The following is a 70,980-nucleotide window of genomic DNA, read 5'->3' as shown; positions in this document are numbered from 1 at the left end:
CTGGCCCAGTCGGACTTGCTTCTTCCAAACAGGCGGCTCAGACCGATGGCAAAGAGCACTCTGCCTAGGTCTTCTGCTACAAGGTTCACGGTTTCAAGTCTGCCATTCAAGGCTTTGATCCATTTCAGGTGGTGTGTGTGCCAGGTGTAACATCATGGTGTACTCTCGTTGTGTTCCATGTGGCTGTGCAGGCTTCCCAGCACCGTTTATGGTAGAGACTCTCCTTTCTCCGCTGTCTCCTCTTGGCTGCCTGGTCGAAAATGGGCTGTCCATGTACGTTTGAGTTGGGCTCTGGGTTCTCGATTCTGTTGCATGGGTCTGTGTGCCTGTTTTGGGGCCCAGACTGTGCCGTCTCGGTACCTAGTGCTTCGTCCTATATGTTGAAATCGGAAAGTGTGCCACGTCCTGCTTTTTTCGTTTTCCTGAGGATTCCTTTGCCTAGTCAGGGTCTCTTGTTGCTGGCTAGAAGCTTTAGGATTCCCTCTTCTGTCTCTGTGGGAAACATTGCTGCAACTTTGACTGGGATTGCATGGAATCCAGAGATTCCTTGCTCCGGTAGGGACGTCTCCAGTGTGTTGATGCTTCCACTCCTAGATCCTGGAATCTCCTTCTTTCTCCTTGTGTCTTCTTGAACTTCTGTCCCCCAACGTTTGTTAGTTTTCCATTGCCATGGCTTTCACCTGTTTTGCTAAGTTTCTTCATAGAGATCTCATCCTTCTCACTGGCATGCAGTTTTTCACTTTTTCTTTTCAGCTTCAGTTTCTCTATGCTTTGCAACTTTGAATCGGTTTTGCTCTGGCAGAAGTGCATCGCTGAGCTCACATCTGCTGGCAATGCTCCTGTATTTGCTGTGGAAGTCTGGCCCTGTCTAACGTCCCTTGCCATCTGCCTCTACACTACCTCAGACGCCTGCCCCAGAATGCCTGAAGCAGTGGTGAGCAGGCTCACCCGAGGGTCCACCCGGGCCACCGACCCAGAAGGTGCGGACCTCACCGCTGCACCACCGGCCGGCCCCTTTCATGTTCCGTTGGCAACCTGCAGTTGAGGGCAATGGGACTTGAATATGCTACTTGAGCCCAACTCTGGCACTGTGTAGATGAGGCCAGGTTGTTTTTCGGGTCCACTGCGATGTCAGAGGATTGGTCATAATCGTGTCTCTGCTGTCCCGGCAAGCTCCACGGACACACGGTTTCCTGGCCCGCTTGGAGCAGTCTCATAACTCACCCTTCCCACTTAGCCCAGCCTTGACCTTCGCTGCCGTCTTTTGGCTTGTGGATTTCTCTGCCTTTCAAACGTTCCAGCAGAGTCTGTCTAAAGACGGACATCATCTTTCATTGTGGATTATCCAGGGGTGATTTCTGTTCGCCTTCCATTTTCTGGGACCTTTGTCTCTTTTCCATAGGAGAATCGTCATGGTATTTCTCAGCTCTCCCCCTTAGACATGCTTATCAGTCCGTTCCCCTTCATTCCAAGTGATTCATTTGGCATTTCTGGAATCACCGTATGTTCTCTAGGCCGAGGTGTGAGTGCTTTCGTGACTCTTGGTTGTTGTCTTTGAATTTGCACCGGTCACTTGAAGGAGTCTTTGCTGTCCTAGCCTGGGTCAAACTAAGCACTGGGAGCACGTGGTCATCTGGGTTGGTTTGACATCCTGAGGTCAGAAACTCCAAACTCGAGGTGGTCCTGGCATCCCCCTTCACGGACACAATGTTTCCAAGACAAATTAGACGAATCTGATGAATCCCTCTCTCCAGGAAAGATATTTTTCTGTCTCCTTTCCGGATTTGGGAAGTGTCGAACTTCACCCCTGATCCTGGAACGTTCCCCCAGGTGCCGTCTAGATACGGGCTTACTTTATTTCTCTGGGCTGTGCCATTTGTTTGCCTTACATCCTCAGCCCTGGCCTGTTTCTTTTTCTTGAAACAGAATTGTAATGTTCTCATTTTCAGCCCACTTCCTTACATGTGGTGTCAAAACACATAATCAATAATCCTTCTACGGCAAGAGGTAGGGGGAGAGAATTTCGATGGAGGCAAACTGAGCACACTAGCCTGGGAGGGCAGCCTTCACGAAGGAATGAAGCCCTGTGGAAAAGGGTGCTTTTCAGCACCCTTGTAGAGCACTTCCAAACAAAGAGACGTAGCCCAAGCGTGACGGGGCTCCATTCCTTCAAGGCTTCCAAGACATCTCTTGGGACACATTAGCATGTACCCGGTGGGCCCCCGTGACGCCAGAGCTTTGGAAAGTGAGACTGATCTGCAAAGAATGCCAGGGGCCTAGGAAAGGAGGCATCGAGTCTTCTCTTCAACGTCCTCAAGACCTCATTCTTGACTTTGGCTTATGCTTAAGGCAGAAGGACCACGTAGGTCTGATAAGGCCCAAGTCCGGCCTCTTGCTTCCAATCAAGTTGCAAGCTTGAATCAGCATGGCCTCCCCATAGACTTGAATAGATGACAACGTTCTCCTCTCGGGGCTTGTCCCTCTATTCTCGCTTCTTGCCAAGGATTCCTTTCTTACCCCTCGAATCAGCGTCTGTTTTATGTCTTCCAGTTTCTGTGTCCGCTTTCTGTTTCTCAAAGCTGTTTCTGGGTATCCCTCCCTGTAATAGCCTAGCCTAGGCCAATCCTCAGTCTGTAACCGTGCGGCCATCTTGGCGGACATGATCCTCGTGATGTCATAAACAACCTCAAAATTCGAAGTTGTCCTGACAACCTGCGTGCACACAGAGTTTCAGAGCCATCTCAGGCCAGTCCGACTCCTCACCCTTTCCTGGTAGGATAGTTTTCCTTTTTCTCGATTTCTTGTCGGTTTCTGTCTTGCTCCTCGAACTTTGGAAGGCCTGCTACATTCTCTCTAGACACTGGTTTCTGTCCTGTAAGATTATCCTGGGTTTTACCTCTTACATTTCAAGTAGATGGCCAAGTGGGTGGACGTTCCCCAGAGAAAGTCCTGGACTCCCTCCCAAGTTGAAGTTGCCCGGGCAGTCCTCTGATGCGCAGTGATCGTGCCATCTCCTAGCACTCTGCCGATTCCACCTTGGCAGGTCCCATGTGTTCCTTCCTTCTTCCTCTGGGGAAGTGTACCAGATGCGTTCATGGATTGTAAAAGCCTCACGGTTCTTTTTCTGGTGCGTATTGATAACGTGACCTCACCATTGCTACTTAGTTTATGATCCCTGTCCGCACCGTACCATGAAATCTGTATGTCCTAACACTGCTAATGTGATCTGCACCCGTGAGGTGAAACAGTGAGGCCTGGGCCGGCCAAGCGGAACGTGGGCACTTACCCGCTCCGCCACAGGGCCGGCCCTGAAGTGGACTTTTGGACCAACCTTTTGCCTGAGCTTGGGAACACGTGGGCCTGTTTGGATTATTCGTGAAGGTGATTAGTAGTAACATCCTGGACGGTAACCTTTTCCGTGGGTGCATGGGTTTAGCAGGCAGCATGTTCTGTGGGTAGTATTCCTCTTCATCTATTTGGAAGGGTCTACCTTTCTGTAGCATCAGTACGCATTTTGAGGTGATTTTCCAGCCTTGGAAGTTCACCTTCTCTAATCTCTTTCAGCCCCAAAGCTTTATGCCGTCATTCTGGACCCCATTTTGGATTTTTTTTTGCTTTTAGGTGAATTTCTTGCCGCAACCCTGCATTAGAACATCCTATATCTTTCCGATTTGCATCCTCATCGATGTAGACTTCCGTGTAGCTTACATCATCTTCCCCTGCGTAAGCCTAATAGCAGGCCCTCACCACACACTTGTGCCTCATCATCTGTTTCACCCTCTCACACCTCCCCGCTTTGTCTCTGGGAACCCCCAATCAAATGTCCCGTGCCACCTGTTCCTGACCGCTTGTTTTTTCTTCTCCTCTTAAGTGAGGTCCTACGGTACTTGCCTTGCTCCCTGGGGCTTGTTTCACTTCCCTAAAACCCTCACAGCCATTCTGGTGGTCACAAATGGCTGGATTGCATCCTTGGTTCCGGCTGACTGGTATGCCATTGCGTGGCTATAGCCCATCTTCCTTCTGCACTCGTCCCTTGCTGGGCTCCAGGGAGGCTTCCAAGTCTTGGGTAGTGGGAGCGACGCTGTGGTGAACTCAGCGGTGCACATGTCTTTAGGCAGGAGTGTTTCCGAGTTCTTTGGATCAACACGCCGCAGAGGAATAGCTGGATCATATGGGACATGGATTCTTAAAGTTCTGAGGCAGTTCCACACCGCTTGGCGTAGTGGCTGCACCGGTCTGCACTCCCACCAACGGTGCAGGAGGCTTCCCTTCTCTCCACCTCCTCTCTGACACTTGTGGCTTCCTGTCTGCTTCCTTATAGCCATTCTGACCACAGTGAGCTGCTGTGCCCTTGCAGTTTGCATTTGCATTGGCCTGAGACTTAATGACGGTGAACAAGTGTTCATGCACCCGTTGGCCCTCTTTCGATCTTCTTGGCAGAAATCTCTGTTTCCATCTTCTGCCCAGGTTTTCATTGGCTTGTTGTTGTTTTTTTTTCTTGTGGGGACGTGCGAGTTGATTGCATCTTTGGGCCTTTCACCCCTTGTCCGATGTGTGGTTTGCAAACATCCTCCCCCAGTCGTTGTGCTATCTTTGCATTCAGTCGATGGTTTCCTTCACTGGGCAGAAGCGTCCGCATTTGACGTGGTCCCGTTGGTTTCTTGTTGACTTGGTTGCCCTGGCCCAGTCGGACTTGCTTCTTCCAAACAGGCGGCTCAGACCGATGGCAAAGAGCACTCTGCCTAGGTCTTCTGCTACAAGGTTCACGGTTTCAAGTCTGCCATTCAAGGCTTTGATCCATTTCAGGTGGTGTGTGTGCCAGGTGTAACATCATGGTGTACTCTCGTTGTGTTCCATGTGGCTGTGCAGGCTTCCCAGCACCGTTTATGGTAGAGACTCTCCTTTCTCCGCTGTCTCCTCTTGGCTGCCTGGTCGAAAATGGGCTGTCCATGTACGTTTGAGTTGGGCTCTGGGTTCTCGATTCTGTTGCATGGGTCTGTGTGCCTGTTTTGGGGCCCAGACTGTGCCGTCTCGGTACCTAGTGCTTCGTCCTATATGTTGAAATCGGAAAGTGTGCCACGTCCTGCTTTTTTCGTTTTCCTGAGGATTCCTTTGCCTAGTCAGGGTCTCTTGTTGCTGGCTAGAAGCTTTAGGATTCCCTCTTCTGTCTCTGTGGGAAACATTGCTGCAACTTTGACTGGGATTGCATGGAATCCAGAGATTCCTTGCTCCGGTAGGGACGTCTCCAGTGTGTTGATGCTTCCACTCCTAGATCCTGGAATCTCCTTCTTTCTCCTTGTGTCTTCTTGAACTTCTGTCCCCCAACGTTTGTTAGTTTTCCATTGCCATGGCTTTCACCTGTTTTGCTAAGTTTCTTCATAGAGATCTCATCCTTCTCACTGGCATGCAGTTGTTCACTTTTTCTTTTCAGCTTCAGTTTCTCTATGCTTTGCAACTTTGAATCGGTTTTGCTCTGGCAGAAGTGCATCGCTGAGCTCACATCTGCTGGCAATGCTCCTGTATTTGCTGTGGAAGTCTGGCCCTGTCTAACGTCCCTTCCCATCTGCCTCTACACTACCTCGGACGCCTGCCCCAGAATGCCTGAAGCAGTGGTGAGCAGGCTCACCCGAGGGTCCACCCGGCCCACCCCGGGCCACCGACCCAGAAGGTGCGGACCTCACCGCTGCACCACCGGCCGGCCCCTTTCATGTTCCGTTGGCAACCTGCAGTTGAGGGCAATGGGACTTGAATATGCTACTTGAGCCCAACTCTGGCACTGTGTAGATGAGGCCAGGTTGTTTTTCGGGTCCACTGCGATGTCAGAGGATTGGTCATAATCGTGTCTCTGCTGTCCCGGCAAGCTCCACGGACACACGGTTTCCTGGCCCGCTTGGAGCAGTCTCATAACTCACCCTTCCCACTTAGCCCAGCCTTGACCTTCGCTGCCGTCTTTTGGCTTGTGGATTTCTCTGCCTTTCAAACGTTCCAGCAGAGTCTGTCTAAAGACGGACATCATCTTTCATTGTGGATTATCCAGGGGTGATTTCTGTTCGCCTTCCATTTTCTGGGACCTTTGTCTCTTTTCCATAGGAGAATCGTCATGGTATTTCTCAGCTCTCCCCCTTAGACATGCTTATCAGTCCGTTCCCCTTCATTCCAAGTGATTCATTTGGCATTTCTGGAATCACCGTATGTTCTCTAGGCCGAGGTGTGAGTGCTTTCGTGACTCTTGGTTGTTGTCTTTGAATTTGCACCGGTCACTTGAAGGAGTCTTTGCTGTCCTAGCCTGGGTCAAACTAAGCACTGGGAGCACGTGGTCATCTGGGTTGGTTTGACATCCTGAGGTCAGAAACTCCAAACTCGAGGTGGTCCTGGCATCCCCCTTCACGGACACAATGTTTCCAAGACAAATTAGACGAATCTGATGAATCCCTCTCTCCAGGAAAGATATTTTTCTGTCTCCTTTCCGGATTTGGGAAGTGTCGAACTTCACCCCTGATCCTGGAACGTTCCCCCAGGTGCCGTCTAGATACGGGCTTACTTTATTTCTCTGGGCTGTGCCATTTGTTTGCCTTACATCCTCAGCCCTGGCCTGTTTCTTTTTCTTGAAACAGAATTGTAATGTTCTCATTTTCAGCCCACTTCCTTACATGTGGTGTCAAAACACATAATCAATAATCCTTCTACGGCAAGAGGTAGGGGGAGAGAATTTCGATGGAGGCAAACTGAGCACACTAGCCTGGGAGGGCAGCCTTCACGAAGGAACGAAGCCCTGTGGAAAAGGGTGCTTTTCAGCACCCTTGTAGAGCACTTCCAAACAAAGAGACGTAGCCCAAGCGTGACGGGGCTCCATTCCTTCAAGGCTTCCAAGACATCTCTTGGGACACATTAGCATGTACCCGGTGGGCCCCCGTGACGCCAGAGCTTTGGAAAGTGAGACTGATCTGCAAAGAATGCCAGGGGCCTAGGAAAGGAGGCATCGAGTCTTCTCTTCAACGTCCTCAAGACCTCATTCTTGACTTTGGCTTATGCTTAAGGCAGAAGGACCACGTAGGTCTGATAAGGCCCAAGTCCGGCCTCTTGCTTCCAATCAAGTTGCAAGCTTGAATCAGCATGGCCTCCCCATAGACTTGAATAGATGACAACGTTCTCCTCTCGGGGCTTGTCCCTCTATTCTCGCTTCTTGCCAAGGATTCCTTTCTTACCCCTCGAATCAGCGTCTGTTTTATGTCTTCCAGTTTCTGTGTCCGCTTTCTGTTTCTCAAAGCTGTTTCTGGGTATCCCTCCCTGTAATAGCCTAGCCTAGGCCAATCCTCAGTCTGTAACCGTGCGGCCATCTTGGCGGACATGATCCTCGTGATGTCATAAACAACCTCAAAATTCGAAGTTGTCCTGACAACCTGCGTGCACACAGAGTTTCAGAGCCATCTCAGGCCAGTCCGACTCCTCACCCTTTCCTGGTAGGATAGTTTTCCTTTTTCTCGATTTCTTGTCGGTTTCTGTCTTGCTCCTCGAACTTTGGAAGGCCTGCTACATTCTCTCTAGACACTGGTTTCTGTCCTGTAAGATTATCCTGGGTTTTACCTCTTACATTTCAAGTAGATGGCCAAGTGGGTGGACGTTCCCCAGAGAAAGTCCTGGACTCCCTCCCAAGTTGAAGTTGCCCGGGCAGTCCTCTGATGCGCAGTGATCGTGCCATCTCCTAGCACTCTGCCGATTCCACCTTGGCAGGTCCCATGTGTTCCTTCCTTCTTCCTCTGGGGAAGTGTACCAGATGCGTTCATGGATTGTAAAAGCCTCACGGTTCTTTTTCTGGTGCGTATTGATAACGTGACCTCACCATTGCTACTTAGTTTATGATCCCTGTCCGCACCGTACCATGAAATCTGTATGTCCTAACACTGCTAATGTGATCTGCACCCGTGAGGTGAAACAGTGAGGCCTGGGCCGGCCAAGCGGAACGTGGGCACTTACCCGCTCCGCCACAGGGCCGGCCCTGAAGTGGACTTTTGGACCAACCTTTTGCCTGAGCTTGGGAACACGTGGGCCTGTTTGGATTATTCGTGAAGGTGATTAGTAGTAACATCCTGGACGGTAACCTTTTCCGTGGGTGCATGGGTTTAGCAGGCAGCATGTTCTGTGGGTAGTATTCCTCTTCATCTATTTGGAAGGGTCTACCTTTCTGTAGCATCAGTACGCATTTTGAGGTGATTTTCCAGCCTTGGAAGTTCACCTTCTCTAATCTCTTTCAGCCCCAAAGCTTTATGCCGTCATTCTGGACCCCATTTTGGATTTTTTTTTGCTTTTAGGTGAATTTATTGCCGCAACCCTGCATTAGAACATCCTATATCTTTCCGATTTGCATCCTCATCGATGTAGACTTCCGTGTAGCTTACATCATCTTCCCCTGCGTAAGCCTAATAGCAGGCCCTCACCACACACTTGTGCCTCATCATCTGTTTCACCCTCTCACACCTCCCCGCTTTGTCTCTGGGAACCCCCAATCAAATGTCCCGTGCCACCTGTTCCTGACCGCTTGTTTTTTCTTCTCCTCTTAAGTGAGGTCCTACGGTACTTGCCTTGCTCCCTGGGGCTTGTTTCACTTCCCTAAAACCCTCACAGCCATTCTGGTGGTCACAAATGGCTGGATTGCATCCTTGGTTCCGGCTGACTGGTATGCCATTGCGTGGCTATAGCCCATCTTCCTTCTGCACTCGTCCCTTGCTGGGCTCCAGGGAGGCTTCCAAGTCTTGGGTAGTGGGAGCGACGCTGTGGTGAACTCAGCGGTGCACATGTCTTTAGGCAGGAGTGTTTCCGAGTTCTTTGGATCAACACGCCGCAGAGGAATAGCTGGATCATATGGGACATGGATTCTTAAAGTTCTGAGGCAGTTCCACACCGCTTGGCGTAGTGGCTGCACCGGTCTGCACTCCCACCAACGGTGCAGGAGGCTTCCCTTCTCTCCACCTCCTCTCTGACACTTGTGGCTTCCTGTCTGCTTCCTTATAGCCATTCTGACCACAGTGAGCTGCTGTGCCCTTGCAGTTTGCATTTGCATTGGCCTGAGACTTAATGACGGTGAACAAGTGTTCATGCACCCGTTGGCCCTCTTTCGATCTTCTTGGCAGAAATCTCTGTTTCCATCTTCTGCCCAGGTTTTCATTGGCTTGTTGTTGTTTTTTTTTCTTGTGGGGACGTGCGAGTTGATTGCATCTTTGGGCCTTTCACCCCTTGTCCGATGTGTGGTTTGCAAACATCCTCCCCCAGTCGTTGTGCTATCTTTGCATTCAGTCGATGGTTTCCTTCACTGGGCAGAAGCGTCCGCATTTGACGTGGTCCCGTTGGTTTCTTGTTGACTTGGTTGCCCTGGCCCAGTCGGACTTGCTTCTTCCAAACAGGCGGCTCAGACCGATGGCAAAGAGCACTCTGCCTAGGTCTTCTGCTACAAGGTTCACGGTTTCAAGTCTGCCATTCAAGGCTTTGATCCATTTCAGGTGGTGTGTGTGCCAGGTGTAACATCATGGTGTACTCTCGTTGTGTTCCATGTGGCTGTGCAGGCTTCCCAGCACCGTTTATGGTAGAGACTCTCCTTTCTCCGCTGTCTCCTCTTGGCTGCCTGGTCGAAAATGGGCTGTCCATGTACGTTTGAGTTGGGCTCTGGGTTCTCGATTCTGTTGCATGGGTCTGTGTGCCTGTTTTGGGGCCCAGACTGTGCCGTCTCGGTACCTAGTGCTTCGTCCTATATGTTGAAATCGGAAAGTGTGCCACGTCCTGCTTTTTTCGTTTTCCTGAGGATTCCTTTGCCTAGTCAGGGTCTCTTGTTGCTGGCTAGAAGCTTTAGGATTCCCTCTTCTGTCTCTGTGGGAAACATTGCTGCAACTTTGACTGGGATTGCATGGAATCCAGAGATTCCTTGCTCCGGTAGGGACGTCTCCAGTGTGTTGATGCTTCCACTCCTAGATCCTGGAATCTCCTTCTTTCTCCTTGTGTCTTCTTGAACTTCTGTCCCCCAACGTTTGTTAGTTTTCCATTGCCATGGCTTTCACCTGTTTTGCTAAGTTTCTTCATAGAGATCTCATCCTTCTCACTGGCATGCAGTTGTTCACTTTTTCTTTTCAGCTTCAGTTTCTCTATGCTTTGCAACTTTGAATCGGTTTTGCTCTGGCAGAAGTGCATCGCTGAGCTCACATCTGCTGGCAATGCTCCTGTATTTGCTGTGGAAGTCTGGCCCTGTCTAACGTCCCTTCCCATCTGCCTCTACACTACCTCGGACGCCTGCCCCAGAATGCCTGAAGCAGTGGTGAGCAGGCTCACCCGAGGGTCCACCCGGCCCACCCCGGGCCACCGACCCAGAAGGTGCGGACCTCACCGCTGCACCACCGGCCGGCCCCTTTCATGTTCCGTTGGCAACCTGCAGTTGAGGGCAATGGGACTTGAATATGCTACTTGAGCCCAACTCTGGCACTGTGTAGATGAGGCCAGGTTGTTTTTCGGGTCCACTGCGATGTCAGAGGATTGGTCATAATCGTGTCTCTGCTGTCCCGGCAAGCTCCACGGACACACGGTTTCCTGGCCCGCTTGGAGCAGTCTCATAACTCACCCTTCCCACTTAGCCCAGCCTTGACCTTCGCTGCCGTCTTTTGGCTTGTGAATTTCTCTGCCTTTCAAACGGTCCAGCAGAGTCTGTCTAAAGACGGACATCATCTTTCATTGTGGATTATCCAGGGGTGATTTCTGTTCGCCTTCCATTTTCTGGGACCTTTGTCTCTTTTCCATAGGAGAATCGTCATGGTATTTCTCAGCTCTCCCCCTTAGACATGCTTATCAGTCCGTTCCCCTTCATTCCAAGTGATTCATTTGGCATTTCTGGAATCACCGTATGTTCTCTAGGCCGAGGTGTGAGTGCTTTCGTGACTCTTGGTTGTTGTCTTTGAATTTGCACCGGTCACTTGAAGGAGTCTTTGCTGTCCTAGCCTGGGTCAAACTAAGCACTGGGAGCACGTGGTCATCTGGGTTGGTTTGACATCCTGAGGTCAGAAACTCCAAACTCGAGGTGGTCCTGGCATCCCCCTTCACGGACACAATGTTTCCAAGACAAATTAGACGAATCTGATGAATCCCTCTCTCCAGGAAAGATATTTTTCTGTCTCCTTTCCGGATTTGGGAAGTGTCGAACTTCACCCCTGATCCTGGAACGTTCCCCCAGGTGCCGTCTAGATACGGGCTTACTTTATTTCTCTGGGCTGTGCCATTTGTTTGCCTTACATCCTCAGCCCTGGCCTGTTTCTTTTTCTTGAAACAGAATTGTAATGTTCTCATTTTCAGCCCACTTCCTTACATGTGGTGTCAAAACACATAATCAATAATCCTTCTACGGCAAGAGGTAGGGGGAGAGAATTTCGATGGAGGCAAACTGAGCACACTAGCCTGGGAGGGCAGCCTTCACGAAGGAATGAAGCCCTGTGGAAAAGGGTGCTTTTCAGCACCCTTGTAGAGCACTTCCAAACAAAGAGACGTAGCCCAAGCGTGACGGGGCTCCATTCCTTCAAGGCTTCCAAGACATCTCTTGGGACACATTAGCATGTACCCGGTGGGCCCCCGTGACGCCAGAGCTTTGGAAAGTGAGACTGATCTGCAAAGAATGCCAGGGGCCTAGGAAAGGAGGCATCGAGTCTTCTCTTCAACGTCCTCAAGACCTCATTCTTGACTTTGGCTTATGCTTAAGGCAGAAGGACCACGTAGGTCTGATAAGGCCCAAGTCCGGCCTCTTGCTTCCAATCAAGTTGCAAGCTTGAATCAGCATGGCCTCCCCATAGACTTGAATAGATGACAACGTTCTCCTCTCGGGGCTTGTCCCTCTATTCTCGCTTCTTGCCAAGGATTCCTTTCTTACCCCTCGAATCAGCGTCTGTTTTATGTCTTCCAGTTTCTGTGTCCGCTTTCTGTTTCTCAAAGCTGTTTCTGGGTATCCCTCCCTGTAATAGCCTAGCCTAGGCCAATCCTCAGTCTGTAACCGTGCGGCCATCTTGGCGGACATGATCCTCGTGATGTCATAAACAACCTCAAAATTCGAAGTTGTCCTGACAACCTGCGTGCACACAGAGTTTCAGAGCCATCTCAGGCCAGTCCGACTCCTCACCCTTTCCTGGTAGGATAGTTTTCCTTTTTCTCGATTTCTTGTCGGTTTCTGTCTTGCTCCTCGAACTTTGGAAGGCCTGCTACATTCTCTCTAGACACTGGTTTCTGTCCTGTAAGATTATCCTGGGTTTTACCTCTTACATTTCAAGTAGATGGCCAAGTGGGTGGACGTTCCCCAGAGAAAGTCCTGGACTCCCTCCCAAGTTGAAGTTGCCCGGGCAGTCCTCTGATGCGCAGTGATCGTGCCATCTCCTAGCACTCTGCCGATTCCACCTTGGCAGGTCCCATGTGTTCCTTCCTTCTTCCTCTGGGGAAGTGTACCAGATGCGTTCATGGATTGTAAAAGCCTCACGGTTCTTTTTCTGGTGCGTATTGATAACGTGACCTCACCATTGCTACTTAGTTTATGATCCCTGTCCGCACCGTACCATGAAATCTGTATGTCCTAACACTGCTAATGTGATCTGCACCCGTGAGGTGAAACAGTGAGGCCTGGGCCGGCCAAGTGGAACGTGGGCACTTACCCGCTCCGCCACAGGGCCGGCCCTGAAGTGGACTTTTGGACCAACCTTTTGCCTGAGCTTGGGAACACGTGGGCCTGTTTGGATTATTCGTGAAGGTGATTAGTAGTAACATCCTGGACGGTAACCTTTTCCGTGGGTGCATGGGTTTAGCAGGCAGCATGTTCTGTGGGTAGTATTCCTCTTCATCTATTTGGAAGGGTCTACCTTTCTGTAGCATCAGTACGCATTTTGAGGTGATTTTCCAGCCTTGGAAGTTCACCTTCTCTAATCTCTTTCAGCCCCAAAGCTTTATGCCGTCATTCTGGACCCCATTTTGGATTTTTTTTTGCTTTTAGGTGAATTTATTGCCGCAACCCTGCATTAGAACATCCTATATCTTTCCGATTTGCATCCTCATCGATGTAGACTTCCGTGTAGCTTACATCATCTTCCCCTGCGTAAGCCTAATAGCAGGCCCTCACCACACACTTGTGCCTCATCATCTGTTTCACCCTCTCACACCTCCCCGCTTTGTCTCTGGGAACCCCCAATCAAATGTCCCGTGCCACCTGTTCCTGACCGCTTGTTTTTTCTTCTCCTCTTAAGTGAGGTCCTACGGTACTTGCCTTGCTCCCTGGGGCTTGTTTCACTTCCCTAAAACCCTCACAGCCATTCTGGTGGTCACAAATGGCTGGATTGCATCCTTGGTTCCGGCTGACTGGTATGCCATTGCGTGGCTATAGCCCATCTTCCTTCTGCACTCGTCCCTTGCTGGGCTCCAGGGAGGCTTCCAAGTCTTGGGTAGTGGGAGCGACGCTGTGGTGAACTCAGCGGTGCACATGTCTTTAGGCAGGAGTGTTTCCGAGTTCTTTGGATCAACACGCCGCAGAGGAATAGCTGGATCATATGGGACATGGATTCTTAAAGTTCTGAGGCAGTTCCACACCGCTTGGCGTAGTGGCTGCACCGGTCTGCACTCCCACCAACGGTGCAGGAGGCTTCCCTTCTCTCCACCTCCTCTCTGACACTTGTGGCTTCCTGTCTGCTTCCTTATAGCCATTCTGACCACAGTGAGCTGCTGTGCCCTTGCAGTTTGCATTTGCATTGGCCTGAGACTTAATGACGGTGAACAAGTGTTCATGCACCCGTTGGCCCTCTTTCGATCTTCTTGGCAGAAATCTCTGTTTCCATCTTCTGCCCAGGTTTTCATTGGCTTGTTGTTGTTTTTTTTTCTTGTGGGGACGTGCGAGTTGATTGCATCTTTGGGCCTTTCACCCCTTGTCCGATGTGTGGTTTGCAAACATCCTCCCCCAGTCGTTGTGCTATCTTTGCATTCAGTCGATGGTTTCCTTCACTGGGCAGAAGCGTCCGCATTTGACGTGGTCCCGTTGGTTTCTTGTTGACTTGGTTGCCCTGGCCCAGTCGGACTTGCTTCTTCCAAACAGGCGGCTCAGACCGATGGCAAAGAGCACTCTGCCTAGGTCTTCTGCTACAAGGTTCACGGTTTCAAGTCTGCCATTCAAGGCTTTGATCCATTTCAGGTGGTGTGTGTGCCAGGTGTAACATCATGGTGTACTCTCGTTGTGTTCCATGTGGCTGTGCAGGCTTCCCAGCACCGTTTATGGTAGAGACTCTCCTTTCTCCGCTGTCTCCTCTTGGCTGCCTGGTCGAAAATGGGCTGTCCATGTACGTTTGAGTTGGGCTCTGGGTTCTCGATTCTGTTGCATGGGTCTGTGTGCCTGTTTTGGGGCCCAGACTGTGCCGTCTCGGTACCTAGTGCTTCGTCCTATATGTTGAAATCGGAAAGTGTGCCACGTCCTGCTTTTTTCGTTTTCCTGAGGATTCCTTTGCCTAGTCAGGGTCTCTTGTTGCTGGCTAGAAGCTTTAGGATTCCCTCTTCTGTCTCTGTGGGAAACATTGCTGCAACTTTGACTGGGATTGCATGGAATCCAGAGATTCCTTGCTCCGGTAGGGACGTCTCCAGTGTGTTGATGCTTCCACTCCTAGATCCTGGAATCTCCTTCTTTCTCCTTGTGTCTTCTTGAACTTCTGTCCCCCAACGTTTGTTAGTTTTCCATTGCCATGGCTTTCACCTGTTTTGCTAAGTTTCTTCATAGAGATCTCATCCTTCTCACTGGCATGCAGTTGTTCACTTTTTCTTTTCAGCTTCAGTTTCTCTATGCTTTGCAACTTTGAATCGGTTTTGCTCTGGCAGAAGTGCATCGCTGAGCTCACATCTGCTGGCAATGCTCCTGTATTTGCTGTGGAAGTCTGGCCCTGTCTAACGTCCCTTCCCATCTGCCTCTACACTACCTCGGACGCCTGCCCCAGAATGCCTGAAGCAGTGGTGAGCAGGCTCACCCGAGGGTCCACCCGGCCCACCCCGGGCCACCGACCCAGAAGGTGCGGACCTCACCGCTGCACCACCGGCCGGCCCCTTTCATGTTCCGTTGGCAACCTGCAGTTGAGGGCAATGGGACTTGAATATGCTACTTGAGCCCAACTCTGGCACTGTGTAGATGAGGCCAGGTTGTTTTTCGGGTCCACTGCGATGTCAGAGGATTGGTCATAATCGTGTCTCTGCTGTCCCGGCAAGCTCCACGGACACACGGTTTCCTGGCCCGCTTGGAGCAGTCTCATAACTCACCCTTCCCACTTAGCCCAGCCTTGACCTTCGCTGCCGTCTTTTGGCTTGTGGATTTCTCTGCCTTTCAAACGTTCCAGCAGAGTCTGTCTAAAGACGGACATCATCTTTCATTGTGGATTATCCAGGGGTGATTTCTGTTCGCCTTCCATTTTCTGGGACCTTTGTCTCTTTTCCATAGGAGAATCGTCATGGTATTTCTCAGCTCTCCCCCTTAGACATGCTTATCAGTCCGTTCCCCTTCATTCCAAGTGATTCATTTGGCATTTCTGGAATCACCGTATGTTCTCTAGGCCGAGGTGTGAGTGCTTTCGTGACTCTTGGTTGTTGTCTTTGAATTTGCACCGGTCACTTGAAGGAGTCTTTGCTGTCCTAGCCTGGGTCAAACTAAGCACTGGGAGCACGTGGTCATCTGGGTTGGTTTGACATCCTGAGGTCAGAAACTCCAAACTCGAGGTGGTCCTGGCATCCCCCTTCACGGACACAATGTTTCCAAGACAAATTAGACGAATCTGATGAATCCCTCTCTCCAGGAAAGATATTTTTCTGTCTCCTTTCCGGATTTGGGAAGTGTCGAACTTCACCCCTGATCCTGGAACGTTCCCCCAGGTGCCGTCTAGATACGGGCTTACTTTATTTCTCTGGGCTGTGCCATTTGTTTGCCTTACATCCTCAGCCCTGGCCTGTTTCTTTTTCTTGAAACAGAATTGTAATGTTCTCATTTTCAGCCCACTTCCTTACATGTGGTGTCAAAACACATAATCAATAATCCTTCTACGGCAAGAGGTAGGGGGAGAGAATTTCGATGGAGGCAAACTGAGCACACTAGCCTGGGAGGGCAGCCTTCACGAAGGAATGAAGCCCTGTGGAAAAGGGTGCTTTTCAGCACCCTTGTAGAGCACTTCCAAACAAAGAGACGTAGCCCAAGCGTGACGGGGCTCCATTCCTTCAAGGCTTCCAAGACATCTCTTGGGACACATTAGCATGTACCCGGTGGGCCCCCGTGACGCCAGAGCTTTGGAAAGTGAGACTGATCTGCAAAGAATGCCAGGGGCCTAGGAAAGGAGGCATCGAGTCTTCTCTTCAACGTCCTCAAGACCTCATTCTTGACTTTGGCTTATGCTTAAGGCAGAAGGACCACGTAGGTCTGATAAGGCCCAAGTCCGGCCTCTTGCTTCCAATCAAGTTGCAAGCTTGAATCAGCATGGCCTCCCCATAGACTTGAATAGATGACAACGTTCTCCTCTCGGGGCTTGTCCCTCTATTCTCGCTTCTTGCCAAGGATTCCTTTCTTACCCCTCGAATCAGCGTCTGTTTTATGTCTTCCAGTTTCTGTGTCCGCTTTCTGTTTCTCAAAGCTGTTTCTGGGTATCCCTCCCTGTAATAGCCTAGCCTAGGCCAATCCTCAGTCTGTAACCGTGCGGCCATCTTGGCGGACATGATCCTCGTGATGTCATAAACAACCTCAAAATTCGAAGTTGTCCTGACAACCTGCGTGCACACAGAGTTTCAGAGCCATCTCAGGCCAGTCCGACTCCTCACCCTTTCCTGGTAGGATAGTTTTCCTTTTTCTCGATTTCTTGTCGGTTTCTGTCTTGCTCCTCGAACTTTGGAAGGCCTGCTACATTCTCTCTAGACACTGGTTTCTGTCCTGTAAGATTATCCTGGGTTTTACCTCTTACATTTCAAGTAGATGGCCAAGTGGGTGGACGTTCCCCAGAGAAAGTCCTGGACTCCCTCCCAAGTTGAAGTTGCCCGGGCAGTCCTCTGATGCGCAGTGATCGTGCCATCTCCTAGCACTCTGCCGATTCCACCTTGGCAGGTCCCATGTGTTCCTTCCTTCTTCCTCTGGGGAAGTGTACCAGATGCGTTCATGGATTGTAAAAGCCTCACGGTTCTTTTTCTGGTGCGTATTGATAACGTGACCTCACCATTGCTACTTAGTTTATGATCCCTGTCCGCACCGTACCATGAAATCTGTATGTCCTAACACTGCTAATGTGATCTGCACCCGTGAGGTGAAACAGTGAGGCCTGGGCCGGCCAAGCGGAACGTGGGCACTTACCCGCTCCGCCACAGGGCCGGCCCTGAAGTGGACTTTTGGACCAACCTTTTGCCTGAGCTTGGGAACACGTGGGCCTGTTTGGATTATTCGTGAAGGTGATTAGTAGTAACATCCTGGACGGTAACCTTTTCCGTGGGTGCATGGGTTTAGCAGGCAGCATGTTCTGTGGGTAGTATTCCTCTTCATCTATTTGGAAGGGTCTACCTTTCTGTAGCATCAGTACGCATTTTGAGGTGATTTTCCAGCCTTGGAAGTTCACCTTCTCTAATCTCTTTCAGCCCCAAAGCTTTATGCCGTCATTCTGGACCCCATTTTGGATTTTTTTTTGCTTTTAGGTGAATTTCTTGCCGCAACCCTGCATTAGAACATCCTATATCTTTCCGATTTGCATCCTCATCGATGTAGACTTCCGTGTAGCTTACATCATCTTCCCCTGCGTAAGCCTAATAGCAGGCCCTCACCACACACTTGTGCCTCATCATCTGTTTCACCCTCTCACACCTCCCCGCTTTGTCTCTGGGAACCCCCAATCAAATGTCCCGTGCCACCTGTTCCTGACCGCTTGTTTTTTCTTCTCCTCTTAAGTGAGGTCCTACGGTACTTGCCTTGCTCCCTGGGGCTTGTTTCACTTCCCTAAAACCCTCACAGCCATTCTGGTGGTCACAAATGGCTGGATTGCATCCTTGGTTCCGGCTGACTGGTATGCCATTGCGTGGCTATAGCCCATCTTCCTTCTGCACTCGTCCCTTGCTGGGCTCCAGGGAGGCTTCCAAGTCTTGGGTAGTGGGAGCGACGCTGTGGTGAACTCAGCGGTGCACATGTCTTTAGGCAGGAGTGTTTCCGAGTTCTTTGGATCAACACGCCGCAGAGGAATAGCTGGATCATATGGGACATGGATTCTTAAAGTTCTGAGGCAGTTCCACACCGCTTGGCGTAGTGGCTGCACCGGTCTGCACTCCCACCAACGGTGCAGGAGGCTTCCCTTCTCTCCACCTCCTCTCTGACACTTGTGGCTTCCTGTCTGCTTCCTTATAGCCATTCTGACCACAGTGAGCTGCTGTGCCCTTGCAGTTTGCATTTGCATTGGCCTGAGACTTAATGACGGTGAACAAGTGTTCATGCACCCGTTGGCCCTCTTTCGATCTTCTTGGCAGAAATCTCTGTTTCCATCTTCTGCCCAGGTTTTCATTGGCTTGTTGTTGTTTTTTTTTCTTGTGGGGACGTGCGAGTTGATTGCATCTTTGGGCCTTTCACCCCTTGTCCGATGTGTGGTTTGCAAACATCCTCCCCCAGTCGTTGTGCTATCTTTGCATTCAGTCGATGGTTTCCTTCACTGGGCAGAAGCGTCCGCATTTGACGTGGTCCCGTTGGTTTCTTGTTGACTTGGTTGCCCTGGCCCAGTCGGACTTGCTTCTTCCAAACAGGCGGCTCAGACCGATGGCAAAGAGCACTCTGCCTAGGTCTTCTGCTACAAGGTTCACGGTTTCAAGTCTGCCATTCAAGGCTTTGATCCATTTCAGGTGGTGTGTGTGCCAGGTGTAACATCATGGTGTACTCTCGTTGTGTTCCATGTGGCTGTGCAGGCTTCCCAGCACCGTTTATGGTAGAGACTCTCCTTTCTCCGCTGTCTCCTCTTGGCTGCCTGGTCGAAAATGGGCTGTCCATGTACGTTTGAGTTGGGCTCTGGGTTCTCGATTCTGTTGCATGGGTCTGTGTGCCTGTTTTGGGGCCCAGACTGTGCCGTCTCGGTACCTAGTGCTTCGTCCTATATGTTGAAATCGGAAAGTGTGCCACGTCCTGCTTTTTTCGTTTTCCTGAGGATTCCTTTGCCTAGTCAGGGTCTCTTGTTGCTGGCTAGAAGCTTTAGGATTCCCTCTTCTGTCTCTGTGGGAAACATTGCTGCAACTTTGACTGGGATTGCATGGAATCCAGAGATTCCTTGCTCCGGTAGGGACGTCTCCAGTGTGTTGATGCTTCCACTCCTAGATCCTGGAATCTCCTTCTTTCTCCTTGTGTCTTCTTGAACTTCTGTCCCCCAACGTTTGTTAGTTTTCCATTGCCATGGCTTTCACCTGTTTTGCTAAGTTTCTTCATAGAGATCTCATCCTTCTCACTGGCATGCAGTTGTTCACTTTTTCTTTTCAGCTTCAGTTTCTCTATGCTTTGCAACTTTGAATCGGTTTTGCTCTGGCAGAAGTGCATCGCTGAGCTCACATCTGCTGGCAATGCTCCTGTATTTGCTGTGGAAGTCTGGCCCTGTCTAACGTCCCTTCCCATCTGCCTCTACACTACCTCGGACGCCTGCCCCAGAATGCCTGAAGCAGTGGTGAGCAGGCTCACCCGAGGGTCCACCCGGCCCACCCCGGGCCACCGACCCAGAAGGTGCGGACCTCACCGCTGCACCACCGGCCGGCCCCTTTCATGTTCCGTTGGCAACCTGCAGTTGAGGGCAATGGGACTTGAATATGCTACTTGAGCCCAACTCTGGCACTGTGTAGATGAGGCCAGGTTGTTTTTCGGGTCCACTGCGATGTCAGAGGATTGGTCATAATCGTGTCTCTGCTGTCCCGGCAAGCTCCACGGACACACGGTTTCCTGGCCCGCTTGGAGCAGTCTCATAACTCACCCTTCCCACTTAGCCCAGCCTTGACCTTCGCTGCCGTCTTTTGGCTTGTGGATTTCTCTGCCTTTCAAACGTTCCAGCAGAGTCTGTCTAAAGACGGACATCATCTTTCATTGTGGATTATCCAGGGGTGATTTCTGTTCGCCTTCCATTTTCTGGGACCTTTGTCTCTTTTCCATAGGAGAATCGTCATGGTATTTCTCAGCTCTCCCCCTTAGACATGCTTATCAGTCCGTTCCCCTTCATTCCAAGTGATTCATTTGGCATTTCTGGAATCACCGTATGTTCTCTAGGCCGAGGTGTGAGTGCTTTCGTGACTCTTGGTTGTTGTCTTTGAATTTGCACCGGTCACTTGAAGGAGTCTTTGCTGTCCTAGCCTGGGTCAAACTAAGCACTGGGAGCACGTGGTCATCTGGGTTGGTTTGACATCCTGAGGTCAGAAACTCCAAACTCGAGGTGGTCCTGGCATCCCCCTTCACGGACACAATGTTTCCAAGACAAATTAGACGAATCTGATGAATCCCTCTCTCCAGGAAAGATATTTTTCTGTCTCCTTTCCGGATTTGGGAAGTGTCGAACTTCACCCCTGATCCTGGAACGTTCCCCCAGGTGCCGTCTAGATACGGGCTTACTTTATTTCTCTGGGCTGTGCCATTTGTTTGCCTTACATCCTCAGCCCTGGCCTGTTTCTTTTTCTTGAAACAGAATTGTAATGTTCTCATTTTCAGCCCACTTCCTTACATGTGGTGTCAAAACACATAATCAATAATCCTTCTACGGCAAGAGGTAGGGGGAGAGAATTTCGATGGAGGCAAACTGAGCACACTAGCCTGGGAGGGCAGCCTTCACGAAGGAACGAAGCCCTGTGGAAAAGGGTGCTTTTCAGCACCCTTGTAGAGCACTTCCAAACAAAGAGACGTAGCCCAAGCGTGACGGGGCTCCATTCCTTCAAGGCTTCCAAGACATCTCTTGGGACACATTAGCATGTACCCGGTGGGCCCCCGTGACGCCAGAGCTTTGGAAAGTGAGACTGATCTGCAAAGAATGCCAGGGGCCTAGGAAAGGAGTCATCGAGTCTTCTCTTCAACGTCCTCAAGACCTCATTCTTGACTTTGGCTTATGCTTAAGGCAGAAGGACCACGTAGGTCTGATAAGGCCCAAGTCCGGCCTCTTGCTTCCAATCAAGTTGCAAGCTTGAATCAGCATGGCCTCCCCATAGACTTGAATAGATGACAACGTTCTCCTCTCGGGGCTTGTCCCTCTATTCTCGCTTCTTGCCAAGGATTCCTTTCTTACCCCTCGAATCAGCGTCTGTTTTATGTCTTCCAGTTTCTGTGTCCGCTTTCTGTTTCTCAAAGCTGTTTCTGGGTATCCCTCCCTGTAATAGCCTAGCCTAGGCCAATCCTCAGTCTGTAACCGTGCGGCCATCTTGGCGGACATGATCCTCGTGATGTCATAAACAACCTCAAAATTCGAAGTTGTCCTGACAACCTGCGTGCACACAGAGTTTCAGAGCCATCTCAGGCCAGTCCGACTCCTCACCCTTTCCTGGTAGGATAGTTTTCCTTTTTCTCGATTTCTTGTCGGTTTCTGTCTTGCTCCTCGAACTTTGGAAGGCCTGCTACATTCTCTCTAGACACTGGTTTCTGTCCTGTAAGATTATCCTGGGTTTTACCTCTTACATTTCAAGTAGATGGCCAAGTGGGTGGACGTTCCCCAGAGAAAGTCCTGGACTCCCTCCCAAGTTGAAGTTGCCCGGGCAGTCCTCTGATGCGCAGTGATCGTGCCATCTCCTAGCACTCTGCCGATTCCACCTTGGCAGGTCCCATGTGTTCCTTCCTTCTTCCTCTGGGGAAGTGTACCAGATGCGTTCATGGATTGTAAAAGCCTCACGGTTCTTTTTCTGGTGCGTATTGATAACGTGACCTCACCATTGCTACTTAGTTTATGATCCCTGTCCGCACCGTACCATGAAATCTGTATGTCCTAACACTGCTAATGTGATCTGCACCCGTGAGGTGAAACAGTGAGGCCTGGGCCGGCCAAGCGGAACGTGGGCACTTACCCGCTCCGCCACAGGGCCGGCCCTGAAGTGGACTTTTGGACCAACCTTTTGCCTGAGCTTGGGAACACGTGGGCCTGTTTGGATTATTCGTGAAGGTGATTAGTAGTAACATCCTGGACGGTAACCTTTTCCGTGGGTGCATGGGTTTAGCAGGCAGCATGTTCTGTGGGTAGTATTCCTCTTCATCTATTTGGAAGGGTCTACCTTTCTGTAGCATCAGTACGCATTTTGAGGTGATTTTCCAGCCTTGGAAGTTCACCTTCTCTAATCTCTTTCAGCCCCAAAGCTTTATGCCGTCATTCTGGACCCCATTTTGGATTTTTTTTTGCTTTTAGGTGAATTTCTTGCCGCAACCCTGCATTAGAACATCCTATATCTTTCCGATTTGCATCCTCATCGATGTAGACTTCCGTGTAGCTTACATCATCTTCCCCTGCGTAAGCCTAATAGCAGGCCCTCACCACACACTTGTGCCTCATCATCTGTTTCACCCTCTCACACCTCCCCGCTTTGTCTCTGGGAACCCCCAATCAAATGTCCCGTGCCACCTGTTCCTGACCGCTTGTTTTTTCTTCTCCTCTTAAGTGAGGTCCTACGGTACTTGCCTTGCTCCCTGGGGCTTGTTTCACTTCCCTAAAACCCTCACAGCCATTCTGGTGGTCACAAATGGCTGGATTGCATCCTTGGTTCCGGCTGACTGGTATGCCATTGCGTGGCTATAGCCCATCTTCCTTCTGCACTCGTCCCTTGCTGGGCTCCAGGGAGGCTTCCAAGTCTTGGGTAGTGGGAGCGACGCTGTGGTGAACTCAGCGGTGCACATGTCTTTAGGCAGGAGTGTTTCCGAGTTCTTTGGATCAACACGCCGCAGAGGAATAGCTGGATCATATGGGACATGGATTCTTAAAGTTCTGAGGCAGTTCCACACCGCTTGGCGTAGTGGCTGCACCGGTCTGCACTCCCACCAACGGTGCAGGAGGCTTCCCTTCTCTCCACCTCCTCTCTGACACTTGTGGCTTCCTGTCTGCTTCCTTATAGCCATTCTGACCACAGTGAGCTGCTGTGCCCTTGCAGTTTGCATTTGCATTGGCCTGAGACTTAATGACGGTGAACAAGTGTTCATGCACCCGTTGGCCCTCTTTCGATCTTCTTGGCAGAAATCTCTGTTTCCATCTTCTGCCCAGGTTTTCATTGGCTTGTTGTTGTTTTTTTTTCTTGTGGGGACGTGCGAGTTGATTGCATCTTTGGGCCTTTCACCCCTTGTCCGATGTGTGGTTTGCAAACATCCTCCCCCAGTCGTTGTGCTATCTTTGCATTCAGTCGATGGTTTCCTTCACTGGGCAGAAGCGTCCGCATTTGACGTGGTCCCGTTGGTTTCTTGTTGACTTGGTTGCCCTGGCCCAGTCGGACTTGCTTCTTCCAAACAGGCGGCTCAGACCGATGGCAAAGAGCACTCTGCCTAGGTCTTCTGCTACAAGGTTCACGGTTTCAAGTCTGCCATTCAAGGCTTTGATCCATTTCAGGTGGTGTGTGTGCCAGGTGTAACATCATGGTGTACTCTCGTTGTGTTCCATGTGGCTGTGCAGGCTTCCCAGCACCGTTTATGGTAGAGACTCTCCTTTCTCCGCTGTCTCCTCTTGGCTGCCTGGTCGAAAATGGGCTGTCCATGTACGTTTGAGTTGGGCTCTGGGTTCTCGATTCTGTTGCATGGGTCTGTGTGCCTGTTTTGGGGCCCAGACTGTGCCGTCTCGGTACCTAGTGCTTCGTCCTATATGTTGAAATCGGAAAGTGTGCCACGTCCTGCTTTTTTCGTTTTCCTGAGGATTCCTTTGCCTAGTCAGGGTCTCTTGTTGCTGGCTAGAAGCTTTAGGATTCCCTCTTCTGTCTCTGTGGGAAACATTGCTGCAACTTTGACTGGGATTGCATGGAATCCAGAGATTCCTTGCTCCGGTAGGGACGTCTCCAGTGTGTTGATGCTTCCACTCCTAGATCCTGGAATCTCCTTCTTTCTCCTTGTGTCTTCTTGAACTTCTGTCCCCCAACGTTTGTTAGTTTTCCATTGCCATGGCTTTCACCTGTTTTGCTAAGTTTCTTCATAGAGATCTCATCCTTCTCACTGGCATGCAGTTGTTCACTTTTTCTTTTCAGCTTCAGTTTCTCTATGCTTTGCAACTTTGAATCGGTTTTGCTCTGGCAGAAGTGCATCGCTGAGCTCACATCTGCTGGCAATGCTCCTGTATTTGCTGTGGAAGTCTGGCCCTGTCTAACGTCCCTTCCCATCTGCCTCTACACTACCTCGGACGCCTGCCCCAGAATGCCTGAAGCAGTGGTGAGCAGGCTCACCCGAGGGTCCACCCGGCCCACCCCGGGCCACCGACCCAGAAGGTGCGGACCTCACCGCTGCACCACCGGCCGGCCCCTTTCATGTTCCGTTGGCAACCTGCAGTTGAGGGCAATGGGACTTGAATATGCTACTTGAGCCCAACTCTGGCACTGTGTAGATGAGGCCAGGTTGTTTTTCGGGTCCACTGCGATGTCAGAGGATTGGTCATAATCGTGTCTCTGCTGTCCCGGCAAGCTCCACGGACACACGGTTTCCTGGCCCGCTTGGAGCAGTCTCATAACTCACCCTTCCCACTTAGCCCAGCCTTGACCTTCGCTGCCGTCTTTTGGCTTGTGGATTTCTCTGCCTTTCAAACGTTCCAGCAGAGTCTGTCTAAAGACGGACATCATCTTTCATTGTGGATTATCCAGGGGTGATTTCTGTTCGCCTTCCATTTTCTGGGACCTTTGTCTCTTTTCCATAGGAGAATCGTCATGGTATTTCTCAGCTCTCCCCCTTAGACATGCTTATCAGTCCGTTCCCCTTCATTCCAAGTGATTCATTTGGCATTTCTGGAATCACCGTATGTTCTCTAGGCCGAGGTGTGAGTGCTTTCGTGACTCTTGGTTGTTGTCTTTGAATTTGCACCGGTCACTTGAAGGAGTCTTTGCTGTCCTAGCCTGGGTCAAACTAAGCACTGGGAGCACGTGGTCATCTGGGTTGGTTTGACATCCTGAGGTCAGAAACTCCAAACTCGAGGTGGTCCTGGCATCCCCCTTCACGGACACAATGTTTCCAAGACAAATTAGACGAATCTGATGAATCCCTCTCTCCAGGAAAGATATTTTTCTGTCTCCTTTCCGGATTTGGGAAGTGTCGAACTTCACCCCTGATCCTGGAACGTTCCCCCAGGTGCCGTCTAGATACGGGCTTACTTTATTTCTCTGGGCTGTGCCATTTGTTTGCCTTACATCCTCAGCCCTGGCCTGTTTCTTTTTCTTGAAACAGAATTGTAATGTTCTCATTTTCAGCCCACTTCCTTACATGTGGTGTCAAAACACATAATCAATAATCCTTCTACGGCAAGAGGTAGGGGGAGAGAATTTCGATGGAGGCAAACTGAGCACACTAGCCTGGGAGGGCAGCCTTCACGAAGGAACGAAGCCCTGTGGAAAAGGGTGCTTTTCAGCACCCTTGTAGAGCACTTCCAAACAAAGAGACGTAGCCCAAGCGTGACGGGGCTCCATTCCTTCAAGGCTTCCAAGACATCTCTTGGGACACATTAGCATGTACCCGGTGGGCCCCCGTGACGCCAGAGCTTTGGAAAGTGAGACTGATCTGCAAAGAATGCCAGGGGCCTAGGAAAGGAGGCATCGAGTCTTCTCTTCAACGTCCTCAAGACCTCATTCTTGACTTTGGCTTATGCTTAAGGCAGAAGGACCACGTAGGTCTGATAAGGCCCAAGTCCGGCCTCTTGCTTCCAATCCAGTTGCAAGCTTGAATCAGCATGGCCTCCCCATAGACTTGAATAGATGACAACGTTCTCGTCTCGGGGCTTGTCCCTCTATTCTCGCTTCTTGCCAAGGATCCCTTTCTTACCCCTCGAATCAGCGTCTGTTTTATGTCTTCCAGTTTCTGTGTCCGCTTTCTGTTTCTCAAAGCTGTTTCTGGGTATCCCTCCCTGTAATAGCCTAGCCTAGGCCAATCCTCAGTCTGTAAGCGGGTGGCCATCTTGGCGGACATGATCCTCGGGATGTCATAAACAACCTCAAAATTCGAAGTTGTCCTGACAACCTGCGTGCACACAGAGTTTCAGAGCCATCTCAGGCCAGTCCGACTCCTCACCCTTTCCTGGTAGGATAGTTTTCCTTTTTCTCGATTTCTTGTCGGTTTCTGACTTTCTCCTCGAACTTTGGAAGGCCTGCTACATTCTCTCTAGACACTGGTTTCTGTCCTGTAAGATTATCCTGGGTTTTACCTCTTACATTTGATGTAGATGGCCAAGTGGGTGGACGTTCCCCAGAGAAAGTCCTGGACTCCCTCCCAAGTTGAAGTTGCCCGGGCAGTCCTCTGATGCGCAGTGATCGTGCCATCTCCTAGCACTCTGCCGATTCCACCTTGGCAGGTCCCATGTGTTCCTTCCTTCTTCCTCTGGGGAAGTGTACCAGATGCGTTCATGGATTGTAAAAGCCTCACGGTTCTTTTTCTGGTGCGTATTGATAACGTGACCTCACCATTGCTACTTAGTTTATGATCCCTGTCCGCACCGTACCATGAAATCTGTATGTCCTAACACTGCTAATGTGATCTGCACCCGTGAGGTGAAACAGTGAGGCCTGGGCCGGCCAAGCGGAACGTGGGCACTTACCCGCTCCGCCACAGGGCCGGCCCTGAAGTGGACTTTTGGACCAACCTTTTGCCTGAGCTTGGGAACACGTGGGCCTGTTTGGATTATTCGTGAAGGTGATTAGTAGTAACATCCTGGACGGTAACCTTTTCCGTGGGTGCATGGGTTTAGCAGGCAGCATGTTCTGTGGGTAGTATTCCTCTTCATCTATTTGGAAGGGTCTACCTTTCTGTAGCATCAGTACGCATTTTGAGGTGATTTTCCAGCCTTGGAAGTTCACCTTCTCTAATCTCTTTCAGCCCCAAAGCTTTATGCCGTCATTCTGGACCCCATTTTGGATTTTTTTTTGCTTTTAGGTGAATTTCTTGCCGCAACCCTGCATTAGAACATCCTATATCTTTCCGATTTGCATCCTCATCGATGTAGACTTCCGTGTAGCTTACATCATCTTCCCCTGCGTAAGCCTAATAGCAGGCCCTCACCACACACTTGTGCCTCATCATCTGTTTCACCCTCTCACACCTCCCCGCTTTGTCTCTGGGAACCCCCAATCAAATGTCCCGTGCCACCTGTTCCTGACCGCTTGTTTTTTCTTCTCCTCTTAAGTGAGGTCCTACGGTACTTGCCTTGCTCCCTGGGGCTTGTTTCACTTCCCTAAAACCCTCACAGCCATTCTGGTGGTCACAAATGGCTGGATTGCATCCTTGGTTCCGGCTGACTGGTATGCCATTGCGTGGCTATAGCCCATCTTCCTTCTGCACTCGTCCCTTGCTGGGCTCCAGGGAGGCTTCCAAGTCTTGGGTAGTGGGAGCGACGCTGTGGTGAACTCAGCGGTGCACATGTCTTTAGGCAGGAGTGTTTCCGAGTTCTTTGGATCAACACGCCGCAGAGGAATAGCTGGATCATATGGGACATGGATTCTTAAAGTTCTGAGGCAGTTCCACACCGCTTGGCGTAGTGGCTGCACCGGTCTGCACTCCCACCAACGGTGCAGGAGGCTTCCCTTCTCTCCACCTCCTCTCTGACACTTGTGGCTTCCTGTCTGCTTCCTTATAGCCATTCTGACCACAGTGAGCTGCTGTGCCCTTGCAGTTTGCATTTGCATTGGCCTGAGACTTAATGACGGTGAACAAGTGTTCATGCACCCGTTGGCCCTCTTTCGATCTTCTTGGCAGAAATCTCTGTTTCCATCTTCTGCCCAGGTTTTCATTGGCTTGTTGTTGTTTTTTTTTCTTGTGGGGACGTGCGAGTTGATTGCATCTTTGGGCCTTTCACCCCTTGTCCGATGTGTGGTTTGCAAACATCCTCCCCCAGTCGTTGTGCTATCTTTGCATTCAGTCGATGGTTTCCTTCACTGGGCAGAAGCGTCCGCATTTGACGTGGTCCCGTTGGTTTCTTGTTGACTTGGTTGCCCTGGCCCAGTCGGACTTGCTTCTTCCAAACAGGCGGCTCAGACCGATGGCAAAGAGCACTCTGCCTAGGTCTTCTGCTACAAGGTTCACGGTTTCAAGTCTGCCATTCAAGGCTTTGATCCATTTCAGGTGGTGTGTGTGCCAGGTGTAACATCATGGTGTACTCTCGTTGTGTTCCATGTGGCTGTGCAGGCTTCCCAGCACCGTTTATGGTAGAGACTCTCCTTTCTCCGCTGTCTCCTCTTGGCTGCCTGGTCGAAAATGGGCTGTCCATGTACGTTTGAGTTGGGCTCTGGGTTCTCGATTCTGTTGCATGGGTCTGTGTGCCTGTTTTGGGGCCCAGACTGTGCCGTCTCGGTACCTAGTGCTTCGTCCTATATGTTGAAATCGGAAAGTGTGCCACGTCCTGCTTTTTTCGTTTTCCTGAGGATTCCTTTGCCTAGTCAGGGTCTCTTGTTGCTGGCTAGAAGCTTTAGGATTCCCTCTTCTGTCTCTGTGGGAAACATTGCTGCAACTTTGACTGGGATTGCATGGAATCCAGAGATTCCTTGCTCCGGTAGGGACGTCTCCAGTGTGTTGATGCTTCCACTCCTAGATCCTGGAATCTCCTTCTTTCTCCTTGTGTCTTCTTGAACTTCTGTCCCCCAACGTTTGTTAGTTTTCCATTGCCATGGCTTTCACCTGTTTTGCTAAGTTTCTTCATAGAGATCTCATCCTTCTCACTGGCATGCAGTTGTTCACTTTTTCTTTTCAGCTTCAGTTTCTCTATGCTTTGCAACTTTGAATCGGTTTTGCTCTGGCAGAAGTGCATCGCTGAGCTCACATCTGCTGGCAATGCTCCTGTATTTGCTGTGGAAGTCTGGCCCTGTCTAACGTCCCTTCCCATCTGCCTCTACACTACCTCGGACGCCTGCCCCAGAATGCCTGAAGCAGTGGTGAGCAGGCTCACCCGAGGGTCCACCCGGCCCACCCCGGGCCACCGACCCAGAAGGTGCGGACCTCACCGCTGCACCACCGGCCGGCCCCTTTCATGTTCCGTTGGCAACCTGCAGTTGAGGGCAATGGGACTTGAATATGCTACTTGAGCCCAACTCTGGCACTGTGTAGATGAGGCCAGGTTGTTTTTCGGGTCCACTGCGATGTCAGAGGATTGGTCATAATCGTGTCTCTGCTGTCCCGGCAAGCTCCACGGACACACGGTTTCCTGGCCCGCTTGGAGCAGTCTCATAACTCACCCTTCCCACTTAGCCCAGCCTTGACCTTCGCTGCCGTCTTTTGGCTTGTGGATTTCTCTGCCTTTCAAACGTTCCAGCAGAGTCTGTCTAAAGACGGACATCATCTTTCATTGTGGATTATCCAGGGGTGATTTCTGTTCGCCTTCCATTTTCTGGGACCTTTGTCTCTTTTCCATAGGAGAATCGTCATGGTATTTCTCAGCTCTCCCCCTTAGACATGCTTATCAGTCCGTTCCCCTTCATTCCAAGTGATTCATTTGGCATTTCTGGAATCACCGTATGTTCTCTAGGCCGAGGTGTGAGTGCTTTCGTGACTCTTGGTTGTTGTCTTTGAATTTGCACCGGTCACTTGAAGGAGTCTTTGCTGTCCTAGCCTGGGTCAAACTAAGCACTGGGAGCACGTGGTCATCTGGGTTGGTTTGACATCCTGAGGTCAGAAACTCCAAACTCGAGGTGGTCCTGGCATCCCCCTTCACGGACACAATGTTTCCAAGACAAATTAGACGAATCTGATGAATCCCTCTCTCCAGGAAAGATATTTTTCTGTCTCCTTTCCGGATTTGGGAAGTGTCGAACTTCACCCCTGATCCTGGAACGTTCCCCCAGGTGCCGTCTAGATACGGGCTTACTTTATTTCTCTGGGCTGTGCCATTTGTTTGCCTTACATCCTCAGCCCTGGCCTGTTTCTTTTTCTTGAAACAGAATTGTAATGTTCTCATTTTCAGCCCACTTCCTTACATGTGGTGTCAAAACACATAATCAATAATCCTTCTACGGCAAGAGGTAGGGGGAGAGAATTTCGATGGAGGCAAACTGAGCACACTAGCCTGGGAGGGCAGCCTTCACGAAGGAACGAAGCCCTGTGGAAAAGGGTGCTTTTCAGCACCCTTGTAGAGCACTTCCAAACAAAGAGACGTAGCCCAAGCGTGACGGGGCTCCATTCCTTCAAGGCTTCCAAGACATCTCTTGGGACACATTAGCATGTACCCGGTGGGCCCCCGTGACGCCAGAGCTTTGGAAAGTGAGACTGATCTGCAAAGAATGCCAGGGGCCTAGGAAAGGAGGCATCGAGTCTTCTCTTCAACGTCCTCAAGACCTCATTCTTGACTTTGGCTTATGCTTAAGGCAGAAGGACCACGTAGGTCTGATAAGGCCCAAGTCCGGCCTCTTGCTTCCAATCAAGTTGCAAGCTTGAATCAGCATGGCCTCCCCATAGACTTGAATAGATGACAACGTTCTCCTCTCGGGGCTTGTCCCTCTATTCTCGCTTCTTGCCAAGGATTCCTTTCTTACCCCTCGAATCAGCGTCTGTTTTATGTCTTCCAGTTTCTGTGTCCGCTTTCTGTTTCTCAAAGCTGTTTCTGGGTATCCCTCCCTGTAATAGCCTAGCCTAGGCCAATCCTCAGTCTGTAACCGTGTGGCCATCTTGGCGGACATGATCCTCGTGATGTCATAAACAACCTCAAAATTCGAAGTTGTCCTGACAACCTGCGTGCACACAGAGTTTCAGAGCCATCTCAGGCCAGTCCGACTCCTCACCCTTTCCTGGTAGGATAGTTTTCCTTTTTCTCGATTTCTTGTCGGTTTCTGTCTTGCTCCTCGAACTTTGGAAGGCCTGCTACATTCTCTCTAGACACTGGTTTCTGTCCTGTAAGATTATCCTGGGTTTTACCTCTTACATTTCAAGTAGATGGCCAAGTGGGTGGACGTTCCCCAGAGAAAGTCCTGGACTCCCTCCCAAGTTGAAGTTGCCCGGGCAGTCCTCTGATGCGCAGTGATCGTGCCATCTCCTAGCACTCTGCCGATTCCACCTTGGCAGGTCCCATGTGTTCCTTCCTTCTTCCTCTGGGGAAGTGTACCAGATGCGTTCATGGATTGTAAAAGCCTCACGGTTCTTTTTCTGGTGCGTATTGATAACGTGACCTCACCATTGCTACTTAGTTTATGATCCCTGTCCGCACCGTACCATGAAATCTGTATGTCCTAACACTGCTAATGTGATCTGCACCCGTGAGGTGAAACAGTGAGGCCTGGGCCGGCCAAGCGGAACGTGGGCACTTACCCGCTCCGCCACAGGGCCGGCCCTGAAGTGGACTTTTGGACCAACCTTTTGCCTGAGCTTGGGAACACGTGGGCCTGTTTGGATTATTCGTGAAGGTGATTAGTAGTAACATCCTGGACGGTAACCTTTTCCGTGGGTGCATGGGTTTAGCAGGCAGCATGTTCTGTGGGTAGTATTCCTCTTCATCTATTTGGAAGGGTCTACCTTTCTGTAGCATCAGTACGCATTTTGAGGTGATTTTCCAGCCTTGGAAGTTCACCTTCTCTAATCTCTTTCAGCCCCAAAGCTTTATGCCGTCATTCTGGACCCCATTTTGGATTTTTTTTTGCTTTTAGGTGAATTTCTTGCCGCAACCCTGCATTAGAACATCCTATATCTTTCCGATTTGCATCCTCATCGATGTAGACTTCCGTGTAGCTTACATCATCTTCCCCTGCGTAAGCCTAATAGCAGGCCCTCACCACACACTTGTGCCTCATCATCTGTTTCACCCTCTCACACCTCCCCGCTTTGTCTCTGGGAACCCCCAATCAAATGTCCCGTGCCACCTGTTCCTGACCGCTTGTTTTTCCTTCTCCTCTTAAGTGAGGTCCTACGGTACTTGCCTTGCTCCCTGGGGCTTGTTTCACTTCCCTAAAACCCTCACAGCCATTCTGGTGGTCACAAATGGCTGGATTGCATCCTTGGTTCCGGCTGACTGGTATGCCATTGCGTGGCTATAGCCCATCTTCCTTCTGCACTCGTCCCTTGCTGGGCTCCAGGGAGGCTTCCAAGTCTTGGGTAGTGGGAGCGACGCTGTGGTGAACTCAGCGGTGCACATGTCTTTAGGCAGGAGTGTTTCCGAGTTCTTTGGATCAACACGCCGCAGAGGAATAGCTGGATCATATGGGACATGGATTCTTAAAGTTCTGAGGCAGTTCCACACCGCTTGGCGTAGTGGCTGCACCGGTCTGCACTCCCACCAACGGTGCAGGAGGCTTCCCTTCTCTCCACCTCCTCTCTGACACTTGTGGCTTCCTGTCTGCTTCCTTATAGCCATTCTGACCACAGTGAGCTGCTGTGCCCTTGCAGTTTGCATTTGCATTGGCCTGAGACTTAATGACGGTGAACAAGTGTTCATGCACCCGTTGGCCCTCTTTCGATCTTCTTGGCAGAAATCTCTGTTTCCATCTTCTGCCCAGGTTTTCATTGGCTTGTTGTTGTTTTTTTTTCTTGTGGGGACGTGCGAGTTGATTGCATCTTTGGGCCTTTCACCCCTTGTCCGATGTGTGGTTTGCAAACATCCTCCCCCAGTCGTTGTGCTATCTTTGCATTCAGTCGATGGTTTCCTTCACTGGGCAGAAGCGTCCGCATTTGACGTGGTCCCGTTGGTTTCTTGTTGACTTGGTTGCCCTGGCCCAGTCGGACTTGCTTCTTCCAAACAGGCGGCTCAGACCGATGGCAAAGAGCACTCTGCCTAGGTCTTCTGCTACAAGGTTCACGGTTTCAAGTCTGCCATTCAAGGCTTTGATCCATTTCAGGTGGTGTGTGTGCCAGGTGTAACATCATGGTGTACTCTCGTTGTGTTCCATGTGGCTGTGCAGGCTTCCCAGCACCGTTTATGGTAGAGACTCTCCTTTCTCCGCTGTCTCCTCTTGGCTGCCTGGTCGAAAATGGGCTGTCCATGTACGTTTGAGTTGGGCTCTGGGTTCTCGATTCTGTTGCATGGGTCTGTGTGCCTGTTTTGGGGCCCAGACTGTGCCGTCTCGGTACCTAGTGCTTCGTCCTATATGTTGAAATCGGAAAGTGTGCCACGTCCTGCTTTTTTCGTTTTCCTGAGGATTCCTTTGCCTAGTCAGGGTCTCTTGTTGCTGGCTAGAAGCTTTAGGATTCCCTCTTCTGTCTCTGTGGGAAACATTGCTGCAACTTTGACTGGGATTGCATGGAATCCAGAGATTCCTTGCTCCGGTAGGGACGTCTCCAGTGTGTTGATGCTTCCACTCCTAGATCCTGGAATCTCCTTCTTTCTCCTTGTGTCTTCTTGAACTTCTGTCCCCCAACGTTTGTTAGTTTTCCATTGCCATGGCTTTCACCTGTTTTGCTAAGTTTCTTCATAGAGATCTCATCCTTCTCACTGGCATGCAGTTGTTCACTTTTTCTTTTCAGCTTCAGTTTCTCTATGCTTTGCAACTTTGAATCGGTTTTGCTCTGGCAGAAGTGCATCGCTGAGCTCACATCTGCTGGCAATGCTCCTGTATTTGCTGTGGAAGTCTGGCCCTGTCTAACGTCCCTTCCCATCTGCCTCTACACTACCTCGGACGCCTGCCCCAGAATGCCTGAAGCAGTGGTGAGCAGGCTCACCCGAGGGTCCACCCGGCCCACCCCGGGCCACCGACCCAGAAGGTGCGGACCTCACCGCTGCACCACCGGCCGGCCCCTTTCATGTTCCGTTGGCAACCTGCAGTTGAGGGCAATGGGACTTGAATATGCTACTTGAGCCCAACTCTGGCACTGTGTAGATGAGGCCAGGTTGTTTTTCGGGTCCACTGCGATGTCAGAGGATTGGTCATAATCGTGTCTCTGCTGTCCCGGCAAGCTCCACGGACACACGGTTTCCTGGCCCGCTTGGAGCAGTCTCATAACTCACCCTTCCCACTTAGCCCAGCCTTGACCTTCGCTGCCGTCTTTTGGCTTGTGGATTTCTCTGCCTTTCAAACGTTCCAGCAGAGTCTGTCTAAAGACGGACATCATCTTTCATTGTGGATTATCCAGGGGTGATTTCTGTTCGCCTTCCATTTTCTGGGACCTTTGTCTCTTTTCCATAGGAGAATCGTCATGGTATTTCTCAGCTCTCCCCCTTAGACATGCTTATCAGTCCGTTCCCCTTCATTCCAAGTGATTCATTTGGCATTTCTGGAATCACCGTATGTTCTCTAGGCCGAGGTGTGAGTGCTTTCGTGACTCTTGGTTGTTGTCTTTGAATTTGCACCGGTCACTTGAAGGAGTCTTTGCTGTCCTAGCCTGGGTCAAACTAAGCACTGGGAGCACGTGGTCATCTGGGTTGGTTTGACATCCTGAGGTCAGAAACTCCAAACTCGAGGTGGTCCTGGCATCCCCCTTCACGGACACAATGTTTCCAAGACAAATTAGACGAATCTGATGAATCCCTCTCTCCAGGAAAGATATTTTTCTGTCTCCTTTCCGGATTTGGGAAGTGTCGAACTTCACCCCTGATCCTGGAACGTTCCCCCAGGTGCCGTCTAGATACGGGCTTACTTTATTTCTCTGGGCTGTGCCATTTGTTTGCCTTACATCCTCAGCCCTGGCCTGTTTCTTTTTCTTGAAACAGAATTGTAATGTTCTCATTTTCAGCCCACTTCCTTACATGTGGTGTCAAAACACATAATCAATAATCCTTCTACGGCAAGAGGTAGGGGGAGAGAATTTCGATGGAGGCAAACTGAGCACACTAGCCTGGGAGGGCAGCCTTCACGAAGGAACGAAGCCCTGTGGAAAAGGGTGCTTTTCAGCACCCTTGTAGAGCACTTCCAAACAAAGAGACGTAGCCCAAGCGTGACGGGGCTCCATTCCTTCAAGGCTTCCAAGACATCTCTTGGGACACATTAGCATGTACCCGGTGGGCCCCCGTGACGCCAGAGCTTTGGAAAGTGAGACTGATCTGCAAAGAATGCCAGGGGCCTAGGAAAGGAGTCATCGAGTCTTCTCTTCAACGTCCTCAAGACCTCATTCTTGACTTTGGCTTATGCTTAAGGCAGAAGGACCACGTAGGTCTGATAAGGCCCAAGTCCGGCCTCTTGCTTCCAATCAAGTTGCAAGCTTGAATCAGCATGGCCTCCCCATAGACTTGAATAGATGACAACGTTCTCCTCTCGGGGCTTGTCCCTCTATTCTCGCTTCTTGCCAAGGATTCCTTTCTTACCCCTCGAATCAGCGTCTGTTTTATGTCTTCCAGTTTCTGTGTCCGCTTTCTGTTTCTCAAAGCTGTTTCTGGGTATCCCTCCCTGTAATAGCCTAGCCTAGGCCAATCCTCAGTCTGTAACCGTGTGGCCATCTTGGCGGACATGATCCTCGTGATGTCATAAACAACCTCAAAATTCGAAGTTGTCCTGACAACCTGCGTGCACACAGAGTTTCAGAGCCATCTCAGGCCAGTCCGACTCCTCACCCTTTCCTGGTAGGATAGTTTTCCTTTTTCTCGATTTCTTGTCGGTTTCTGTCTTGCTCCTCGAACTTTGGAAGGCCTGCTACATTCTCTCTAGACACTGGTTTCTGTCCTGTAAGATTATCCTGGGTTTTACCTCTTACATTTCAAGTAGATGGCCAAGTGGGTGGACGTTCCCCAGAGAAAGTCCTGGACTCCCTCCCAAGTTGAAGTTGCCCGGGCAGTCCTCTGATGCGCAGTGATCGTGCCATCTCCTAGCACTCTGCCGATTCCACCTTGGCAGGTCCCATGTGTTCCTTCCTTCTTCCTCTGGGGAAGTGTACCAGATGCGTTCATGGATTGTAAAAGCCTCACGGTTCTTTTTCTGGTGCGTATTGATAACGTGACCTCACCATTGCTACTTAGTTTATGATCCCTGTCCGCACCGTACCATGAAATCTGTATGTCCTAACACTGCTAATGTGATCTGCACCCGTGAGGTGAAACAGTGAGGCCTGGGCCGGCCAAGCGGAACGTGGGCACTTACCCGCTCCGCCACAGGGCCGGCCCTGAAGTGGACTTTTGGACCAACCTTTTGCCTGAGCTTGGGAACACGTGGGCCTGTTTGGATTATTCGTGAAGGTGATTAGTAGTAACATCCTGGACGGTAACCTTTTCCGTGGGTGCATGGGTTTAGCAGGCAGCATGTTCTGTGGGTAGTATTCCTCTTCATCTATTTGGAAGGGTCTACCTTTCTGTAGCATCAGTACGCATTTTGAGGTGATTTTCCAGCCTTGGAAGTTCACCTTCTCTAATCTCTTTCAGCCCCAAAGCTTTATGCCGTCATTCTGGACCCCATTTTGGATTTTTTTTTGCTTTTAGGTGAATTTATTGCCGCAACCCTGCATTAGAACATCCTATATCTTTCCGATTTGCATCCTCATCGATGTAGACTTCCGTGTAGCTTACATCATCTTCCCCTGCGTAAGCCTAATAGCAGGCCCTCACCACACACTTGTGCCTCATCATCTGTTTCACCCTCTCACACCTCCCCGCTTTGTCTCTGGGAACCCCCAATCAAATGTCCCGTGCCACCTGTTCCTGACCGCTTGTTTTTCCTTCTCCTCTTAAGTGAGGTCCTACGGTACTTGCCTTGCTCCCTGGGGCTTGTTTCACTTCCCTAAAACCCTCACAGCCATTCTGGTGGTCACAAATGGCTGGATTGCATCCTTGGTTCCGGCTGACTGGTATGCCATTGCGTGGCTATAGCCCATCTTCCTTCTGCACTCGTCCCTTGCTGGGCTCCAGGGAGGCTTCCAAGTCTTGGGTAGTGGGAGCGACGCTGTGGTGAACTCAGCGGTGCACATGTCTTTAGGCAGGAGTGTTTCCGAGTTCTTTGGATCAACACGCCGCAGAGGAATAGCTGGATCATATGGGACATGGATTCTTAAAGTTCTGAGGCAGTTCCACACCGCTTGGCGTAGTGGCTGCACCGGTCTGCACTCCCACCAACGGTGCAGGAGGCTTCCCTTCTCTCCACCTCCTCTCTGACACTTGTGGCTTCCTGTCTGCTTCCTTATAGCCATTCTGACCACAGTGAGCTGCTGTGCCCTTGCAGTTTGCATTTGCATTGGCCTGAGACTTAATGACGGTGAACAAGTGTTCATGCACCCGTTGGCCCTCTTTCGATCTTCTTGGCAGAAATCTCTGTTTCCATCTTCTGCCCAGGTTTTCATTGGCTTGTTGTTGTTTTTTTTTCTTGTGGGGACGTGCGAGTTGATTGCATCTTTGGGCCTTTCACCCCTTGTCCGATGTGTGGTTTGCAAACATCCTCCCCCAGTCGTTGTGCTATCTTTGCATTCAGTCGATGGTTTCCTTCACTGGGCAGAAGCGTCCGCATTTGACGTGGTCCCGTTGGTTTCTTGTTGACTTGGTTGCCCTGGCCCAGTCGGACTTGCTTCTTCCAAACAGGCGGCTCAGACCGATGGCAAAGAGCACTCTGCCTAGGTCTTCTGCTACAAGGTTCACGGTTTCAAGTCTGCCATTCAAGGCTTTGATCCATTTCAGGTGGTGTGTGTGCCAGGTGTAACATCATGGTGTACTCTCGTTGTGTTCCATGTGGCTGTGCAGGCTTCCCAGCACCGTTTATGGTAGAGACTCTCCTTTCTCCGCTGTCTCCTCTTGGCTGCCTGGTCGAAAATGGGCTGTCCATGTACGTTTGAGTTGGGCTCTGGGTTCTCGATTCTGTTGCATGGGTCTGTGTGCCTGTTTTGGGGCCCAGACTGTGCCGTCTCGGTACCTAGTGCTTCGTCCTATATGTTGAAATCGGACAGCGTGCCACGTCCTGCTTTTTTCGTTTTCCTGAGGATTCCTTTGCCTAGTCAGGGTCTCTTGTTGCTGGCTAGAAGCTTTAGGATTCCCTCTTCTGTCTCTGTGGGAAACATTGCTGCAACTTTGACTGGGATTGCATGGAATCCAGAGATTCCTTGCTCCGGTAGGGACGTCTCCAGTGTGTTGATGCTTCCACTCCTAGATCCTGGAATCTCCTTCTTTCTCCTTGTGTCTTCTTGAACTTCTGTCCCCCAACGTTTGTTAGTTTTCCATTGCCATGGCTTTCACCTGTTTTGCTAAGTTTCTTCATAGAGATCTCATCCTTCTCACTGGCATGCAGTTGTTCACTTTTTCTTTTCAGCTTCAGTTTCTCTATGCTTTGCAACTTTGAATCGGTTTTGCTCTGGCAGAAGTGCATCGCTGAGCTCACATCTGCTGGCAATGCTCCTGTATTTGCTGTGGAAGTCTGGCCCTGTCTAACGTCCCTTCCCATCTGCCTCTACACTACCTCGGACGCCTGCCCCAGAATGCCTGAAGCAGTGGTGAGCAGGCTCACCCGAGGGTCCACCCGGCCCACCCCGGGCCACCGACCCAGAAGGTGCGGACCTCACCGCTGCACCACCGGCCGGCCCCTTTCATGTTCCGTTGGCAACCTGCAGTTGAGGGCAATGGGACTTGAATATGCTACTTGAGCCCAACTCTGGCACTGTGTAGATGAGGCCAGGTTGTTTTTCGGGTCCACTGCGATGTCAGAGGATTGGTCATAATCGTGTCTCTGCTGTCCCGGCAAGCTCCACGGACACACGGTTTCCTGGCCCGCTTGGAGCAGTCTCATAACTCACCCTTCCCACTTAGCCCAGCCTTGACCTTCGCTGCCGTCTTTTGGCTTGTGAATTTCTCTGCCTTTCAAACGTTCCAGCAGAGTCTGTCTAAAGACGGACATCATCTTTCATTGTGGATTATCCAGGGGTGATTTCTGTTCGCCTTCCATTTTCTGGGACCTTTGTCTCTTTTCCATAGGAGAATCGTCATGGTATTTCTCAGCTCTCCCCCTTAGACATGCTTATCAGTCCGTTCCCCTTCATTCCAAGTGATTCATTTGGCATTTCTGGAATCACCGTATGTTCTCTAGGCCGAGGTGTGAGTGCTTTCGTGACTCTTGGTTGTTGTCTTTGAATTTGCACCGGTCACTTGAAGGAGTCTTTGCTGTCCTAGCCTGGGTCAAACTAAGCACTGGGAGCACGTGGTCATCTGGGTTGGTTTGACATCCTGAGGTCAGAAACTCCAAACTCGAGGTGGTGCTGGCATCCCCCTTCACGGACACAATGTTTCCAAGACAAATTAGACGAATCTGATGAATCCCTCTCTCCAGGAAAGATATTTTTCTGTCTCCTTTCCGGATTTGGGAAGTGTCGAACTTCACCCCTGATCCTGGAACGTTCCCCCAGGTGCCGTCTAGATACGGGCTTACTTTATTTCTCTGGGCTGTGCCATTTGTTTGCCTTACATCCTCAGCCCTGGCCTGTTTCTTTTTCTTGAAACAGAATTGTAATGTTCTCATTTTCAGCCCACTTCCTTACATGTGGTGTCAAAACACATAATCAATAATCCTTCTACGGCAAGAGGTAGGGGGAGAGAATTTCGATGGAGGCAAACTGAGCACACTAGCCTGGGAGGGCAGCCTTCACGAAGGAACGAAGCCCTGTGGAAAAGGGTGCTTTTCAGCACCCTTGTAGAGCACTTCCAAACAAAGAGACGTAGCCCAAGCGTGACGGGGCTCCATTCCTTCAAGGCTTCCAAGACATCTCTTGGGACACATTAGCATGTACCCGGTGGGCCCCCGTGACGCCAGAGCTTTGGAAAGTGAGACTGATCTGCAAAGAATGCCAGGGGCCTAGGAAAGGAGGCATCGAGTCTTCTCTTCAACGTCCTCAAGACCTCATTCTTGACTTTGGCTTATGCTTAAGGCAGAAGGACCACGTAGGTCTGATAAGGCCCAAGTCCGGCCTCTTGCTTCCAATCAAGTTGCAAGCTTGAATCAGCATGGCCTCCCCATAGACTTGAATAGATGACAACGTTCTCCTCTCGGGGCTTGTCCCTCTATTCTCGCTTCTTGCCAAGGATTCCTTTCTTACCCCTCGAATCAGCGTCTGTTTTATGTCTTCCAGTTTCTGTGTCCGCTTTCTGTTTCTCCAAGCTGTTTCTGGGTATCCCTCCCTGTAATAGCCTAGCCTAGGCCAATCCTCAGTCTGTAACCGTGCGGCCATCTTGGCGGACATGATCCTCGTGATGTCATAAACAACCTCAAAATTCGAAGTTGTCCTGACAACCTGCGTGCACACAGAGTTTCAGAGCCATCTCAGGCCAGTCCGACTCCTCACCCTTTCCTGGTAGGATAGTTTTCCTTTTTCTCGATTTCTTGTCGGTTTCTGTCTTGCTCCTCGAACTTTGGAAGGCCTGCTACATTCTCTCTAGACACTGGTTTCTGTCCTGTAAGATTATCCTGGGTTTTACCTCTTACATTTCAAGTAGATGGCCAAGTGGGTGGACGTTCCCCAGAGAAAGTCCTGGACTCCCTCCCAAGTTGAAGTTGCCCGGGCAGTCCTCTGATGCGCAGTGATCGTGCCATCTCCTAGCACTCTGCCGATTCCACCTTGGCAGGTCCCATGTGTTCCTTCCTTCTTCCTCTGGGGAAGTGTACCAGATGCGTTCATGGATTGTAAAAGCCTCACGGTTCTTTTTCTGGTGCGTATTGATAACGTGACCTCACCATTGCTACTTAGTTTATGATCCCTGTCCGCACCGTACCATGAAATCTGTATGTCCTAACACTGCTAATGTGATCTGCACCCGTGAGGTGAAACAGTGAGGCCTGGGCCGGCCAAGCGGAACGTGGGCACTTACCCGCTCCGCCACAGGGCCGGCCCTGAAGTGGACTTTTGGACCAACCTTTTGCCTGAGCTTGGGAACACGTGGGCCTGTTTGGATTATTCGTGAAGGTGATTAGTAGTAACATCCTGGACGGTAACCTTTTCCGTGGGTGCATGGGTTTAGCAGGCAGCATGTTCTGTGGGTAGTATTCCTCTTCATCTATTTGGAAGGGTCTACCTTTCTGTAGCATCAGTACGCATTTTGAGGTGATTTTCCAGCCTTGGAAGTTCACCTTCTCTAATCTCTTTCAGCCCCAAAGCTTTATGCCGTCATTCTGGACCCCATTTTGGATTTTTTTTTGCTTTTAGGTGAATTTCTTGCCGCAACCCTGCATTAGAACATCCTATATCTTTCCGATTTGCATCCTCATCGATGTAGACTTCCGTGTAGCTTACATCATCTTCCCCTGCGTAAGCCTAATAGCAGGCCCTCACCACACACTTGTGCCTCATCATCTGTTTCACCCTCTCACACCTCCCCGCTTTGTCTCTGGGAACCCCCAATCAAATGTCCCGTGCCACCTGTTCCTGACCGCTTGTTTTTTCTTCTCCTCTTAAGTGAGGTCCTACGGTACTTGCCTTGCTCCCTGGGGCTTGTTTCACTTCCCTAAAACCCTCACAGCCATTCTGGTGGTCACAAATGGCTGGATTGCATCCTTGGTTCCGGCTGACTGGTATGCCATTGCGTGGCTATAGCCCATCTTCCTTCTGCACTCGTCCCTTGCTGGGCTCCAGGGAGGCTTCCAAGTCTTGGGTAGTGGGAGCGACGCTGTGGTGAACTCAGCGGTGCACATGTCTTTAGGCAGGAGTGTTTCCGAGTTCTTTGGATCAACACGCCGCAGAGGAATAGCTGGATCATATGGGACATGGATTCTTAAAGTTCTGAGGCAGTTCCACACCGCTTGGCGTAGTGGCTGCACCGGTCTGCACTCCCACCAACGGTGCAGGAGGCTTCCCTTCTCTCCACCTCCTCTCTGACACTTGTGGCTTCCTGTCTGCTTCCTTATAGCCATTCTGACCACAGTGAGCTGCTGTGCCCTTGCAGTTTGCATTTGCATTGGCCTGAGACTTAATGACGGTGAACAAGTGTTCATGCACCCGTTGGCCCTCTTTCGATCTTCTTGGCAGAAATCTCTGTTTCCATCTTCTGCCCAGGTTTTCATTGGCTTGTTGTTGTTTTTTTTTCTTGTGGGGACGTGCGAGTTGATTGCATCTTTGGGCCTTTCACCCCTTGTCCGATGTGTGGTTTGCAAACATCCTCCCCCAGTCGTTGTGCTATCTTTGCATTCAGTCGATGGTTTCCTTCACTGGGCAGAAGCGTCCGCATTTGACGTGGTCCCGTTGGTTTCTTGTTGACTTGGTTGCCCTGGCCCAGTCGGACTTGCTTCTTCCAAACAGGCGGCTCAGACCGATGGCAAAGAGCACTCTGCCTAGGTCTTCTGCTACAAGGTTCACGGTTTCAAGTCTGCCATTCAAGGCTTTGATCCATTTCAGGTGGTGTGTGTGCCAGGTGTAACATCATGGTGTACTCTCGTTGTGTTCCATGTGGCTGTGCAGGCTTCCCAGCACCGTTTATGGTAGAGACTCTCCTTTCTCCGCTGTCTCCTCTTGGCTGCCTGGTCGAAAATGGGCTGTCCATGTACGTTTGAGTTGGGCTCTGGGTTCTCGATTCTGTTGCATGGGTCTGTGTGCCTGTTTTGGGGCCCAGACTGTGCCGTCTCGGTACCTAGTGCTTCGTCCTATATGTTGAAATCGGAAAGTGTGCCACGTCCTGCTTTTTTCGTTTTCCTGAGGATTCCTTTGCCTAGTCAGGGTCTCTTGTTGCTGGCTAGAAGCTTTAGGATTCCCTCTTCTGTCTCTGTGGGAAACATTGCTGCAACTTTGACTGGGATTGCATGGAATCCAGAGATTCCTTGCTCCGGTAGGGACGTCTCCAGTGTGTTGATGCTTCCACTCCTAGATCCTGGAATCTCCTTCTTTCTCCTTGTGTCTTCTTGAACTTCTGTCCCCCAACGTTTGTTAGTTTTCCATTGCCATGGCTTTCACCTGTTTTGCTAAGTTTCTTCATAGAGATCTCATCCTTCTCACTGGCATGCAGTTGTTCACTTTTTCTTTTCAGCTTCAGTTTCTCTATGCTTTGCAACTTTGAATCGGTTTTGCTCTGGCAGAAGTGCATCGCTGAGCTCACATCTGCTGGCAATGCTCCTGTATTTGCTGTGGAAGTCTGGCCCTGTCTAACGTCCCTTCCCATCTGCCTCTACACTACCTCGGATGCCTGCAGCAGAATGCCTGAAGCAGTGGTGAGCAGGCTCACCCGAGGGTCCACCCGGCCCACCCCGGGCCACCGACCCAGAAGGTGCGGACCTCACCGCTGCACCACCGGCCGGCCCCTTTCATGTTCCGTTGGCAACCTGCAGTTGAGGGCAATGGGACTTGAATATGCTACTTGAGCCCAACTCTGGCACTGTGTAGATGAGGCCAGGTTGTTTTTCGGGTCCACTGCGATGTCAGAGGATTGGTCATAATCGTGTCTCTGCTGTCCCGGCAAGCTCCACGGACACACGGTTTCCTGGCCCGCTTGGAGCAGTCTCATAACTCACCCTTCCCACTTAGCCCAGCCTTGACCTTCGCTGCCGTCTTTTGGCTTGTGAATTTCTCTGCCTTTCAAACGTTCCAGCAGAGTCTGTCTAAAGACGGACATCATCTTTCATTGTGGATTATCCAGGGGTGATTTCTGTTCGCCTTCCATTTTCTGGGACCTTTGTCTCTTTTCCATAGGAGAATCGTCATGGTATTTCTCAGCTCTCCCCCTTAGACATGCTTATCAGTCCGTTCCCCTTCATTCCAAGTGATTCATTTGGCATTTCTGGAATCACCGTATGTTCTCTAGGCCGAGGTGTGAGTGCTTTCGTGACTCTTGGTTGTTGTCTTTGAATTTGCACCGGTCACTTGAAGGAGTCTTTGCTGTCCTAGCCTGGGTCAAACTAAGCACTGGGAGCACGTGGTCATCTGGGTTGGTTTGACATCCTGAGGTCAGAAACTCCAAACTCGAGGTGGTGCTGGCATCCCCCTTCACGGACACAATGTTTCCAAGACAAATTAGACGAATCTGATGAATCCCTCTCTCCAGGAAAGATATTTTTCTGTCTCCTTTCCGGATTTGGGAAGTGTCGAACTTCACCCCTGATCCTGGAACGTTCCCCCAGGTGCCGTCTAGATACGGGCTTACTTTATTTCTCTGGGCTGTGCCATTTGTTTGCCTTACATCCTCAGCCCTGGCCTGTTTCTTTTTCTTGAAACAGAATTGTAATGTTCTCATTTTCAGCCCACTTCCTTACATGTGGTGTCAAAACACATAATCAATAATCCTTCTACGGCAAGAGGTAGGGGGAGAGAATTTCGATGGAGGCAAACTGAGCACACTAGCCTGGGAGGGCAGCCTTCACGAAGGAACGAAGCCCTGTGGAAAAGGGTGCTTTTCAGCACCCTTGTAGAGCACTTCCAAACAAAGAGACGTAGCCCAAGCGTGACGGGGCTCCATTCCTTCAAGGCTTCCAAGACATCTCTTGGGACACATTAGCATGTACCCGGTGGGCCCCCGTGACGCCAGAGCTTTGGAAAGTGAGACTGATCTGCAAAGAATGCCAGGGGCCTAGGAAAGGAGGCATCGAGTCTTCTCTTCAACGTCCTCAAGACCTCATTCTTGACTTTGGCTTATGCTTAAGGCAGAAGGACCACGTAGGTCTGATAAGGCCCAAGTCCGGCCTCTTGCTTCCAATCAAGTTGCAAGCTTGAATCAGCATGGCCTCCCCATAGACTTGAATAGATGACAACGTTCTCCTCTCGGGGCTTGTCCCTCTATTCTCGCTTCTTGCCAAGGATTCCTTTCTTACCCCTCGAATCAGCGTCTGTTTTATGTCTTCCAGTTTCTGTGTCCGCTTTCTGTTTCTCAAAGCTGTTTCTGGGTATCCCTCCCTGTAATAGCCTAGCCTAGGCCAATCCTCAGTCTGTAACCGTGCGGCCATCTTGGCGGACATGATCCTCGTGATGTCATAAACAACCTCAAAATTCGAAGTTGTCCTGACAACCTGCGTGCACACAGAGTTTCAGAGCCATCTCAGGCCAGTCCGACTCCTCACCCTTTCCTGGTAGGATAGTTTTCCTTTTTCTCGATTTCTTGTCGGTTTCTGTCTTGCTCCTCGAACTTTGGAAGGCCTGCTACATTCTCTCTAGACACTGGTTTCTGTCCTGTAAGATTATCCTGGGTTTTACCTCTTACATTTCAAGTAGATGGCCAAGTGGGTGGACGTTCCCCAGAGAAAGTCCTGGACTCCCTCCCAAGTTGAAGTTGCCCGGGCAGTCCTCTGATGCGCAGTGATCGTGCCATCTCCTAGCACTCTGCCGATTCCACCTTGGCAGGTCCCATGTGTTCCTTCCTTCTTCCTCTGGGGAAGTGTACCAGATGCGTTCATGGATTGTAAAAGCCTCACGGTTCTTTTTCTGGTGCGTATTGATAACGTGACCTCACCATTGCTACTTAGTTTATGATCCCTGTCCGCACCGTACCATGAAATCTGTATGTCCTAACACTGCTAATGTGATCTGCACCCGTGAGGTGAAACAGTGAGGCCTGGGCCGGCCAAGCGGAACGTGGGCACTTACCCGCTCCGCCACAGGGCCGGCCCTGAAGTGGACTTTTGGACCAACCTTTTGCCTGAGCTTGGGAACACGTGGGCCTGTTTGGATTATTCGTGAAGGTGATTAGTAGTAACATCCTGGACGGTAACCTTTTCCGTGGGTGCATGGGTTTAGCAGGCAGCATGTTCTGTGGGTAGTATTCCTCTTCATCTATTTGGAAGGGTCTACCTTTCTGTAGCATCAGTACGCATTTTGAGGTGATTTTCCAGCCTTGGAAGTTCACCTTCTCTAATCTCTTTCAGCCCCAAAGCTTTATGCCGTCATTCTGGACCCCATTTTGGATTTTTTTTTGCTTTTAGGTGAATTTCTTGCCGCAACCCTGCATTAGAACATCCTATATCTTTCCGATTTGCATCCTCATCGATGTAGACTTCCGTGTAGCTTACATCATCTTCCCCTGCGTAAGCCTAATAGCAGGCCCTCACCACACACTTGTGCCTCATCATCTGTTTCACCCTCTCACACCTCCCCGCTTTGTCTCTGGGAACCCCCAATCAAATGTCCCGTGCCACCTGTTCCTGACCGCTTGTTTTTTCTTCTCCTCTTAAGTGAGGTCCTACGGTACTTGCCTTGCTCCCTGGGGCTTGTTTCACTTCCCTAAAACCCTCACAGCCATTCTGGTGGTCACAAATGGCTGGATTGCATCCTTGGTTCCGGCTGACTGGTATGCCATTGCGTGGCTATAGCCCATCTTCCTTCTGCACTCGTCCCTTGCTGGGCTCCAGGGAGGCTTCCAAGTCTTGGGTAGTGGGAGCGACGCTGTGGTGAACTCAGCGGTGCACATGTCTTTAGGCAGGAGTGTTTCCGAGTTCTTTGGATCAACACGCCGCAGAGGAATAGCTGGATCATATGGGACATGGATTCTTAAAGTTCTGAGGCAGTTCCACACCGCTTGGCGTAGTGGCTGCACCGGTCTGCACTCCCACCAACGGTGCAGGAGGCTTCCCTTCTCTCCACCTCCTCTCTGACACTTGTGGCTTCCTGTCTGCTTCCTTATAGCCATTCTGACCACAGTGAGCTGCTGTGCCCTTGCAGTTTGCATTTGCATTGGCCTGAGACTTAATGACGGTGAACAAGTGTTCATGCACCCGTTGGCCCTCTTTCGATCTTCTTGGCAGAAATCTCTGTTTCCATCTTCTGCCCAGGTTTTCATTGGCTTGTTGTTGTTTTTTTTTCTTGTGGGGACGTGCGAGTTGATTGCATCTTTGGGCCTTTCACCCCTTGTCCGATGTGTGGTTTGCAAACATCCTCCCCCAGTCGTTGTGCTATCTTTGCATTCAGTCGATGGTTTCCTTCACTGGGCAGAAGCGTCCGCATTTGACGTGGTCCCGTTGGTTTCTTGTTGACTTGGTTGCCCTGGCCCAGTCGGACTTGCTTCTTCCAAACAGGCGGCTCAGACCGATGGCAAAGAGCACTCTGCCTAGGTCTTCTGCTACAAGGTTCACGGTTTCAAGTCTGCCATTCAAGGCTTTGATCCATTTCAGGTGGTGTGTGTGCCAGGTGTAACATCATGGTGTACTCTCGTTGTGTTCCATGTGGCTGTGCAGGCTTCCCAGCACCGTTTATGGTAGAGACTCTCCTTTCTCCGCTGTCTCCTCTTGGCTGCCTGGTCGAAAATGGGCTGTCCATGTACGTTTGAGTTGGGCTCTGGGTTCTCGATTCTGTTGCATGGGTCTGTGTGCCTGTTTTGGGGCCCAGACTGTGCCGTCTCGGTACCTAGTGCTTCGTCCTATATGTTGAAATCGGAAAGTGTGCCACGTCCTGCTTTTTTCGTTTTCCTGAGGATTCCTTTGCCTAGTCAGGGTCTCTTGTTGCTGGCTAGAAGCTTTAGGATTCCCTCTTCTGTCTCTGTGGGAAACATTGCTGCAACTTTGACTGGGATTGCATGGAATCCAGAGATTCCTTGCTCCGGTAGGGACGTCTCCAGTGTGTTGATGCTTCCACTCCTAGATCCTGGAATCTCCTTCTTTCTCCTTGTGTCTTCTTGAACTTCTGTCCCCCAACGTTTGTTAGTTTTCCATTGCCATGGCTTTCACCTGTTTTGCTAAGTTTCTTCATAGAGATCTCATCCTTCTCACTGGCATGCAGTTGTTCACTTTTTCTTTTCAGCTTCAGTTTCTCTATGCTTTGCAACTTTGAATCGGTTTTGCTCTGGCAGAAGTGCATCGCTGAGCTCACATCTGCTGGCAATGCTCCTGTATTTGCTGTGGAAGTCTGGCCCTGTCTAACGTCCCTTCCCATCTGCCTCTACACTACCTCGGACGCCTGCCCCAGAATGCCTGAAGCAGTGGTGAGCAGGCTCACCCGAGGGTCCACCCGGCCCACCCCGGGCCACCGACCCAGAAGGTGCGGACCTCACCGCTGCACCACCGGCCGGCCCCTTTCATGTTCCGTTGGCAACCTGCAGTTGAGGGCAATGGGACTTGAATATGCTACTTGAGCCCAACTCTGGCACTGTGTAGATGAGGCCAGGTTGTTTTTCGGGTCCACTGCGATGTCAGAGGATTGGTCATAATCGTGTCTCTGCTGTCCCGGCAAGCTCCACGGACACACGGTTTCCTGGCCCGCTTGGAGCAGTCTCATAACTCACCCTTCCCACTTAGCCCAGCCTTGACCTTCGCTGCCGTCTTTTGGCTTGTGGATTTCTCTGCCTTTCAAACGTTCCAGCAGAGTCTGTCTAAAGACGGACATCATCTTTCATTGTGGATTATCCAGGGGTGATTTCTGTTCGCCTTCCATTTTCTGGGACCTTTGTCTCTTTTCCATAGGAGAATCGTCATGGTATTTCTCAGCTCTCCCCCTTAGACATGCTTATCAGTCCGTTCCCCTTCATTCCAAGTGATTCATTTGGCATTTCTGGAATCACCGTATGTTCTCTAGGCCGAGGTGTGAGTGCTTTCGTGACTCTTGGTTGTTGTCTTTGAATTTGCACCGGTCACTTGAAGGAGTCTTTGCTGTCCTAGCCTGGGTCAAACTAAGCACTGGGAGCACGTGGTCATCTGGGTTGGTTTGACATCCTGAGGTCAGAAACTCCAAACTCGAGGTGGTCCTGGCATCCCCCTTCACGGACACAATGTTTCCAAGACAAATTAGACGAATCTGATGAATCCCTCTCTCCAGGAAAGATATTTTTCTGTCTCCTTTCCGGATTTGGGAAGTGTCGAACTTCACCCCTGATCCTGGAACGTTCCCCCAGGTGCCGTCTAGATACGGGCTTACTTTATTTCTCTGGGCTGTGCCATTTGTTTGCCTTACATCCTCAGCCCTGGCCTGTTTCTTTTTCTTGAAACAGAATTGTAATGTTCTCATTTTCAGCCCACTTCCTTACATGTGGTGTCAAAACACATAATCAATAATCCTTCTACGGCAAGAGGTAGGGGGAGAGAATTTCGATGGAGGCAAACTGAGCACACTAGCCTGGGAGGGCAGCCTTCACGAAGGAACGAAGCCCTGTGGAAAAGGGTGCTTTTCAGCACCCTTGTAGAGCACTTCCAAACAAAGAGACGTAGCCCAAGCGTGACGGGGCTCCATTCCTTCAAGGCTTCCAAGACATCTCTTGGGACACATTAGCATGTACCCGGTGGGCCCCCGTGACGCCAGAGCTTTGGAAAGTGAGACTGATCTGCAAAGAATGCCAGGGGCCTAGGAAAGGAGTCATCGAGTCTTCTCTTCAACGTCCTCAAGACCTCATTCTTGACTTTGGCTTATGCTTAAGGCAGAAGGACCACGTAGGTCTGATAAGGCCCAAGTCCGGCCTCTTGCTTCCAATCAAGTTGCAAGCTTGAATCAGCATGGCCTCCCCATAGACTTGAATAGATGACAACGTTCTCCTCTCGGGGCTTGTCCCTCTATTCTCGCTTCTTGCCAAGGATTCCTTTCTTACCCCTCGAATCAGCGTCTGTTTTATGTCTTCCAGTTTCTGTGTCCGCTTTCTGTTTCTCAAAGCTGTTTCTGGGTATCCCTCCCTGTAATAGCCTAGCCTAGGCCAATCCTCAGTCTGTAACCGTGCGGCCATCTTGGCGGACATGATCCTCGTGATGTCATAAACAACCTCAAAATTCGAAGTTGTCCTGACAACCTGCGTGCACACAGAGTTTCAGAGCCATCTCAGGCCAGTCCGACTCCTCACCCTTTCCTGGTAGGATAGTTTTCCTTTTTCTCGATTTCTTGTCGGTTTCTGTCTTGCTCCTCGAACTTTGGAAGGCCTGCTACATTCTCTCTAGACACTGGTTTCTGTCCTGTAAGATTATCCTGGGTTTTACCTCTTACATTTCAAGTAGATGGCCAAGTGGGTGGACGTTCCCCAGAGAAAGTCCTGGACTCCCTCCCAAGTTGAAGTTGCCCGGGCAGTCCTCTGATGCGCAGTGATCGTGCCATCTCCTAGCACTCTGCCGATTCCACCTTGGCAGGTCCCATGTGTTCCTTCCTTCTTCCTCTGGGGAAGTGTACCAGATGCGTTCATGGATTGTAAAAGCCTCACGGTTCTTTTTCTGGTGCGTATTGATAACGTGACCTCACCATTGCTACTTAGTTTATGATCCCTGTCCGCACCGTACCATGAAATCTGTATGTCCTAACACTGCTAATGTGATCTGCACCCGTGAGGTGAAACAGTGAGGCCTGGGCCGGCCAAGCGGAACGTGGGCACTTACCCGCTCCGCCACAGGGCCGGCCCTGAAGTGGACTTTTGGACCAACCTTTTGCCTGAGCTTGGGAACACGTGGGCCTGTTTGGATTATTCGTGAAGGTGATTAGTAGTAACATCCTGGACGGTAACCTTTTCCGTGGGTGCATGGGTTTAGCAGGCAGCATGTTCTGTGGGTAGTATTCCTCTTCATCTATTTGGAAGGGTCTACCTTTCTGTAGCATCAGTACGCATTTTGAGGTGATTTTCCAGCCTTGGAAGTTCACCTTCTCTAATCTCTTTCAGCCCCAAAGCTTTATGCCGTCATTCTGGACCCCATTTTGGATTTTTTTTTGCTTTTAGGTGAATTTCTTGCCGCAACCCTGCATTAGAACATCCTATATCTTTCCGATTTGCATCCTCATCGATGTAGACTTCCGTGTAGCTTACATCATCTTCCCCTGCGTAAGCCTAATAGCAGGCCCTCACCACACACTTGTGCCTCATCATCTGTTTCACCCTCTCACACCTCCCCGCTTTGTCTCTGGGAACCCCCAATCAAATGTCCCGTGCCACCTGTTCCTGACCGCTTGTTTTTTCTTCTCCTCTTAAGTGAGGTCCTACGGTACTTGCCTTGCTCCCTGGGGCTTGTTTCACTTCCCTAAAACCCTCACAGCCATTCTGGTGGTCACAAATGGCTGGATTGCATCCTTGGTTCCGGCTGACTGGTATGCCATTGCGTGGCTATAGCCCATCTTCCTTCTGCACTCGTCCCTTGCTGGGCTCCAGGGAGGCTTCCAAGTCTTGGGTAGTGGGAGCGACGCTGTGGTGAACTCAGCGGTGCACATGTCTTTAGGCAGGAGTGTTTCCGAGTTCTTTGGATCAACACGCCGCAGAGGAATAGCTGGATCATATGGGACATGGATTCTTAAAGTTCTGAGGCAGTTCCACACCGCTTGGCGTAGTGGCTGCACCGGTCTGCACTCCCACCAACGGTGCAGGAGGCTTCCCTTCTCTCCACCTCCTCTCTGACACTTGTGGCTTCCTGTCTGCTTCCTTATAGCCATTCTGACCACAGTGAGCTGCTGTGCCCTTGCAGTTTGCATTTGCATTGGCCTGAGACTTAATGACGGTGAACAAGTGTTCATGCACCCGTTGGCCCTCTTTCGATCTTCTTGGCAGAAATCTCTGTTTCCATCTTCTGCCCAGGTTTTCATTGGCTTGTTGTTGTTTTTTTTTCTTGTGGGGACGTGCGAGTTGATTGCATCTTTGGGCCTTTCACCCCTTGTCCGATGTGTGGTTTGCAAACATCCTCCCCCAGTCGTTGTGCTATCTTTGCATTCAGTCGATGGTTTCCTTCACTGGGCAGAAGCGTCCGCATTTGACGTGGTCCCGTTGGTTTCTTGTTGACTTGGTTGCCCTGGCCCAGTCGGACTTGCTTCTTCCAAACAGGCGGCTCAGACCGATGGCAAAGAGCACTCTGCCTAGGTCTTCTGCTACAAGGTTCACGGTTTCAAGTCTGCCATTCAAGGCTTTGATCCATTTCAGGTGGTGTGTGTGCCAGGTGTAACATCATGGTGTACTCTCGTTGTGTTCCATGTGGCTGTGCAGGCTTCCCAGCACCGTTTATGGTAGAGACTCTCCTTTCTCCGCTGTCTCCTCTTGGCTGCCTGGTCGAAAATGGGCTGTCCATGTACGTTTGAGTTGGGCTCTGGGTTCTCGATTCTGTTGCATGGGTCTGTGTGCCTGTTTTGGGGCCCAGACTGTGCCGTCTCGGTACCTAGTGCTTCGTCCTATATGTTGAAATCGGAAAGTGTGCCACGTCCTGCTTTTTTCGTTTTCCTGAGGATTCCTTTGCCTAGTCAGGGTCTCTTGTTGCTGGCTAGAAGCTTTAGGATTCCCTCTTCTGTCTCTGTGGGAAACATTGCTGCAACTTTGACTGGGATTGCATGGAATCCAGAGATTCCTTGCTCCGGTAGGGACGTCTCCAGTGTGTTGATGCTTCCACTCCTAGATCCTGGAATCTCCTTCTTTCTCCTTGTGTCTTCTTGAACTTCTGTCCCCCAACGTTTGTTAGTTTTCCATTGCCATGGCTTTCACCTGTTTTGCTAAGTTTCTTCATAGAGATCTCATCCTTCTCACTGGCATGCAGTTGTTCACTTTTTCTTTTCAGCTTCAGTTTCTCTATGCTTTGCAACTTTGAATCGGTTTTGCTCTGGCAGAAGTGCATCGCTGAGCTCACATCTGCTGGCAATGCTCCTGTATTTGCTGTGGAAGTCTGGCCCTGTCTAACGTCCCTTCCCATCTGCCTCTACACTACCTCGGACGCCTGCCCCAGAATGCCTGAAGCAGTGGTGAGCAGGCTCACCCGAGGGTCCACCCGGCCCACCCCGGGCCACCGACCCAGAAGGTGCGGACCTCACCGCTGCACCACCGGCCGGCCCCTTTCATGTTCCGTTGGCAACCTGCAGTTGAGGGCAATGGGACTTGAATATGCTACTTGAGCCCAACTCTGGCACTGTGTAGATGAGGCCAGGTTGTTTTTCGGGTCCACTGCGATGTCAGAGGATTGGTCATAATCGTGTCTCTGCTGTCCCGGCAAGCTCCACGGACACACGGTTTCCTGGCCCGCTTGGAGCAGTCTCATAACTCACCCTTCCCACTTAGCCCAGCCTTGACCTTCGCTGCCGTCTTTTGGCTTGTGGATTTCTCTGCCTTTCAAACGTTCCAGCAGAGTCTGTCTAAAGACGGACATCATCTTTCATTGTGGATTATCCAGGGGTGATTTCTGTTCGCCTTCCATTTTCTGGGACCTTTGTCTCTTTTCCATAGGAGAATCGTCATGGTATTTCTCAGCTCTCCCCCTTAGACATGCTTATCAGTCCGTTCCCCTTCATTCCAAGTGATTCATTTGGCATTTCTGGAATCACCGTATGTTCTCTAGGCCGAGGTGTGAGTGCTTTCGTGACTCTTGGTTGTTGTCTTTGAATTTGCACCGGTCACTTGAAGGAGTCTTTGCTGTCCTAGCCTGGGTCAAACTAAGCACTGGGAGCACGTGGTCATCTGGGTTGGTTTGACATCCTGAGGTCAGAAACTCCAAACTCGAGGTGGTCCTGGCATCCCCCTTCACGGACACAATGTTTCCAAGACAAATTAGACGAATCTGATGAATCCCTCTCTCCAGGAAAGATATTTTTCTGTCTCCTTTCCGGATTTGGGAAGTGTCGAACTTCACCCCTGATCCTGGAACGTTCCCCCAGGTGCCGTCTAGATACGGGCTTACTTTATTTCTCTGGGCTGTGCCATTTGTTTGCCTTACATCCTCAGCCCTGGCCTGTTTCTTTTTCTTGAAACAGAATTGTAATGTTCTCATTTTCAGCCCACTTCCTTACATGTGGTGTCAAAACACATAATCAATAATCCTTCTACGGCAAGAGGTAGGGGGAGAGAATTTCGATGGAGGCAAACTGAGCACACTAGCCTGGGAGGGCAGCCTTCACGAAGGAACGAAGCCCTGTGGAAAAGGGTGCTTTTCAGCACCCTTGTAGAGCACTTCCAAACAAAGAGACGTAGCCCAAGCGTGACGGGGCTCCATTCCTTCAAGGCTTCCAAGACATCTCTTGGGACACATTAGCATGTACCCGGTGGGCCCCCGTGACGCCAGAGCTTTGGAAAGTGAGACTGATCTGCAAAGAATGCCAGGGGCCTAGGAAAGGAGGCATCGAGTCTTCTCTTCAACGTCCTCAAGACCTCATTCTTGACTTTGGCTTATGCTTAAGGCAGAAGGACCACGTAGGTCTGATAAGGCCCAAGTCCGGCCTCTTGCTTCCAATCAAGTTGCAAGCTTGAATCAGCATGGCCTCCCCATAGACTTGAATAGATGACAACGTTCTCCTCTCGGGGCTTGTCCCTCTATTCTCGCTTCTTGCCAAGGATTCCTTTCTTACCCCTCGAATCAGCGTCTGTTTTATGTCTTCCAGTTTCTGTGTCCGCTTTCTGTTTCTCCAAGCTGTTTCTGGGTATCCCTCCCTGTAATAGCCTAGCCTAGGCCAATCCTCAGTCTGTAACCGTGCGGCCATCTTGGCGGACATGATCCTCGTGATGTCATAAACAACCTCAAAATTCGAAGTTGTCCTGACAACCTGCGTGCACACAGAGTTTCAGAGCCATCTCAGGCCAGTCCGACTCCTCACCCTTTCCTGGTAGGATAGTTTTCCTTTTTCTCGATTTCTTGTCGGTTTCTGTCTTGCTCCTCGAACTTTGGAAGGCCTGCTACATTCTCTCTAGACACTGGTTTCTGTCCTGTAAGATTATCCTGGGTTTTACCTCTTACATTTCAAGTAGATGGCCAAGTGGGTGGACGTTCCCCAGAGAAAGTCCTGGACTCCCTCCCAAGTTGAAGTTGCCCGGGCAGTCCTCTGATGCGCAGTGATCGTGCCATCTCCTAGCACTCTGCCGATTCCACCTTGGCAGGTCCCATGTGTTCCTTCCTTCTTCCTCTGGGGAAGTGTACCAGATGCGTTCATGGATTGTAAAAGCCTCACGGTTCTTTTTCTGGTGCGTATTGATAACGTGACCTCACCATTGCTACTTAGTTTATGATCCCTGTCCGCACCGTACCATGAAATCTGTATGTCCTAACACTGCTAATGTGATCTGCACCCGTGAGGTGAAACAGTGAGGCCTGGGCCGGCCAAGCGGAACGTGGGCACTTACCCGCTCCGCCACAGGGCCGGCCCTGAAGTGGACTTTTGGACCAACCTTTTGCCTGAGCTTGGGAACACGTGGGCCTGTTTGGATTATTCGTGAAGGTGATTAGTAGTAACATCCTGGACGGTAAGCTTTTCCGTGGGTGCATGGGTTTAGCAGGCAGCATGTTCTGTGGGTAGTATTCCTCTTCATCTATTTGGAAGGGTCTACCTTTCTGTAGCATCAGTACGCATTTTGAGGTGATTTTCCAGCCTTGGAAGTTCACCTTCTCTAATCTCTTTCAGCCCCAAAGCTTTATGCCGTCATTCTGGACCCCATTTTGGATTTTTTTTTGCTTTTAGGTGAATTTATTGCCGCAACCCTGCATTAGAACATCCTATATCTTTCCGATTTGCATCCTCATCGATGTAGACTTCCGTGTAGCTTACATCATCTTCCCCTGCGTAAGCCTAATAGCAGGCCCTCACCACACACTTGTGCCTCATCATCTGTTTCACCCTCTCACACCTCCCCGCTTTGTCTCTGGGAACCCCCAATCAAATGTCCCGTGCCACCTGTTCCTGACCGCTTGTTTTTCCTTCTCCTCTTAAGTGAGGTCCTACGGTACTTGCCTTGCTCCCTGGGGCTTGTTTCACTTCCCTAAAACCCTCACAGCCATTCTGGTGGTCACAAATGGCTGGATTGCATCCTTGGTTCCGGCTGACTGGTATGCCATTGCGTGGCTATAGCCCATCTTCCTTCTGCACTCGTCCCTTGCTGGGCTCCAGGGAGGCTTCCAAGTCTTGGGTAGTGGGAGCGACGCTGTGGTGAACTCAGCGGTGCACATGTCTTTAGGCAGGAGTGTTTCCGAGTTCTTTGGATCAACACGCCGCAGAGGAATAGCTGGATCATATGGGACATGGATTCTTAAAGTTCTGAGGCAGTTCCACACCGCTTGGCGTAGTGGCTGCACCGGTCTGCACTCCCACCAACGGTGCAGGAGGCTTCCCTTCTCTCCACCTCCTCTCTGACACTTGTGGCTTCCTGTCTGCTTCCTTATAGCCATTCTGACCACAGTGAGCTGCTGTGCCCTTGCAGTTTGCATTTGCATTGGCCTGAGACTTAATGACGGTGAACAAGTGTTCATGCACCCGTTGGCCCTCTTTCGATCTTCTTGGCAGAAATCTCTGTTTCCATCTTCTGCCCAGGTTTTCATTGGCTTGTTGTTGTTTTTTTTTCTTGTGGGGACGTGCGAGTTGATTGCATCTTTGGGCCTTTCACCCCTTGTCCGATGTGTGGTTTGCAAACATCCTCCCCCAGTCGTTGTGCTATCTTTGCATTCAGTCGATGGTTTCCTTCACTGGGCAGAAGCGTCCGCATTTGACGTGGTCCCGTTGGTTTCTTGTTGACTTGGTTGCCCTGGCCCAGTCGGACTTGCTTCTTCCAAACAGGCGGCTCAGACCGATGGCAAAGAGCACTCTGCCTAGGTCTTCTGCTACAAGGTTCACGGTTTCAAGTCTGCCATTCAAGGCTTTGATCCATTTCAGGTGGTGTGTGTGCCAGGTGTAACATCATGGTGTACTCTCGTTGTGTTCCATGTGGCTGTGCAGGCTTCCCAGCACCGTTTATGGTAGAGACTCTCCTTTCTCCGCTGTCTCCTCTTGGCTGCCTGGTCGAAAATGGGCTGTCCATGTACGTTTGAGTTGGGCTCTGGGTTCTCGATTCTGTTGCATGGGTCTGTGTGCCTGTTTTGGGGCCCAGACTGTGCCGTCTCGGTACCTAGTGCTTCGTCCTATATGTTGAAATCGGAAAGTGTGCCACGTCCTGCTTTTTTCGTTTTCCTGAGGATTCCTTTGCCTAGTCAGGGTCTCTTGTTGCTGGCTAGAAGCTTTAGGATTCCCTCTTCTGTCTCTGTGGGAAACATTGCTGCAACTTTGACTGGGATTGCATGGAATCCAGAGATTCCTTGCTCCGGTAGGGACGTCTCCAGTGTGTTGATGCTTCCACTCCTAGATCCTGGAATCTCCTTCTTTCTCCTTGTGTCTTCTTGAACTTCTGTCCCCCAACGTTTGTTAGTTTTCCATTGCCATGGCTTTCACCTGTTTTGCTAAGTTTCTTCATAGAGATCTCATCCTTCTCACTGGCATGCAGTTGTTCACTTTTTCTTTTCAGCTTCAGTTTCTCTATGCTTTGCAACTTTGAATCGGTTTTGCTCTGGCAGAAGTGCATCGCTGAGCTCACATCTGCTGGCAATGCTCCTGTATTTGCTGTGGAAGTCTGGCCCTGTCTAACGTCCCTTCCCATCTGCCTCTACACTACCTCGGACGCCTGCCCCAGAATGCCTGAAGCAGTGGTGAGCAGGCTCACCCGAGGGTCCACCCGGCCCACCCCGGGCCACCGACCCAGAAGGTGCGGACCTCACCGCTGCACCACCGGCCGGCCCCTTTCATGTTCCGTTGGCAACCTGCAGTTGAGGGCAATGGGACTTGAATATGCTACTTGAGCCCAACTCTGGCACTGTGTAGATGAGGCCAGGTTGTTTTTCGGGTCCACTGCGATGTCAGAGGATTGGTCATAATCGTGTCTCTGCTGTCCCGGCAAGCTCCACGGACACACGGTTTCCTGGCCCGCTTGGAGCAGTCTCATAACTCACCCTTCCCACTTAGCCCAGCCTTGACCTTCGCTGCCGTCTTTTGGCTTGTGGATTTCTCTGCCTTTCAAACGTTCCAGCAGAGTCTGTCTAAAGACGGACATCATCTTTCATTGTGGATTATCCAGGGGTGATTTCTGTTCGCCTTCCATTTTCTGGGACCTTTGTCTCTTTTCCATAGGAGAATCGTCATGGTATTTCTCAGCTCTCCCCCTTAGACATGCTTATCAGTCCGTTCCCCTTCATTCCAAGTGATTCATTTGGCATTTCTGGAATCACCGTATGTTCTCTAGGCCGAGGTGTGAGTGCTTTCGTGACTCTTGGTTGTTGTCTTTGAATTTGCACCGGTCACTTGAAGGAGTCTTTGCTGTCCTAGCCTGGGTCAAACTAAGCACTGGGAGCACGTGGTCATCTGGGTTGGTTTGACATCCTGAGGTCAGAAACTCCAAACTCGAGGTGGTCCTGGCATCCCCCTTCACGGACACAATGTTTCCAAGACAAATTAGACGAATCTGATGAATCCCTCTCTCCAGGAAAGATATTTTTCTGTCTCCTTTCCGGATTTGGGAAGTGTCGAACTTCACCCCTGATCCTGGAACGTTCCCCCAGGTGCCGTCTAGATACGGGCTTACTTTATTTCTCTGGGCTGTGCCATTTGTTTGCCTTACATCCTCAGCCCTGGCCTGTTTCTTTTTCTTGAAACAGAATTGTAATGTTCTCATTTTCAGCCCACTTCCTTACATGTGGTGTCAAAACACATAATCAATAATCCTTCTACGGCAAGAGGTAGGGGGAGAGAATTTCGATGGAGGCAAACTGAGCACACTAGCCTGGGAGGGCAGCCTTCACGAAGGAATGAAGCCCTGTGGAAAAGGGTGCTTTTCAGCACCCTTGTAGAGCACTTCCAAACAAAGAGACGTAGCCCAAGCGTGACGGGGCTCCATTCCTTCAAGGCTTCCAAGACATCTCTTGGGACACATTAGCATGTACCCGGTGGGCCCCCGTGACGCCAGAGCTTTGGAAAGTGAGACTGATCTGCAAAGAATGCCAGGGGCCTAGGAAAGGAGGCATCGAGTCTTCTCTTCAACGTCCTCAAGACCTCATTCTTGACTTTGGCTTATGCTTAAGGCAGAAGGACCACGTAGGTCTGATAAGGCCCAAGTCCGGCCTCTTGCTTCCAATCAAGTTGCAAGCTTGAATCAGCATGGCCTCCCCATAGACTTGAATAGATGACAACGTTCTCCTCTCGGGGCTTGTCCCTCTATTCTCGCTTCTTGCCAAGGATTCCTTTCTTACCCCTCGAATCAGCGTCTGTTTTATGTCTTCCAGTTTCTGTGTCCGCTTTCTGTTTCTCAAAGCTGTTTCTGGGTATCCCTCCCTGTAATAGCCTAGCCTAGGCCAATCCTCAGTCTGTAACCGTGCGGCCATCTTGGCGGACATGATCCTCGTGATGTCATAAACAACCTCAAAATTCGAAGTTGTCCTGACAACCTGCGTGCACACAGAGTTTCAGAGCCATCTCAGGCCAGTCCGACTCCTCACCCTTTCCTGGTAGGATAGTTTTCCTTTTTCTCGATTTCTTGTCGGTTTCTGTCTTGCTCCTCGAACTTTGGAAGGCCTGCTACATTCTCTCTAGACACTGGTTTCTGTCCTGTAAGATTATCCTGGGTTTTACCTCTTACATTTCAAGTAGATGGCCAAGTGGGTGGACGTTCCCCAGAGAAAGTCCTGGACTCCCTCCCAAGTTGAAGTTGCCCGGGCAGTCCTCTGATGCGCAGTGATCGTGCCATCTCCTAGCACTCTGCCGATTCCACCTTGGCAGGTCCCATGTGTTCCTTCCTTCTTCCTCTGGGGAAGTGTACCAGATGCGTTCATGGATTGTAAAAGCCTCACGGTTCTTTTTCTGGTGCGTATTGATAACGTGACCTCACCATTGCTACTTAGTTTATGATCCCTGTCCGCACCGTACCATGAAATCTGTATGTCCTAACACTGCTAATGTGATCTGCACCCGTGAGGTGAAACAGTGAGGCCTGGGCCGGCCAAGCGGAACGTGGGCACTTACCCGCTCCGCCACAGGGCCGGCCCTGAAGTGGACTTTTGGACCAACCTTTTGCCTGAGCTTGGGAACACGTGGGCCTGTTTGGATTATTCGTGAAGGTGATTAGTAGTAACATCCTGGACGGTAACCTTTTCCGTGGGTGCATGGGTTTAGCAGGCAGCATGTTCTGTGGGTAGTATTCCTCTTCATCTATTTGGAAGGGTCTACCTTTCTGTAGCATCAGTACGCATTTTGAGGTGATTTTCCAGCCTTGGAAGTTCACCTTCTCTAATCTCTTTCAGCCCCAAAGCTTTATGCCGTCATTCTGGACCCCATTTTGGATTTTTTTTTGCTTTTAGGTGAATTTCTTGCCGCAACCCTGCATTAGAACATCCTATATCTTTCCGATTTGCATCCTCATCGATGTAGACTTCCGTGTAGCTTACATCATCTTCCCCTGCGTAAGCCTAATAGCAGGCCCTCACCACACACTTGTGCCTCATCATCTGTTTCACCCTCTCACACCTCCCCGCTTTGTCTCTGGGAACCCCCAATCAAATGTCCCGTGCCACCTGTTCCTGACCGCTTGTTTTTTCTTCTCCTCTTAAGTGAGGTCCTACGGTACTTGCCTTGCTCCCTGGGGCTTGTTTCACTTCCCTAAAACCCTCACAGCCATTCTGGTGGTCACAAATGGCTGGATTGCATCCTTGGTTCCGGCTGACTGGTATGCCATTGCGTGGCTATAGCCCATCTTCCTTCTGCACTCGTCCCTTGCTGGGCTCCAGGGAGGCTTCCAAGTCTTGGGTAGTGGGAGCGACGCTGTGGTGAACTCAGCGGTGCACATGTCTTTAGGCAGGAGTGTTTCCGAGTTCTTTGGATCAACACGCCGCAGAGGAATAGCTGGATCATATGGGACATGGATTCTTAAAGTTCTGAGGCAGTTCCACACCGCTTGGCGTAGTGGCTGCACCGGTCTGCACTCCCACCAACGGTGCAGGAGGCTTCCCTTCTCTCCACCTCCTCTCTGACACTTGTGGCTTCCTGTCTGCTTCCTTATAGCCATTCTGACCACAGTGAGCTGCTGTGCCCTTGCAGTTTGCATTTGCATTGGCCTGAGACTTAATGACGGTGAACAAGTGTTCATGCACCCGTTGGCCCTCTTTCGATCTTCTTGGCAGAAATCTCTGTTTTCATCTTCTGCCCAGGTTTTCATTGGCTTGTTGTTGTTTTTTTTTCTTGTGGGGACGTGCGAGTTGATTGCATCTTTGGGCCTTTCACCCCTTGTCCGATGTGTGGTTTGCAAACATCCTCCCCCAGTCGTTGTGCTATCTTTGCATTCAGTCGATGGTTTCCTTCACTGGGCAGAAGCGTCCGCATTTGACGTGGTCCCGTTGGTTTCTTGTTGACTTGGTTGCCCTGGCCCAGTCGGACTTGCTTCTTCCAAACAGGCGGCTCAGACCGATGGCAAAGAGCACTCTGCCTAGGTCTTCTGCTACAAGGTTCACGGTTTCAAGTCTGCCATTCAAGGCTTTGATCCATTTCAGGTGGTGTGTGTGCCAGGTGTAACATCATGGTGTACTCTCGTTGTGTTCCATGTGGCTGTGCAGGCTTCCCAGCACCGTTTATGGTAGAGACTCTCCTTTCTCCGCTGTCTCCTCTTGGCTGCCTGGTCGAAAATGGGCTGTCCATGTACGTTTGAGTTGGGCTCTGGGTTCTCGATTCTGTTGCATGGGTCTGTGTGCCTGTTTTGGGGCCCAGACTGTGCCGTCTCGGTACCTAGTGCTTCGTCCTATATGTTGAAATCGGAAAGTGTGCCACGTCCTGCTTTTTTCGTTTTCCTGAGGATTCCTTTGCCTAGTCAGGGTCTCTTGTTGCTGGCTAGAAGCTTTAGGATTCCCTCTTCTGTCTCTGTGGGAAACATTGCTGCAACTTTGACTGGGATTGCATGGAATCCAGAGATTCCTTGCTCCGGTAGGGACGTCTCCAGTGTGTTGATGCTTCCACTCCTAGATCCTGGAATCTCCTTCTTTCTCCTTGTGTCTTCTTGAACTTCTGTCCCCCAACGTTTGTTAGTTTTCCATTGCCATGGCTTTCACCTGTTTTGCTAAGTTTCTTCATAGAGATCTCATCCTTCTCACTGGCATGCAGTTGTTCACTTTTTCTTTTCAGCTTCAGTTTCTCTATGCTTTGCAACTTTGAATCGGTTTTGCTCTGGCAGAAGTGCATCGCTGAGCTCACATCTGCTGGCAATGCTCCTGTATTTGCTGTGGAAGTCTGGCCCTGTCTAACGTCCCTTCCCATCTGCCTCTACACTACCTCGGACGCCTGCCCCAGAATGCCTGAAGCAGTGGTGAGCAGGCTCACCCGAGGGTCCACCCGGCCCACCCCGGGCCACCGACCCAGAAGGTGCGGACCTCACCGCTGCACCACCGGCCGGCCCCTTTCATGTTCCGTTGGCAACCTGCAGTTGAGGGCAATGGGACTTGAATATGCTACTTGAGCCCAACTCTGGCACTGTGTAGATGAGGCCAGGTTGTTTTTCGGGTCCACTGCGATGTCAGAGGATTGGTCATAATCGTGTCTCTGCTGTCCCGGCAAGCTCCACGGACACACGGTTTCCTGGCCCGCTTGGAGCAGTCTCATAACTCACCCTTCCCACTTAGCCCAGCCTTGACCTTCGCTGCCGTCTTTTGGCTTGTGGATTTCTCTGCCTTTCAAACGTTCCAGCAGAGTCTGTCTAAAGACGGACATCATCTTTCATTGTGGATTATCCAGGGGTGATTTCTGTTCGCCTTCCATTTTCTGGGACCTTTGTCTCTTTTCCATAGGAGAATCGTCATGGTATTTCTCAGCTCTCCCCCTTAGACATGCTTATCAGTCCGTTCCCCTTCATTCCAAGTGATTCATTTGGCATTTCTGGAATCACCGTATGTTCTCTAGGCCGAGGTGTGAGTGCTTTCGTGACTCTTGGTTGTTGTCTTTGAATTTGCACCGGTCACTTGAAGGAGTCTTTGCTGTCCTAGCCTGGGTCAAACTAAGCACTGGGAGCACGTGGTCATCTGGGTTGGTTTGACATCCTGAGGTCAGAAACTCCAAACTCGAGGTGGTCCTGGCATCCCCCTTCACGGACACAATGTTTCCAAGACAAATTAGACGAATCTGATGAATCCCTCTCTCCAGGAAAGATATTTTTCTGTCTCCTTTCCGGATTTGGGAAGTGTCGAACTTCACCCCTGATCCTGGAACGTTCCCCCAGGTGCCGTCTAGATACGGGCTTACTTTATTTCTCTGGGCTGTGCCATTTGTTTGCCTTACATCCTCAGCCCTGGCCTGTTTCTTTTTCTTGAAACAGAATTGTAATGTTCTCATTTTCAGCCCACTTCCTTACATGTGGTGTCAAAACACATAATCAATAATCCTTCTACGGCAAGAGGTAGGGGGAGAGAATTTCGATGGAGGCAAACTGAGCACACTAGCCTGGGAGGGCAGCCTTCACGAAGGAATGAAGCCCTGTGGAAAAGGGTGCTTTTCAGCACCCTTGTAGAGCACTTCCAAACAAAGAGACGTAGCCCAAGCGTGACGGGGCTCCATTCCTTCAAGGCTTCCAAGACATCTCTTGGGACACATTAGCATGTACCCGGTGGGCCCCCGTGACGCCAGAGCTTTGGAAAGTGAGACTGATCTGCAAAGAATGCCAGGGGCCTAGGAAAGGAGGCATCGAGTCTTCTCTTCAACGTCCTCAAGACCTCATTCTTGACTTTGGCTTATGCTTAAGGCAGAAGGACCACGTAGGTCTGATAAGGCCCAAGTCCGGCCTCTTGCTTCCAATCAAGTTGCAAGCTTGAATCAGCATGGCCTCCCCATAGACTTGAATAGATGACAACGTTCTCCTCTCGGGGCTTGTCCCTCTATTCTCGCTTCTTGCCAAGGATTCCTTTCTTACCCCTCGAATCAGCGTCTGTTTTATGTCTTCCAGTTTCTGTGTCCGCTTTCTGTTTCTCAAAGCTGTTTCTGGGTATCCCTCCCTGTAATAGCCTAGCCTAGGCCAATCCTCAGTCTGTAACCGTGCGGCCATCTTGGCGGACATGATCCTCGTGATGTCATAAACAACCTCAAAATTCGAAGTTGTCCTGACAACCTGCGTGCACACAGAGTTTCAGAGCCATCTCAGGCCAGTCCGACTCCTCACCCTTTCCTGGTAGGATAGTTTTCCTTTTTCTCGATTTCTTGTCGGTTTCTGTCTTGCTCCTCGAACTTTGGAAGGCCTGCTACATTCTCTCTAGACACTGGTTTCTGTCCTGTAAGATTATCCTGGGTTTTACCTCTTACATTTCAAGTAGATGGCCAAGTGGGTGGACGTTCCCCAGAGAAAGTCCTGGACTCCCTCCCAAGTTGAAGTTGCCCGGGCAGTCCTCTGATGCGCAGTGATCGTGCCATCTCCTAGCACTCTGCCGATTCCACCTTGGCAGGTCCCATGTGTTCCTTCCTTCTTCCTCTGGGGAAGTGTACCAGATGCGTTCATGGATTGTAAAAGCCTCACGGTTCTTTTTCTGGTGCGTATTGATAACGTGACCTCACCATTGCTACTTAGTTTATGATCCCTGTCCGCACCGTACCATGAAATCTGTATGTCCTAACACTGCTAATGTGATCTGCACCCGTGAGGTGAAACAGTGAGGCCTGGGCCGGCCAAGCGGAACGTGGGCACTTACCCGCTCCGCCACAGGGCCGGCCCTGAAGTGGACTTTTGGACCAACCTTTTGCCTGAGCTTGGGAACACGTGGGCCTGTTTGGATTATTCGTGAAGGTGATTAGTAGTAACATCCTGGACGGTAACCTTTTCCGTGGGTGCATGGGTTTAGCAGGCAGCATGTTCTGTGGGTAGTATTCCTCTTCATCTATTTGGAAGGGTCTACCTTTCTGTAGCATCAGTACGCATTTTGAGGTGATTTTCCAGCCTTGGAAGTTCACCTTCTCTAATCTCTTTCAGCCCCAAAGCTTTATGCCGTCATTCTGGACCCCATTTTGGATTTTTTTTTGCTTTTAGGTGAATTTCTTGCCGCAACCCTGCATTAGAACATCCTATATCTTTCCGATTTGCATCCTCATCGATGTAGACTTCCGTGTAGCTTACATCATCTTCCCCTGCGTAAGCCTAATAGCAGGCCCTCACCACACACTTGTGCCTCATCATCTGTTTCACCCTCTCACACCTCCCCGCTTTGTCTCTGGGAACCCCCAATCAAATGTCCCGTGCCACCTGTTCCTGACCGCTTGTTTTTTCTTCTCCTCTTAAGTGAGGTCCTACGGTACTTGCCTTGCTCCCTGGGGCTTGTTTCACTTCCCTAAAACCCTCACAGCCATTCTGGTGGTCACAAATGGCTGGATTGCATCCTTGGTTCCGGCTGACTGGTATGCCATTGCGTGGCTATAGCCCATCTTCCTTCTGCACTCGTCCCTTGCTGGGCTCCAGGGAGGCTTCCAAGTCTTGGGTAGTGGGAGCGACGCTGTGGTGAACTCAGCGGTGCACATGTCTTTAGGCAGGAGTGTTTCCGAGTTCTTTGGATCAACACGCCGCAGAGGAATAGCTGGATCATATGGGACATGGATTCTTAAAGTTCTGAGGCAGTTCCACACCGCTTGGCGTAGTGGCTGCACCGGTCTGCACTCCCACCAACGGTGCAGGAGGCTTCCCTTCTCTCCACCTCCTCTCTGACACTTGTGGCTTCCTGTCTGCTTCCTTATAGCCATTCTGACCACAGTGAGCTGCTGTGCCCTTGCAGTTTGCATTTGCATTGGCCTGAGACTTAATGACGGTGAACAAGTGTTCATGCACCCGTTGGCCCTCTTTCGATCTTCTTGGCAGAAATCTCTGTTTCCATCTTCTGCCCAGGTTTTCATTGGCTTGTTGTTGTTTTTTTTTCTTGTGGGGACGTGCGAGTTGATTGCATCTTTGGGCCTTTCACCCCTTGTCCGATGTGTGGTTTGCAAACATCCTCCCCCAGTCGTTGTGCTATCTTTGCATTCAGTCGATGGTTTCCTTCACTGGGCAGAAGCGTCCGCATTTGACGTGGTCCCGTTGGTTTCTTGTTGACTTGGTTGCCCTGGCCCAGTCGGACTTGCTTCTTCCAAACAGGCGGCTCAGACCGATGGCAAAGAGCACTCTGCCTAGGTCTTCTGCTACAAGGTTCACGGTTTCAAGTCTGCCATTCAAGGCTTTGATCCATTTCAGGTGGTGTGTGTGCCAGGTGTAACATCATGGTGTACTCTCGTTGTGTTCCATGTGGCTGTGCAGGCTTCCCAGCACCGTTTATGGTAGAGACTCTCCTTTCTCCGCTGTCTCCTCTTGGCTGCCTGGTCGAAAATGGGCTGTCCATGTACGTTTGAGTTGGGCTCTGGGTTCTCGATTCTGTTGCATGGGTCTGTGTGCCTGTTTTGGGGCCCAGACTGTGCCGTCTCGGTACCTAGTGCTTCGTCCTATATGTTGAAATCGGAAAGTGTGCCACGTCCTGCTTTTTTCGTTTTCCTGAGGATTCCTTTGCCTAGTCAGGGTCTCTTGTTGCTGGCTAGAAGCTTTAGGATTCCCTCTTCTGTCTCTGTGGGAAACATTGCTGCAACTTTGACTGGGATTGCATGGAATCCAGAGATTCCTTGCTCCGGTAGGGACGTCTCCAGTGTGTTGATGCTTCCACTCCTAGATCCTGGAATCTCCTTCTTTCTCCTTGTGTCTTCTTGAACTTCTGTCCCCCAACGTTTGTTAGTTTTCCATTGCCATGGCTTTCACCTGTTTTGCTAAGTTTCTTCATAGAGATCTCATCCTTCTCACTGGCATGCAGTTGTTCACTTTTTCTTTTCAGCTTCAGTTTCTCTATGCTTTGCAACTTTGAATCGGTTTTGCTCTGGCAGAAGTGCATCGCTGAGCTCACATCTGCTGGCAATGCTCCTGTATTTGCTGTGGAAGTCTGGCCCTGTCTAACGTCCCTTCCCATCTGCCTCTACACTACCTCGGACGCCTGCCCCAGAATGCCTGAAGCAGTGGTGAGCAGGCTCACCCGAGGGTCCACCCGGCCCACCCCGGGCCACCGACCCAGAAGGTGCGGACCTCACCGCTGCACCACCGGCCGGCCCCTTTCATGTTCCGTTGGCAACCTGCAGTTGAGGGCAATGGGACTTGAATATGCTACTTGAGCCCAACTCTGGCACTGTGTAGATGAGGCCAGGTTGTTTTTCGGGTCCACTGCGATGTCAGAGGATTGGTCATAATCGTGTCTCTGCTGTCCCGGCAAGCTCCACGGACACACGGTTTCCTGGCCCGCTTGGAGCAGTCTCATAACTCACCCTTCCCACTTAGCCCAGCCTTGACCTTCGCTGCCGTCTTTTGGCTTGTGGATTTCTCTGCCTTTCAAACGTTCCAGCAGAGTCTGTCTAAAGACGGACATCATCTTTCATTGTGGATTATCCAGGGGTGATTTCTGTTCGCCTTCCATTTTCTGGGACCTTTGTCTCTTTTCCATAGGAGAATCGTCATGGTATTTCTCAGCTCTCCCCCTTAGACATGCTTATCAGTCCGTTCCCCTTCATTCCAAGTGATTCATTTGGCATTTCTGGAATCACCGTATGTTCTCTAGGCCGAGGTGTGAGTGCTTTCGTGACTCTTGGTTGTTGTCTTTGAATTTGCACCGGTCACTTGAAGGAGTCTTTGCTGTCCTAGCCTGGGTCAAACTAAGCACTGGGAGCACGTGGTCATCTGGGTTGGTTTGACATCCTGAGGTCAGAAACTCCAAACTCGAGGTGGTCCTGGCATCCCCCTTCACGGACACAATGTTTCCAAGACAAATTAGACGAATCTGATGAATCCCTCTCTCCAGGAAAGATATTTTTCTGTCTCCTTTCCGGATTTGGGAAGTGTCGAACTTCACCCCTGATCCTGGAACGTTCCCCCAGGTGCCGTCTAGATACGGGCTTACTTTATTTCTCTGGGCTGTGCCATTTGTTTGCCTTACATCCTCAGCCCTGGCCTGTTTCTTTTTCTTGAAACAGAATTGTAATGTTCTCATTTTCAGCCCACTTCCTTACATGTGGTGTCAAAACACATAATCAATAATCCTTCTACGGCAAGAGGTAGGGGGAGAGAATTTCGATGGAGGCAAACTGAGCACACTAGCCTGGGAGGGCAGCCTTCACGAAGGAATGAAGCCCTGTGGAAAAGGGTGCTTTTCAGCACCCTTGTAGAGCACTTCCAAACAAAGAGACGTAGCCCAAGCGTGACGGGGCTCCATTCCTTCAAGGCTTCCAAGACATCTCTTGGGACACATTAGCATGTACCCGGTGGGCCCCCATGACGCCAGAGCTTTGGAAAGTGAGACTGATCTGCAAAGAATGCCAGGGGCCTAGGAAAGGAGGCATCGAGTCTTCTCTTCAACGTCCTCAAGACCTCATTCTTGACTTTGGCTTATGCTTAAGGCAGAAGGACCACGTAGGTCTGATAAGGCCCAAGTCCGGCCTCTTGCTTCCAATCAAGTTGCAAGCTTGAATCAGCATGGCCTCCCCATAGACTTGAATAGATGACAACGTTCTCCTCTCGGGGCTTGTCCCTCTATTCTCGCTTCTTGCCAAGGATTCCTTTCTTACCCCTCGAATCAGCGTCTGTTTTATGTCTTCCAGTTTCTGTGTCCGCTTTCTGTTTCTCAAAGCTGTTTCTGGGTATCCCTCCCTGTAATAGCCTAGCCTAGGCCAATCCTCAGTCTGTAACCGTGCGGCCATCTTGGCGGACATGATCCTCGTGATGTCATAAACAACCTCAAAATTCGAAGTTGTCCTGACAACCTGCGTGCACACAGAGTTTCAGAGCCATCTCAGGCCAGTCCGACTCCTCACCCTTTCCTGGTAGGATAGTTTTCCTTTTTCTCGATTTCTTGTCGGTTTCTGTCTTGCTCCTCGAACTTTGGAAGGCCTGCTACATTCTCTCTAGACACTGGTTTCTGTCCTGTAAGATTATCCTGGGTTTTACCTCTTACATTTCAAGTAGATGGCCAAGTGGGTGGACGTTCCCCAGAGAAAGTCCTGGACTCCCTCCCAAGTTGAAGTTGCCCGGGCAGTCCTCTGATGCGCAGTGATTGTGCCATCTCCTAGCACTCTGCCGATTCCACCTTGGCAGGTCCCATGTGTTCCTTCCTTCTTCCTCTGGGGAAGTGTACCAGATGCGTTCATGGATTGTAAAAGCCTCACGGTTCTTTTTCTGGTGCGTATTGATAACGTGACCTCACCATTGCTACTTAGTTTATGATCCCTGTCCGCACCGTACCATGAAATCTGTATGTCCTAACACTGCTAATGTGATCTGCACCCGTGAGGTGAAACAGTGAGGCCTGGGCCGGCCAAGCGGAACGTGGGCACTTACCCGCTCCGCCACAGGGCCGGCCCTGAAGTGGACTTTTGGACCAACCTTTTGCCTGAGCTTGGGAACACGTGGGCCTGTTTGGATTATTCGTGAAGGTGATTAGTAGTAACATCCTGGACGGTAACCTTTTCCGTGGGTGCATGGGTTTAGCAGGCAGCATGTTCTGTGGGTAGTATTCCTCTTCATCTATTTGGAAGGGTCTACCTTTCTGTAGCATCAGTACGCATTTTGAGGTGATTTTCCAGCCTTGGAAGTTCACCTTCTCTAATCTCTTTCAGCCCCAAAGCTTTATGCCGTCATTCTGGACCCCATTTTGGATTTTTTTTTGCTTTTAGGTGAATTTCTTGCCGCAACCCTGCATTAGAACATCCTATATCTTTCCGATTTGCATCCTCATCGATGTAGACTTCCGTGTAGCTTACATCATCTTCCCCTGCGTAAGCCTAATAGCAGGCCCTCACCACACACTTGTGCCTCATCATCTGTTTCACCCTCTCACACCTCCCCGCTTTGTCTCTGGGAACCCCCAATCAAATGTCCCGTGCCACCTGTTCCTGACCGCTTGTTTTTTCTTCTCCTCTTAAGTGAGGTCCTACGGTACTTGCCTTGCTCCCTGGGGCTTGTTTCACTTCCCTAAAACCCTCACAGCCATTCTGGTGGTCACAAATGGCTGGATTGCATCCTTGGTTCCGGCTGACTGGTATGCCATTGCGTGGCTATAGCCCATCTTCCTTCTGCACTCGTCCCTTGCTGGGCTCCAGGGAGGCTTCCAAGTCTTGGGTAGTGGGAGCGACGCTGTGGTGAACTCAGCGGTGCACATGTCTTTAGGCAGGAGTGTTTCCGAGTTCTTTGGATCAACACGCCGCAGAGGAATAGCTGGATCATATGGGACATGGATTCTTAAAGTTCTGAGGCAGTTCCACACCGCTTGGCGTAGTGGCTGCACCGGTCTGCACTCCCACCAACGGTGCAGGAGGCTTCCCTTCTCTCCACCTCCTCTCTGACACTTGTGGCTTCCTGTCTGCTTCCTTATAGCCATTCTGACCACAGTGAGCTGCTGTGCCCTTGCAGTTTGCATTTGCATTGGCCTGAGACTTAATGACGGTGAACAAGTGTTCATGCACCCGTTGGCCCTCTTTCGATCTTCTTGGCAGAAATCTCTGTTTTCATCTTCTGCCCAGGTTTTCATTGGCTTGTTGTTGTTTTTTTTTCTTGTGGGGACGTGCGAGTTGATTGCATCTTTGGGCCTTTCACCCCTTGTCCGATGTGTGGTTTGCAAACATCCTCCCCCAGTCGTTGTGCTATCTTTGCATTCAGTCGATGGTTTCCTTCACTGGGCAGAAGCGTCCGCATTTGACGTGGTCCCGTTGGTTTCTTGTTGACTTGGTTGCCCTGGCCCAGTCGGACTTGCTTCTTCCAAACAGGCGGCTCAGACCGATGGCAAAGAGCACTCTGCCTAGGTCTTCTGCTACAAGGTTCACGGTTTCAAGTCTGCCATTCAAGGCTTTGATCCATTTCAGGTGGTGTGTGTGCCAGGTGTAACATCATGGTGTACTCTCGTTGTGTTCCATGTGGCTGTGCAGGCTTCCCAGCACCGTTTATGGTAGAGACTCTCCTTTCTCCGCTGTCTCCTCTTGGCTGCCTGGTCGAAAATGGGCTGTCCATGTACGTTTGAGTTGGGCTCTGGGTTCTCGATTCTGTTGCATGGGTCTGTGTGCCTGTTTTGGGGCCCAGACTGTGCCGTCTCGGTACCTAGTGCTTCGTCCTATATGTTGAAATCGGAAAGTGTGCCACGTCCTGCTTTTTTCGTTTTCCTGAGGATTCCTTTGCCTAGTCAGGGTCTCTTGTTGCTGGCTAGAAGCTTTAGGATTCCCTCTTCTGTCTCTGTGGGAAACATTGCTGCAACTTTGACTGGGATTGCATGGAATCCAGAGATTCCTTGCTCCGGTAGGGACGTCTCCAGTGTGTTGATGCTTCCACTCCTAGATCCTGGAATCTCCTTCTTTCTCCTTGTGTCTTCTTGAACTTCTGTCCCCCAACGTTTGTTAGTTTTCCATTGCCA

Source organism: Equus asinus, chromosome 28 (assembly GCF_041296235.1).
Source record: "Equus asinus isolate D_3611 breed Donkey chromosome 28, EquAss-T2T_v2, whole genome shotgun sequence".
In the NCBI taxonomy this organism is placed as follows: Eukaryota; Metazoa; Chordata; class Mammalia; order Perissodactyla; family Equidae; genus Equus; species Equus asinus.
Note: the sequence above shows the minus strand (reverse complement) of the source record.